The sequence below is a fragment of the Hevea brasiliensis genome, chromosome 8, assembly GCF_030052815.1.
Source record: "Hevea brasiliensis isolate MT/VB/25A 57/8 chromosome 8, ASM3005281v1, whole genome shotgun sequence".
In the NCBI taxonomy this organism is placed as follows: domain Eukaryota; kingdom Viridiplantae; phylum Streptophyta; class Magnoliopsida; order Malpighiales; family Euphorbiaceae; genus Hevea; species Hevea brasiliensis.
The window spans coordinates 15,661,147-15,731,326 of record NC_079500.1 but is presented as its reverse complement, the minus strand read 5'-3'; the positions used below and the strand labels follow the sequence as shown (position 1 = coordinate 15,731,326).

Below are 70,180 nucleotides of genomic sequence, written 5' to 3'. Positions count from 1 at the left end.
GCTTACATAATACCCTTACTACCTCGAGAACTGATTCTGCAGTAATTTTATTTATTATTATTTTTATTATTATTATTATTATTATTATTATTTTCCATGTTTACTCAATTCCAAAACTTATTAAGATTTCGGGCACCCAAACCCGTCATCCAATTCAAAGGATTTACATCCATCGTGATCTGATTATATATGATTCCTATAATGGAACTTGTATCCTCTCCAGGATACCCGAGCCAACTACTCTCTACCACACTCTACAGTCCCATCTGGGACACTATTCCATAAGTCATCATTATCAGTAATAACCTTCGATCCATTCTGAAAAGATAGGACTATATCCTAACTTGCTGCAACAAAGGTACTACATCTACCACCTTGCCAAAACCATGTCAAGTTAATGACTCTTTTATCATATCATAGCTCTATAAATCATCAATTCATAGTTTCGACCTTCTCTAGGTAGTAGAGTTGTACTTTATTCCATACTGATACACACAAGGTATACTATTCTCACTCTATAAGTGTCACCTTTACTTTGCAACTAGTCCGAAACTTCTGGTCTGATGGCAACTCTTGATGTAACTCTAGCTCATCTTTGAGATGGAGTCACGACTCTAGTTATCACCCAACTGTGACCTTTCAATATTCTAACTCTAGACTCTTAGCCGAGTTCCCAACTCCTCTGCAAATATAGAACTCGTTGCGGCATAAGCTGTACCAAAGCGAAGCCATCTCAAACACCCTCATTATGGAGCACCACGGGGATGCACGCGACTCTACACAATAATCTCATGTCGATGCATGTGTCTGACTTACAGAGCGGACATCGAGAACATTGTATAGTTACTACGATACGTCTGGCAGACTAGGTCTCCTAATTTCTTATCTCTCCGAATCTTCTATTATCACAAACTTATTACATTGGGTCATCTACGATGTTGCCGGTGATGGTATCCTCATCCTTATCTAGGCAACTGTACTTTTAAGACTCACTTTTTATGTACTCGTGTCTTACACGAAATGGGCACACCATTTAAACCCATACTGACAAAAATATAACATTTCTTGGAGTACGTATCCTCATGATAGATCTCACATGTCTACTAACTCTATTTCACATTTCTGTGTACTCCACGAAAATCAAGACACTAACTGAGGTAATCTTATATTTCCCGAGGTATAACGTAGAATCTAGAAACAAAGAATTACAGGAAAAGACGAAACAGAATCCTATACTCCGCATGTGACTCCTAGTAGACTCTTCCCAACACTTGGATAATTTTTCCCTATGAATCTGGAGCCTAAGCTCTGATACCACATCTGTCACGACCCAACCTATGGGCCGGACCGGCACTAGGACCTGGGCCAACCTAAAGCCCCCGAGGCCCGTAGTAAGCCTAACTGTTCATTAACCCAACTCTAAGGCCCGTTTGGGCCCAATTTCAAGAAAACAAACGGACAGAGTCCAACCATAAAATGGACTTTCCAACGGGGAGTTTTCGACTCACCCGACCTGTAAACACAATAAATACTCAATTGGGGAGCTCAGCTCACCCTCCACATACTCATATCCTCATAATAATAAATGGGAGCTCAGCTCCCTCATCCAATCCATCAAACATGCATATCATTATACGTTTACAGGTCCAACATGATAATAATATTACAGACCATAATCAATAAATACTTCTAACACATGCGGAAATTCTAGGAGTAAATAAAATTACACAAATATTAATAAACAACCTGCGAAGTAGAAAAGCAGGTTAACCCAGAATAAAATATCCTCCTGTGGCCTGTAAAAATTTTTGAACAGGAGTGAGCGTTCGACTCAGAGAGTAAAATATCAATTTTAACCATAATCTCTATAACTATATAAAACTAATGCAACCTGTAGAGTGAAATGCTACATCAACAACATTTTCACATCATAACATCAAAAAGGTAAATTTGGAGCACTCACGCACCCTGTAACATCAATCATAATATATGGGAGCTGATCCCCTATACAGCTCTCTTAAATCCAATCTGGTGCCAGCGAAGAACTCAGCTCGGACTTCCACTTAATAACCAAATCGAGGGTCCAGCGAAGAACTCAAGCCGTGACTACCCCTCGAAGGATCGGGTCCCAGTGAAGAACTCAAGCCGTGACTACCCGTCCTATCCATAGTCCACACCACATCATACTCACGCCAACGCACGCACACTGCTCCAAATTACCGCAACAACATTCATGGCACTTTAACAGTTATCAATGCAACATAAATCGTGCCTAGAGTTTAACTACATAATTATATGCATATAAGTGATGCATGGGCATGCTGACATATAATAATATCGAAATTACAATTAAAATTAATATTTTACTCACGCATTGTGGCAATCAATCAGTGGCGGCAGCGGAGGAAGAAGGCATCGGCTCACACGACAATTATATTACAATTATTTAATACAAATGACTCAATACAAATCAAGAAAAGACCCAATACGTCCTAAGTCGTCAGAAAATCCCGTGAGTCTCAGTATACCTAGGACCTACCCAACCTGCAAAAGGGCTCAAAACACACTTCTATATCCACAATCCATATATCCACAACTCAATCACATCACACAGCCCCTCCTGGGCCCATCAAATCAATCATTCATCACAATATGTAAAATTTCAATTTAGTCCTTATAATTGATCATTTTTGCAAAAACTGCTCAAATAAGCTCTAAAAATTATAAAACTCTGCCCTGCGGTCCTTAGAAATATTACTAAGCTATTGCAAAAAGAATCGTAATTTTCTAAGCTATCACGAATATTTTATGAATTTTTAATCCTATTTAAGCACTAGAAAATTACGAAAAAGCAAGGCTCGGGTTTACCTTTGCTGATTCCGACTTCGGGAACGCGCTCGGGATGCCTGACAATGGTGGGGTAGCCAAAACCTCGATCCAATTCGGAGACTTTTCCGGTAGCTGGTCTATCTGGCCGGAAATTCACAGATCCGGACAACTGTCGAATTTCCGCGAATTGAAGATACCTACACGAAGCCCAATAATAATATATAAAAAATCAGGGGTGTTACATTTAATCATTGAAGACACCCAAGAATTTGAGGTATGAAATGGTTGATAGATTTTGTGTCAAAGTGGAGATTGTTAGATTTGTGACTCAAAATCCTAGTGGAATTTAGTGAGACTTTTTTTTTTTTTTAATTTGAGTGGAGAAATATTCCTTAATAGGATAGAGGAATATTTCCTATATAGAATAAAACTCATATTTTAGTATTATTCCTAAATTGATTGACATTTCTAATTAGATTAGGATTGAGGAGATTAACATTATAAATAGGAGTATGGTGAAAAGATTATATGATTTTCAGCCCATGGAGTTAGAGACTTTGCTCACTATTGAGGAGTGGCTTTTGCCCAAAGAAGAAGAGGCTTGTACCCATTAAGAATAGTAGCACTTGCCTATTGTAGTCCCATAGAGAGAAAGAGACTTTGGCTTAAGGTGTAGAAATGGCATAAAATTTAAGATAAAACAAAATTTTTGTCCACTGATGAGAGGACTCTTACTCTTGTAGTTGAAGACACCCTTTGTGGTATAGTAATTAAAGTAGTAAATATATTGGGTTATGTCTATAGGAGTCTAAGAGGGACTAAATAATGTATTTAGTATGAGTAGTTATTGTGAGAGTTCTCTTGGGTGCAATTGAGGTGATGAGTAGTTTGTTTTGAGCTTATAATTAATGATTATTTTATTGATAATAGTGAGAGATGGCATATCTGTGGACGTAACCTTATGACGATAAATAGTGTTGTTAACGTTTTGTGTATTTGTTTTATTTTATTTTTATAGTTTACACATTTTCATGATAGACAACAAATAAACCTTTTCTCACTCTGTTAAAAAAATGTGCTAGTGATAAAAAAAAAAAAAAAAAGATTAGAATGTTTGTTGTGTTAGTAATAAGTGATAAAAGTGTTGTTTGTCCCACATTGAAAGATGATAAAAGGGCAAAAAAAAGGTGTTTATAAACCTTTACTCACTCTATTTTGAGGGGGTTTTTTCATCACAATTTGAGCTTTAGTTTTTAGGTTAGGGTGTACTAGAGAAAACTTGTTGGTCTGGATTTCCTCAAACGATGGTTTTTCTCTTCCGTTTTATTTATTAATAATATTTTCTTATTAAAAAAAAAAAAAACTTTACTCACCTAATCAAATGAGTTTGATTGGTGGGAAAAATTAGAGGGAAGCACAAAATTGGGCCTTGGTTAAAATAATATTTAAAAGGTTAAAGATGAGACACTTGATCTGAAAATAATTAATTATTTTTATTTTTATTTTTTTATTAACAATTGTATGTAATTATTGACAATTGTACCTGTTTAATTAACTGCAAGTGTCAAAGGTTGTGTTTGTCTGAAGAGATACAACGCTAAAAGTTGTGATATTTTAAAATAACTTTATAAATATTAATAATCATCCATAATAAATCACTTCCATCTTTTCTTTAACTCGTCTTTCAAAGAAATTTTTGTCTAGCTTTATTTTATCTTGAAGGAAATTGTCATCAATCTGGTAACAATATAATGGGGCATAATTATAGTGAGGCATAATTTCTTTTAAGGACAATGACAAGAAACACAAAACCTACTTTGTTGGTTTTTCTAATATATTGTTCATAGTTCGATGTTATATTTTAATTTTTAACAAATAAATCTGGCCAAATGGTATATAGTATATGTAAATTTGTCCTTTTGGACACTAAGTTGTTAAAGGAAAAAGGGAAAGAAAAGAAAGGAGGTTGGTTCTACCATGCATATCGACTTTGCTTTAGTCTCTTCCTTCTTGACACTGCAATACGTTTATATGTAATAGATTATGATAACATAAGTGTAAAAATTAATCTATGAACATTGTTAGGCCAACAATTATGCAGCCAAATACTTTATTTGCATTCTCGGCAGATATAAGTTATTATTATTATTGTTATTATAATAATAAGAAGATATTGTTGACACTTGCCAATCAAATTGAATTCAACAGAATTTTTAATTAATTAGATTTTAATTAATTTTAAAAATATTAATTGAACGAAATTAAGTGAAAATTGAAAATATCTTAAATTAAAAATATTTAATCAATTATTGATTATTATTGAATTAATTCAAATATGTATATACTATTAGTTACATAATTAATAAAATATTATTAAAAATATATTATAATATTCCTTTATTTATAAATAATAAAATGATTTATTATTAATAAAAGAATAATTAAAAATTAAATATAATTATAAAATAATAATTATAAATAATATATTATTAGTAAAAATATTCAAAGAAATTCATTTATTTTAGTTAATTTGGTCACAAATCAAATCCAACTAATAATTAAAAATAAAAAAAAATTAAAATTATTAATTAAAAATTAAATCAAATCAAATGTCGTCATATCAAAATAATTAAAATATGCCCTTCGATATAATAATTCAATTATAACCAAATAACAAAGACATTTATCAGTGACAGTCTCAGTTTCCGTATTGGCATTTCCTTTCACAAAATTTTTATTAAATTAGCCCTCAAATTTTTAAGCTAAATTAGCCCTCAAATTTTTATTAAAGCTCAAATTGCCCTAAAATTATTATGCATGAAATCCACAGCCTTTTTAAGGCGCGTGAGATGCTGTTTTTTTTCTTTTATTTTAATTTATATTTTTAATTTATAATGAATTTAAATTTAAATTTAAATTTAAATAATTATATAAAATATAAAATAGAGTTTTTTATATTTATAATTTTAATTAATTATAATTACAATTATTTTATTTTTCTATTTTTAGTTAATTATATGAAAATATAAAAATTATATTTTTATATTTTATTTTAGTTAATTATAATTTATTTTTATTTTTATTTTGAATTAATTATATGAAAGTATGAAACTATTATTTATTATTTATTTTTAAGTAATTATATGAAAATAATATTTTTTATATTTTTAATTTTAGTTAGTTAACACTTATTATAATTTTTTGAATTTGAATTAGTTATATTAAAATATAAATATAATATTTTTTATACTTTTTAATTTAATTATTTGTAAATATAACAAATTTGGTTTTCAATTTCAAATTTAATTTTATAAATTTACTTAATTACATGAGAGTATAAAAATAGCATTTTTTATTTTTAATTTCAATTAATTATTTTTAAAATAATATTTTATTATTAAAAATAAAAATTTATTAAATATTTGTTTTGTTGGTGCGTGTATCTCACTTTTTAATGGTTGGACTATTTTGAGCTTCAATGAAAACTTGAGGGCTAATTTAGCTCAAAAATAAAAATGGACTAAATTAAATTTTCTTAAAAAGTACAAGGGGAAATTGGACATTATTCGGATAATATCAGATAAGCAATTATTAGACAGTAGCAGAGCCACACATTATCTATGACCCACACAGATCAGTAGAGAGTCGCACTGCACAGTGCTTGGCATCAGGAAGAGAGAAGAACGACAACATCAATTTTGTCTTGAGTAACTAAACACAGCAATAGAGAAAATGACGCCACCAGACGGATCTCACCAACCAGTAACACCTATTCTTATTCGAGGGTATGATGCCTTATTCAAAGAACAAGCATTGATGGGAGTAGTGGATAGAGTTAATATTTCACAGAGATGCAACAAGGGTGGAAGCTCTTATGTGGTAAAAAAATCCAACATTTCACAGAGATGATAATGGTAGGGTGCTCTTCATAGAATTATAAATTCACTATTCATAAAACAAAGCCTCATCCTCAGAACAAACAGCTGCCTCTATATAGTTCTTGATAGGCTATTTGCTTCTTTTCATGGAGCCAACTTCGATTTTCAAGAAGGGTGATGCTCCTGATTCAGGAACCGACAAGTCTCTAAGAAACCTTACAAAATATAAAGAGATCATCTCAACCCTTACTCAAAAACGTAGCTGGCTTCCATCTCAACCACTCCACGAATACCAAGGATTTTGGTGCTATCCAACTTTCCTGGAAGGCATCATGTCAGCACAAGAACACTTCATAGCTCAACCTACAGATATTTTCACTTGCACCCATCCAAAATGTGGCACCACTTGGCTTAAATCCCTGTGTTTTGCCGTTTTGACAAGAAGAAATTTCAGTGATTCCTCCTCAAACCCTTTACTCACCGAGTCGCCACATGAAATTGTACCCTGGATTGACTTTTTAGCTTCCAGTGGCCAAACTAGAGACCCCGAACTTCCACTTTTGGCCACACACATTCCCTACACGTCCTTGCCCGAGTCCATTGTAGAGTCCAACTGTAAAATTATTTACACCTGCAGGGATCCCAAGGATGTGTTTATTTCGCTGTGGCAATTTGCTGGCATTGTGAGCGGTTCAAGAGCAGAAGACTTTCCACTGGAGGAGGCATACCAGCAATTTTGTGAAGGAGTCCATCCTTACGGTCCTTATTGGGATCATATTCTAGGGTATTGGAAAGCACACCTTCAATTTCCAGATGGAGTGCTCTTTATCAAATATGAAGATCTAAAGAATGACACCTTCTCCTATGTGAAGAGAATGGCAGAGTTCATGGGATGCCCTTTCTCCATGGAAGAAGAGAGTCAAGGATTGGTGCAAAAAATTGTCGACTTGTGCAGCTTTGAGAGTCTGAGCAATTTGGAGGTGAATAAGAGTAAAAAGCGGAGCTCTGCAACAGGACCTTTCAAGCTTCAATACGATGCATTTTTTAGGAAAGGTAAGATTGGGGATTGGGAGAACTATTTGACAGTTGACATGGCAGCTCAACTTGACCAAATAACCGAGCAGAAGCTCAGTGGAACTGGCTTGTCTTTCCCAACTTCATATAACAGCCCTGTGTCATAATTTTATGTGGTTTGGTTCTTCCATTGATGCTCTTATAGTGTAGAAGGCTTTCAGTCATTATCTATATATAGTTTTCAATAAATTAAATTTGAATGTTGATCATTCTTCTACGATGAACCTAATTCTCCCAAAATAAACAGAAATTTCTTACTATTTTCATGCGATTGTGGTTCTATTATGTGCTAAAATTTAGTATATTAGTAATGAATTAATAATAAAACTGAAACTTTAAATTGAATTTATGAGTTATATAAATTTTATTTAATTTAAAAAAAAATGAAAATTAATGCATTATTATAATTAGTAGTTTGATATATTTTATAATCTAGTTAAATTTCAATATATTATTCTAAAAAATAATTTAAAATTTTAGTTGAAATTTTAGATTTTAAATAATAATAATTATAATAAAAGAAATGCTTAGAATATAAAAATTTCATATGAATAAATTTAATTATATTAATAAAAAATCATTTTTGATGTGTCAACATTTTATAGCACATAAATTGTATATAGTTTTTAAGATATAAATGATAATAAAATGGAAAAAAGTTTAACTTAACACGCAAATAAAGTAAATTGTTGATTTATGACAATATTTTTTGATTAATTATTTAAATAATATGATTTTAAAAATATTTTATTAAAATAATATAAAATTTAAACTATTTACTAAAATAATATAGTATTATAAAAACTGCCAATGGAAGAAGCAATTTCATGTATATTCATCCAAACAAGAAATGACCAATTGAAATAATTTTTTTCCGTAGATTTTGTCAGTACGAGCAGAGCAAAATTGCTCTCAAAACTGCGACAATTTTATGTATTATTTCATCACCTATATGTATTACCACATCAACTAATTATATTAATTGTTTACACTAAAATCACCATTCAATTTGGCAATTTCAAAAGTAAATTGCAATCATCAAGCAGTACGTTGGAAAAGAAATACTGCAGGGATGCAGGAAATTTATTTCCTCTGCTCTTGCATGAGTTTTTATTGCCTGTAAGTTGTTGTTGGCCTTAAAAGCCAGAAACAAGTCTTCAAAATTGAAGACTTTCCATCCCTTAAGCATCAGGTGCTCTCTTCGTCCCTCGTCTTCTTGATTTCTTTTCTTTTCTTTTTTTCTCCTAATATAACTTAAACTTGCATTAATTAATTTAGTTGAAATTTTTCCTTAAAGTATTTTTATAATTTTATCAATCTTGAAATATTTATATTTATAATATAAATTAAAATAAAAAAAATTACACTTACAATAAAAATGTAAATAAAATATAGTTACAATACTCTTAATTTATTTCAAATTATTCATTAATGAATAATTTCAAAATAAATATTTTTATGTTTATTTTCTACAATAAATAGACATAAAATTAATAAATATAACATAACAAGTTCTATATATAAATAAAAAAAAAAAAGAAAAACACTATATGCATTAATCAAATTAAATATATGAAGAACTAAAGAAATTATTGTAAAATGGAGAAAAGGGAAAAAGATAAAAGCCTAGTTTAAAAACAACAAGAGAACTCTAAAAACTTCACAATTTTCTCTCAATACTTCTAAAATTTACATTACGAGGAGAGAAGAAGGAATTTAAATTTGCATTTAAGGTTTAGTTTGCCATTGAGATAATAAATTTTCTACATATCTTGCATTCCAAAATTCTGATAAATTTTAACGTATGCTTAAGAAAACGCTATTTCAACTGACATTTTTATAAACAATCTGACATACTTTAAAAATGTTAGTTTGACTGACAGTTTTGTGTATATTTGCGACGCTAATGCACTAACTTTACTGACTTTGCCCATAAAATTGACCGATTTTGTTAATGAAATTATTTTTTAAATTGACAATTTTGTGGTTATTAGTTAATCAATAAAATTGCTTTTTTAGTTGATATTTTTATAAGCACACACTATTTTTATAAATAATTTCAAATTCATATTATTTTAATAAAAAGTTTTTGAAAATACATTATTTAAATAATTAAACTGTATTTTTTGTTGTCGACTTGTGCTGCTTTGAGAATCCGAGCAATTTGGATGAGAGTAAAAAGCAGATCCCCAGGACCAGCTTTTCTTTATTTAGTTTTATTAAAGGTTTTTATAAGCTTTAATTCCCGCATTTATATAGGTGCTCTGTTCTGATCAACACAAAGAACTAAATTGCTACAGTGAATTATAAGCCAACCACCTATCAATCATGGCGAAAACCTCCTTAGGCTTTAATTCTGAAGCTGTGTGACCCCCTCCCTGTGCAAAGAAAAAGGTTTTCTTAATTATTTAAATATTACTCTAACAAAAAAAAAAGTAAATAATCCTTGCCTTAACAGTTGCAAATGTCAAATTGTATTTGCCCTTTGAATAGGTAATTGTATTGCTGCAAAAAAAAAAAAAAAAAGAAAGTTGAGACTAGAAATTTCAAAGCAGAAGGATATGTTAAATTTACAGCAAAAATCCAATATGATGAATTGGGATTTGACTCTTTTTTGAGTATGCAGATCGAGGATGTTTATATATAGCGAGGCTAATATAATTAAGAGTTAATTAGGTATAGAAACTAACCCAGCAATCTGATCGTCAACCGACCATGGCAGCCAATCTTCGGTTACTGTCAAATTTAGAGACTGTATCCAAGCAAGAGTACCCAAATATGGAATAGCCAAGTCATGATCACCACTGCAGAAAGCCACAAAAATTAACTCTGAATTAAATGCTATTTAAATTTCGCTGGCCAATTAGGTAAAATTATGTTAATTACAACAAAATTTAAATTCAATGATTAGATTAAAATTCTATATTCAATGTTAAATAAGTAAATTTATTATTGATATAATTTTTTTTATTTGGCACTAATTAGATTCAATCTTGGCTTGACCCTTAATGGAGATTTATGAACATAAGCAAGACAGTATGTTAATTAATTGCCTGTAAATCAAAACACGGTAGCCCCTCTTGGTGAGCATTGTTTGATACTCAAGACTGCTTCGAACATCAATTTCATACCACATGCTAAGATTGCATCTTGGCCACTCCTTTATAGTTCCCTGAATGATTAACATTAATTATCACAATAAGTAACATAAGTGTATGTCCACATAAATCCGTAATTTTAATATTGGCATATATATACCTCTCGTACATGAAGAGCACTTCGGACATTCTTATTATTAGCCCAAATGTGAGAATACAATAGCATATAATCCTACATATAAAAGAAAAAAAAAAAAAGATTAATAGGGTTGTGTATATACATGCGTTTATATATATATACTCTCCTAAATTCAATCTAACATGAATTCAAGATATAATATGTATCGTCAAATTTATATATTTGTATTTTGATCTCATAATAAATCACGTTTAAATAAATTTTTTAGGATAAATTTTAATAACTGTCTCTGAACTTTAGAAATTGTAATGAAGTCGTCCCTGAACTAAAAAATGTAATATAAAACACTTTGAATTTTGAAATTTTACACAGTAAAATTCTTTTAACTCCCACGAGTCATTTTATAAATAATAAGCTGATGTAGACAATTCAAAGTGACTATAATGTGAACAATTGCTATTATTTCTTAAGGTAAAGCCTCCTGATCAGCTGCTATATATCTAATATTTCATTATCTTGTACAGCTATGATTCTTTTAAAGTTAATAATGTGTTAATAAAATTATGGTTGGCTTCACCACCATAACATAGAAGAAAGAAAATTATCTACGTCACTACTACTCTACATTGTATAAACTAGCTATTCACAGTTAGAAAGATTTTATAATGTAAAATATTAAAGTTCAATGAGTGTTATGTTACATTTTTAAATTAAAAAATAACTCTATTTCAATCCCTAAAGTTTAGGGATAACTCTTAAAATTTATCCAAAATTTTCATATATGCAAATGAAGGAGAAAATAAAAAACAAATAAATAAATAAATAAAAAGAAAAACTTACGCGACACCATCTTTTAGAATGCTGAGACTTTGTCAAGACGTCCAAGTTTTTCATGATTGTGAAGATATCGTTCTCTCCCATAAAAGAACTGAGATCCCACGTAGTACATTCGGGTTCCAATATATTGAACATGTATAAGTTCTCAAAGGACTATCACCAAAATTGGAACATAGAGATCTATATTAATCTTCATGTATTGAAAAAATATTGAGGGAAAACTGTTGTACCCTATTCACCTTATTCACAGCTTGAAGATTGCTGATGCATATTTCTTTGCTTCGATCTGGATTGATATACTCGCCCTTGCAATTTTTCTTAGTTGACTTGAATCATAGGTCATAGAAGAAATTGCTTGCTTTAAAAATGATGCTTTCATTTAAAAAATTAAATCAATAAACTTTAATTTAATTCTACAGTACTACAAAATCTCAAGTTTGAGATTTGATTTGAATTGAATAATATGATAAATATAACAATCGTAATTAAGTTCACCTCATAAAGTTTGTCAGAAATTAGTTCCTTCTGGTGTGCATATTCTATTCTTGAGTTCAAATCGTACTTAAAATCGGTAAGGGGATTGCCCAATATACATCCCTGAGTTTAAGATACAGGAAGAACTAGTTCAACCACAATTAAGAAAAAAAATTGAAATACTGATTTAATCGAAGAATTTATATTAAATTTACTTTGAGGTTCACTGGAGGCTTATTCCCTTTATCATTCCCTGCAGTAAAATTGAACAAATTCCATTAGATAAAAATTGTTTGCTTCACACGCACACATATACATATACATACTTTGGAACATAACTCTGTCAGGTAAATAATATACTTGCAATAACTGGAATATGCCAGGCTACACATAAAAACTGGGGGGTAATATTATATTGGGATACTTATATGTTATATATTTACATATAAATTACCATGGAAAATTTTCTGAACGATGATTGGAGCAATTATGCCGCCATAAGAATCACTACCAACGTAGAATGGATTTGAGAGAAATTTGGGGTGCGCCATGAGCCACTGCATGATCAAAATCCAAAGAAAAACGAATTGAAACACTGCAACTAAGGCTACAAATTAAATTATAATATTTTCTGGATTAGTGATGAGGGTGATTTTCACTTGCCTTTGTCAGAAAATCATAGGTTTGTGCTGCTGAAGATAGATCACCTGTTTTGTATCCTTCCCATGTTGTTGAGTATGAGAATCCACTACCCACAGGTGCATCTAAATAAATTATATTTGCAACCTGTGAAATTTTCAATCATTTGTGCTGCTGAATAAATACCTATTTTAACAATATTTCCCACAATGATCTAGCAGATGAGCTTTGACAAAATTTGGTCAGCCAAAGGCACTATTTGGCAACTGTTCAGTGATATAGTGTTTATATTAGTATTTAGAGGTTGATGGAGTAGTTCATGAAAAGTTATTTCTCCTAACTTTTAAGGGTTGAGAGAGCGTTTTGACTAGAGTCAATAAAATGATATCACTATTTTTACATATGTATTTAATCCAACAGTTATCTTTACTGAATATTTTTATGTTAAATCACTATATAAACAATTAATTACAAATAGCTAACAATTAGTAAAATAGCTGACAGCTATTAAAATAGTTAACGACCATTAAAATAGCTAATATTGCTCAGTATAATCAATGTGTGTCTCACCTTTGTCCAAGAATGTGGGTTCAGCATGAGTTTTGGTATGCTTCCACTGGAGTTTGCATAATTAAAAGTTAGTGGACCTACAAAATGCAGAGTCACAGACTATTAGTTACTTTGGCTTTCTGTGCATTGCTTCACTTCATGAAAATGGTCAATATAATATCTTAGTTGCAGGAAATTTAAAAGGGTCAATTACTAAAATAATTTATCTTAATAATATACAATTTAATTTCTATTTTCGAAAATTAAATCTTTTAGTCACTCGTATTTACACGTTTTTCATTATACTTTAATCTTTTATATTTAAAATTTAACTACACTTTATTCCTTAAAATATTAAATTTAAACACAATTTAGTGAAGAGGTTAATCAAAAATTTGATCGATGGTGGATAAAACTGTTCAAAATAAGGTTTTAGGTTAAAAGTATTATGGTATATATGCATTGCACGGAATTAATAGAGAAGAGGTTTGATTTGATATAGTTTTGGTGTCAAAATATAATCAATTCCGGTATTTTGTTTCTATTATTCAAAAGAACAGAGATGTAACTCGTAGGATTAAGAAAAAATGGATGAAATGGGAGAGTGTGAGGGTGTATTATGCGATCATAAAATCTTTGACAAAATGAAAAGTTAAATTTTATATTGTATAAAAGTGAATGTTGGGTATTTATAAGATGAGTGTGGTATAAATGTATGTACAATAAATAAATTTTGATGGTTGATTAATATATTATGAGATTTGTTAGTAGTATGCCCTAGAGCATATCATTTAGTATGTATCTTGTACATGTTTTATTAATAAAAGGTATTTAATTTTCTGTTTACATAATATATTTATGTATAATAAAAAAGGTCCATTAATATTTTGTTAGAAATATTATTCTTAAGTTTTTAAGAATATGAGTGACAGTATTTCTAGCACAAAGTATCATAAATTGATTCACAATCGAGAATACTTCACAATAAGGACATGACTTATCCAGAAAAATTGTAATCATGTTTGTTCCCAAGTTATTTATATGAGATGTAAATAAGATAGAATGGTGAGTCTCATGCCATATAACAAACATGATAGGCACTTATACATGATAAGTAAGCCGAACCAGTGACATTTATGACAAGCGCATGGAGTTTACTCTTGTCAATGTATTATCATAAATCATATCAGTGCATATAATCTTTATACCTGAGATAGCACAGTTATCTTGTATATAGGTGGTTTGAGTTTGATACTGCTTTCATACTTGTACTGTATGGGTATATGAGCATGTGTTGACTCCTACTTGTTATATATGGAGGTAGGTGTTGAACAAGATGGAATCTGTTCCTCTAAGTAAATAGAGATAAAATCCTATGTTCATTTAATTGTTCTTGATGTCTCAAGTTCTTGGCCAGGACAGATAGATTTAATCAGAAAAAAGTTTCTGATGAGAAAATCTTTTTAATCAAGAACTGGAATTAAAAGAGAACATAATATTCATAGCAAATGGGATTTGACATAAACCATGACTCCAGCTCGAATTGGGATTTTGTAACAGAGAGATTCTAGTACATGGTAACATATGATTATAGGTTCATTTAAGGTAAACCTTATTACTGATTGGGTGGCTATGGTATGCTATGCCAGGTATTAACCATAGTTTATGAGCTGTATAAAATGATTTAGCAAAATCATTTATGGTAAGAAAGAGTTCTAATGATATTAAGAGTTGATATCATGTCTCATTGCCAATTAATGATGAGCCTAGTAAGTCACATACATACACAAGTAATCACCAAATTAAATATGATTTAATTAATTGATTAAAGAGTTTAATTGATTAATTAAATAGGTTTTGTTTATAATTAGATTGCAAAGTCTCTAACATGGCTTGAAACCAAATCTAAGTTATTGGATGTATAGTATAAGTTAAATTTATATTTAAAGTGTTTAAATATAAATTTAATTAATGAGAAATTAATTAATAAAGATTAATTAATTAATTTATATTTGATATAAATTGATTAGAAGAAGAGAAATAATTATTTTGGGTTGAGAACTCAAAATTAAGGCATAGAGGTATTTTTGTCATTTTATAGGGTGACATGTGGCACCATGAGATGGTGACACATGACACTACATATAAGTTCGCCATATGTCTTTGAATCATGTAAGATGATCAAAGTCAAGATTAAATATAGGTTTAACACTTGGCACAATGTGAATGGATCAATTAAACCTAGAGCCAATCAGAAGATGACATGTGGCAAGAGTTTTAAGTGGTGACCTAGCTATATAAGTGTAAGGATGAAAGAACAAAAAAGATAAGCTGCTGTTCTCTCTTTGGTGCTGCCACCCTTGGCTACCTCTCCTTCTCTTCTTCTTCATCTCTCACAATTCAAAGAGATTAGACAATAATCTCTTGAATTAAAAATACTAGAAATCATTTTTAGTGTCCTGTTTACATCTGTAATATCTCAAAAGGCAAAACTTGATCTTCTAATTGATTGGAAAAGCTTTAGAAACTGTTCAAGGGCTGCCATTGGTGATCTTGGTGTGGACAAGTTAGAGGGACAACATCTGGTGTACTAGGCGCATCCCAAAGGTGCCAAACAAACTGCAGTGCATCAAAAAGGTTAGTGCACTTATTCTTGATCTAATCTAGGGCTCTAATGAATTAATCAGTTAATTCTAAAATCTTAAATGGCAAATGTAGATCCAAAAATATATTAAAACTCTTTTAATATATTAAAAGAGTTTTAATATACTGTTTATCATTGAAATCAAATAGATAAAAATGAATCTTGCATGATGCATGTGACCCTAAGTGAAAAGTTTTTGAATTCAATGATATAAACTTATATTTTTCATGCTTCCGCTCTTTCAAGATTCTCATGAAACCTGTCATAATCTATATTATTTGGTTGGGTTATTCTTTTTATTTTCATTATTTGGTAAGAAATTTAATTTCATTTTGAAAATTGAAACTGATGATATTCTTTGCCCTTAATTGGTAGGAAAGCTGAAACTGACATTGCATCTTTTATACACATAAAACTGATTTATTTCGCACAAACTTAGCATCTGAAACTCATTTTTTCTTTTTAAAAAAAATCAATTATTATAGTTTTTTATTACACTCAACTCTCTAAAATTATATTATTTTAATTTGAAAAAATTTAAAATTTAATTACATTTTTATAAAAAAAATTGCAAACATTCGTTGATAATAGCTTTCTAATTTTCAGAGATTGAAAATATACTATTACAAACTTCAAAGGGTTTTTAATAATTCATTTTCTTTTCTTTTGTTTTGGGGAAAATGATTTTGAATCTAGAATTTTACCTAGAGCAGACATCCATAATTCCCAACCTCCAAAGATAGTTCTAGGTAAAAATAAGAGCAATCACAGACATACCATTTTGATATGTAATAGCAGAAAGCACAGAGCAGCCAGGTCCTCCTGTGAGCCATAGCACAAGAGGGTCATCTTTTGGATTCCTTTCTGACTCAAAGAAGTAGTAGAAAAGTTGGACCTCATCCTTGTAGCCAACACCAACATACCTTTGAAACAAAAAATAAAGCAATTTTCAGCATAAGTACAATATACATCTCAATTTCTTTAATTAAAGACTCAAATTGTCGCGTGCATACCCTGTTTCAAGATTGAATGGGAGATCTCCATCAAACCCAGGTAAAGTCTTGATGATTGATTGGGACTTGACTCTGCTGAAGACACTAATTAGTACCAGAACAAGAACATGACCTAACACCATTTTCCAAAATTTAGCTATTGGGATGACCCAATTTTTGATTTGGGGTTTTATGGTGTGATAAAGGTTCAGTAGAAACAATAGCAACTGCCCATTGTATTGACCATTTCTTGTTTGTATATATGGTGGGGTTGCTCATTTATACAGGTAAGCACAAGGCCGTTTGCAACCATCTGAGCCTTCGTGGAAAAATAAAAAAATTAATAATTATGAAACATGTAAATTCGTGGAAACTTATCTAATAGATCCAGATTTGATTCTTCATTCTTTCAAAGTGTATTTATATTAGCTTATAAATTGATTAAATTAGTTTATAACCTATAAAAATATGCAAATTAGTTTGTTTATGATAATTTTTAGTTCTATAAATTGAGTTTATAAACTTTAAAAAAAATGAGAAAACTCAAACTTTTTATTTTGGTACTTATAAATTATGTACTTATAAACCAAATTAATTAAGTATGTCACTATATTATTATTACTTAACTCAAATAAATTAATTTCAAATATAATTAAAAAAAATTGTTGAACTAACCTTTAATTTTTTGAGTTATTCAAGTTTTATATCAATTAAAATAATTATAAATTATTTTTAAGTCTATTTTAAATCCAGTACTGAAAGTAGGGTTGTGCAGTTTTTGGTTTAAACCGAAAAACAGAACCGAACCGATTAATTCGGTTCAATCGGTTTGATTTTAAAATTTAATCGGTTCAGTTCGGTTTATAATTTTGATAATTTCGGATTAATCGGTTCGGTTCGGTTATTTTCATAAAAAAATAAAAAAAAAACGAACCGAACCGAAATTATTAATATATATAGGAAATAAAAAAATCGAACTAAATTGAATCGAACCGAACCGAAATCAAAAAAACCGAACAGAACCTTAAAATTTTTGAGTTTTGATTTCTAATTTTTGTTGTTTTTATGTTTTTATTATTTAGATTTAATGTTAAAAATATGAAATTTTATAAATTTCGATTTGATCGGTTTAAAACAAAACCGAACCGATATTTATCGGTTCGATTCGGTTCGATTTTCTCTTATCAATCGGTTCGGTTCGGTTTTTAAAATTTTTTATTTTTGATTTTCTGTTTTATCAGTTCGGTTCGGTTCGGAACCGAACCGAACCGACCGTTTGCACACCCCTAACTGAAAGTGTAAATTTTTAAAAATTATATATGTAGTTCTAAAATTATGTTAAAACTGAACTAGAATAGTTTAGAAATTGCAAATGACGTGTTTGTTGACTCTTGAGTTTAGCTATGCATGCATTCATGGCTGTAGGTGATGACAAATGGCTATGAAGAGCAACAAGAGGAACTTGAATTGCACCTAATGCATGGCCATTTGTCTTATGTATTCGTATATGTCAATCTACTTCGTTCAAAATGTTCTAGCGGGATTACAAGCTCCCTCCTACGCCACCTCTTCTTCAGTTGTATTTTTTTTTAATTAATAAAAATTCAAATTTTGTATATGTTCTTTCAATTTGAATAATTTTTTTATTTTTATCAATGTGTATCTAAAATTTTTATTTTAACAATCATCGGTTTAATTGATGACCGTTTGATCTAAATAATTTGATCATTTGTCCATATTGTTAATTAGTTAATCTAAATAATTCTTATCCAAAATTTTACATTTTTATAAAAACATATCATTCAATTAAATAAATATCTATATGATATCTATAATTAATAATGTTGATATCAAAAAATTAAGATAAATTTTTTAAAATATATACTGCACAAGTTGATAGGTTTGCCCTCACTAGATAGGGACATCTATAACTTTTGGCATGTGTTAGGATCCAAAGTTTTGAGGTTCAGACAGAGAGGGTTGCATGAGGGAGCCGTTTTATGCTTTGTTGTGCTTTTCTCCCTACTTTGCTTCATCTACTTGTGTTGTTGTACCTGTTGGGAGGTGAACCAAGGATTTTTCCTTGAAAATGGGTACTTAAGACGACTATCGGGCTAAAGGTTGGCTCTTTTTGGGGGCTTGATACTAGCAAGTGAGATCTGGCTCCCCTGCGGCCGTAGATGATTGAGATGCCGAAAAGCCACTGCCACCAACTTAGAGACTCTGTGGTTGTGTACTTCTTCTACCAACCAGAGAGGTGGAAATGAAGTTGTAAAAAGTGCCTTCTTTTGGGTCTTCAGTAAGTTTTTTAAGCCATGCATGGTGACTAAAGATATTTGGGAGCCTCCGATGAGCTGTGTGTCGTCTCCAGCAGTCCAAATACTTGGATTGGTGAGCGAACGATGTGGTGCTGCAAGACTCATTTCTTCTGGGCGGGTTTAGGGGCGAGTTATGGATCCAGTTGCCTAATTCTGAGTTTATTACTGTGGGCTCTGGGCCTATAAATATTTGTAGGTTTTATGGACTCAATTCCTTTTTCTATATTAGCATTAATTGTTGTGAGCTCTGAGTCTTCATCTGTTTGCTGGGTCTTTAATTGTGGGCTCAGAGCCTAACTAGATTTGGGGACTTAAACCTATTAGGTATTTGGGCCTGGTGCCTTTGCACTAATCTTTGATCAGATTGATTTCGAATTGAAATCCAATTGGTTTAATTTAAAATTAAAATTAAATTGAAACTGATTAAATTTAAATGAATTAAAATTAACTTTGAATCAAATAAAAATAACTTAGTTTTTGTTTATATTGAAAATAATTTTTTAATTTAAAAAATTTAAAAATTTTAACCTTACAATTTGATCAAAATTGATAAGCTCTAACCTTTAAATCAAAACCAACAATTTCAACTCAAATCAAACCGTTAATCAAATCTACATAGCATAACAGATATCTAAATTAATTTTTGAGCTCTCAATTACAATTTTCACTTTTTTTAACTTGAATAATGTCTTGATATAATATTAAGGGGTTACGTCCAATAGCCAAAAATCTTAAGACATAAAGTCAGCTAGCATTTGTGGAAGCTAAAATGAGCTTCTATGGAAGTCATGTGAGATGAAACTTCAGTTCAAGTGCAACCATGATGCAAGCTACATATATGCCTTATTGAAAAGTAGATTAAGGAAGTATAACTTATTGAAAAGTACAATATATATATATATATATATATATATATATATTTTTTTTTTTTTTTTTTTTTTTTTTTTATGGAGATGAGGCCTAACTTTAAGAAGCCCAATTCGTAGGAATTTGTAGGAATCATACCGAATCGAAGTTATTTTGACAATTTGATTTGATTTTAATTATTCATTACAAATTGAATATGAACTCTATAAAATCAAACCAAAAATATATTGAACCAAAATTAAACCGAGAACTAAATAATACATATATTTTTCTATATTTTTTGATGTATTATACATTTTCAAATATATATATATATATATATATATATATATATATATATATATATAACTATGAACTAAATGTAACTTAATATTATATTTCATTATTCTATATTTTGTTAATAATTTTAGCTATAAATATATTAAATTACTTTATAATTTTTAATTACAACTATACTATTACAATAAATAAATGTTAATTCATAATTATATTTATGTCTTATAGTTAAATATTATATAATTAATGAATAGTTAAAAGGTATATTATATAATATATATTCATATTACTATATTATATAATATTCTTAATCTTAAATTATATATAAACTGTTGTACTTTATAATTAAAAATTATATAATTTAAAAATAATTAAAAAACAATAAAGATTATATAATTTAGAAATAAATAAAAAATATATTATGTATTAATAACTCAATTTAAAATTTAAATGCTAATTTATGTATAACTTTTTAAGAAAATAATTATATAAAATTATTTCAAAAACTGAGAACCAAATCAGAACCGTACCGAATTAAATCGAAACTGAAGAAATGAAAATCGCATCAAATCAAAATCGAAACAACGAAGAATGGAACTAGAACTTTACCGAAATTTTGATTTAGTTTTGGTTACTAAACAAACTCCAAACCATATCGAAACACACCCCTAATGACGAGATGGGATTTTCTAGGTTAAAATAGAAAAAAAAATGAACGAAACAATTCTACTTAAATAAAATATTTGTACAACAAATAACATTCTAATTCAGTATTGGATATATGCAAGTGATTGCAAGTTATGACAAATCAATTAGCTTGCCTCTCATTATTCATAACAATAATGATTAATTAAATGTAAGAAAGTATTAAAAGGTTTTTCTCCTGTAAAATTCTTATATAGATCTCAAGACATAATATTTATATATTTGTATATTAAATTTATGATAAATTAAATATAGGTAACTTTCTCCTTTTATCCTATAGTGGATAATCGGCAAACCACCTATCAACCATGGCAAGGCATTGTTCAGGTTTGTATTCTGGAGCTGTGTGACCTGCACCCTGATAAATGAGAATTTTTTAAAAAAGAAAAATTGAAATTTTCCATTTAGCTTTATGAGAGGAGAACTAATTAGTAAAGGATTTTACTTGCCTTAACAGTTGCATACGTCAAACTATACTTGTTCTTCGAATACGTAGTTACGTAACTGTAGCAAAATTATTAACTCCAAAATTATTTTCAAACGTTCATGAAATAGATCATGAAAGAAATTAGGTTTTGCGAAATTATAATCCAAGTTCGATTTGAATACCAACCCTGCAACTTGACCATCAACGAACCATGGACGCCACTCATCTTCTATAGTCAAATTTAGAGATTTTATCCATTCTTGTGTACCCACGTATGGCACCGCCATGTCCATATCACCACTGCATATATAACACATTATTAGTATGTTATGTATATGTGCATGCGCATGGTAAATCTCACATTCTTACCTGTAAATCAAAGCCTGATAGCCTTTCTTGGTAAGGTTTTTTTGATACAAAAGACTGGAATTGATTTCATATTTATAATAAATATCCATTAAACTAGTATTGCATCTTTGCCAATCCTTTACAGTTCCCTGATCATTATCAAAGCAATTATTAACATTAATATAGTTTTAAAAAAATAATAATAATAGTTGATAATTAATTAGAAAAACTTACTATTTAGTTCATGCATTTTAATGAAACTAACTCTTTGGCCCTTGTATTAAAAAAATGCTATTTAGTCCCTGTAAAAATTTTCGTTAAACTATTTAATCCATCCGTTAAACTATTTAGTTTATCCGTCAAATTTTCTATTACCATACTATTTAAACTACTTTTTATTCCCTCTATTTTAAAGAAATTAATTAGTTTATCCATGTATTTTGAAAAATACTACTATTTAGTCTTTTTATTTTAATGAAACTAATTAGTTGATTCATGTATTTTAAAAAATATATTCATAGATAAAAATAAAAATTTTGCTATGTGGAGAATAAATCTTAATTTATATATATTTTTTAAATTTATAATTCTTTGAACACCATTTTTACTTTTTCTCTACTTAGAAATACTTTTCTTGATTATTTAAAAATTTAAAGAAACTGATTAGCTTTTTTTTGTGTAGACAACTTACATCATTTTTATTGATAAACAAAAACAAAAAGAGAATAAGGAGGAGAAAAGTATGGATGTAGAGGAAAAGAAACATAGAGGGAGAAATAATAAGAAATGATAAAAAAGAAATAAATGGGAAAGAATTAGGGTAATTTAGATATAAAAAAAATAATTATAAAACTAAATAATTAATTGAATTAAATTACGAAGACTAACTAATGTATTTTTCTAAAATATAAAAACTAATTAATTAGTTTTACTAAAATAAAGGGATTAAAGAGTATGTTGACCAATATTGACTAACGAAAAATTTGACGAAGGAACTAAATAGCTTAACAGAAGTTTTTACAGAGACTAAATAGTATATTTTTAAAATACAAAGATCAAGTAGTTAGTTTCATTAAAATACAAAAATTAAATAATAATTTTGCCTATTAATTAATTACCTCTCGAACATGGAGAGCAGCTTGGGTATTTTTGTCATTAGCCCAAATATAAGAGAGCACGTAGTTGTCAATCTGCAAAAGGGTGAGATAGAGGCAAGAATACTTATATACAAATGAACTTTAATTCAGTAATATTGAAATTATCTATACAGGCAAAAAGATAAAATTACCCGACACCAGGATTCTGAAATTTTCCTGATTGAAATGAGGAGATGAATGAAATTATTTTCCAGAAGAGAGGTTGCAATATTCCAAGCTGATATGTTTGGTTTTGGAGATATATATGTAACACAATCTGGCTCCAATATGTTGGGTGAATATATTTTATCAAGGCACTATGAGATGAGAAATCTTTAGTGATTAACTATTCTTGATATCAATGTAAATAAATTAACAATATATACGTAAAGATAAGATTTGGTCTTAAGAAAAAAAGAGTTAGGAATCCTTCTCACATATTTGACAGCTTCGAGATCAGCAACACAGGCTGCATTGCTTGGATCTGGAGATGTATAATACTCTCCTTTGCAATCCCTTACAGTGGACTGTAAAACATAAAGATTGTTTTGGAATAATCATATAGTTTCATTTTTATTAATTATGAAATAATTTTTTTCAATTAAAAAAATTAAATTCTTTCACTTATTAAATTTTTAAATACAAAATTGACAAAAAAATATTAAATTGAATTCTTATGAATTTCTACTTTCCAAACAAACTAAAAGAGTATTAATTTCACATTTTAGAATTGTATTTATTATATAAAAATTTTATTTAGGTAGAATTGTTATGTTCATTATATAATTAACATGGTGATTTTAACAAAATAAAATAAAAATAAAGTGTTAAACTATACGTATTTTTTCAATTGTTTTTTATATTATTAATTTTATCAATATAGTTTAATTTTTTTAATTTAAAAAAATTTATTAACAAAATTCATAGATAATTATATTAAATTTTTTAAATTCTTTTATTATAAATAATTTATTTCGAATACCCTTTATGTGTAAATGAGTTTTGGTCTGAACCTAATTGTCATTTGCAATTTTGCATCATGACTTATTTTTGTTTGATCCAAAGTCCATTTTGATACATCAAATTTAATCAATTTTAATTTTAAATGAAATTAATTTGATTTCAATTTCAAATTAAATTATGTCTACTTTGTTATACTCAATTAAATATTGAAGTCCTAAAATATGTTCTTTTGAGAAGCTTTAAAAAAAAAAATTACAAAACGCAACCTTTTGATAGCTTTTAGGGCATAAAATTGCTCTATTTCATCAAATCAGATGGTTATGTTTATATTGTATTAAAAATAAATTTATTGGATTAAAATTAAATAAACTAAAAAAATTTATGAATCAAATTAATAAAAATAAAAATATAAAAATAAAATTTGAAGAGCATGCATCAAAAGTTGCCATATCAGCAATTTTATGACATATCCATTTTATCTTTATTTGTAACAAGCTGACAATACACATCCTTATTAAAAAAAAAAAATTAAACCTTAAATGCTAAAACCTCAAAATTTTCAAATGTATATGAAAAAAAAATTATAAAAGAGAGAGAGAAAGGCATGGGAGAGGAAGAGACAGAATGAGATATAAAATTAATCTCTTAAAAAATTAATAACAAAATAACTATAAAATTAAACAACTGACCTCATAGAGTTCATCCGATAAAAGAGCATTTCTATGAGCAAATGTAAGTCTTGCGTTGATATCAATGTTTCCATCAGTAAATGGATTGCCTAAAAAGAACCCCTGAAATCCAATTTCAACAATCAATTAGCTATCCAAAACCTTTATGTACATTATAATTTAGGAAAAAATATATACAAAAAAATCATATAATTTCACGTTTGACACATAAAGGACTGCGGTTTAATTTTTATAAATTTAATATTTTATATTTTTTCACGATAGCAAATGTGATGCAAATCGTTAATTATTATTAAATGATATTGACATAATGAATATGTGACGACACATGATAGATGTGGCATTAATCTATCATGTGTCGTCAGTGCCTCATGTTTGCTAACGTTAGCGTCATTTAATGTTAACTAATTGTTTGGGTTACATTAGATCACAAAGTATCAATTTTACAAAACCTAAAAAACAATTTTTTATATGTCAAAGCGCGTTTTCGCTATCAGCTATAAATAACTTATTTCCAAATCAAAATTAGCTAGACTAGCTGTTTATTTATAGGTACCTTAATATTATTAAGTGGCTTATCTCCAGCTTCAATACCTGAAAAATAATTTTTCAAAAAATTATAAAAATAATTACGACAAAAAAAAAAGAAATTATGGATAGATAATTACGAATTTTCTGAATATATTAGAGCCGAAAAGTTACCATTAGATATACGTTGAACGAGCATGGGAACAGTAATGCCTGAATAAGAATCACCGCCAATATAGAGTGGATGAAACACAAACTTTGGGTGACCCATAAGCCACTGCTTAATCATAATTTAAAAATTTTGTCAAAGTCTAAACATAAGCATTAATACTTTATATGTGTACATAATTGCAGTTATACTAATGCGTAATATTCCTTGAGAAGCGTGCGATCATCCTATCTGTACACTACACTGTTATATAGTTATTTAATTCAAACTGAATCAGTCAATTGATTAGTAAATCAATAAATTAATTCTCAAATCGATCCAAATTTATAATTGAATTAGATAAGGAAGAGATACAACACTATCTCTTAGACCTAGTGGTTAAATCAGTAAATCGGTGTGACTCAATTAATCTTGTCGGTACAATTATTCAATATTTTTTTTTTAGGGTTGGTATAAAGAATTATATTCAAAACCTCGTAAGTCTTTAAAATTAAAATTAATTAAGTTAGTTTAGTGATTATGTATTTTTTACTTTAATATATTTATTTTTTAACATATACTTAATATTTCACAAATATTAAAAAAAAATTATACATTTATAGAAATTTTATACATTATATTATTTGAATACTTTTACACAAAATTTAAAAATACTGTTAAAATTTATTATATATAACTTAATCAATGTTAAAATTTTATTTTACATAATTAAATTTAATTAATTTTATTTATTTATTTATATTAATAAATATTATATTTAATTAATTTTAATTAATTTATATATATTTAATTAATTTTTAATGACCTACTTATTAAATCATTGACCTATTCACCTACTCCCTTTGTCGGGTCAACCTCTAGATCAAGTTTAATAACACTGCACCATTGTATTATAGAAAAAAAAAATACTTCAATATACAAGGAACAAAAATTTATTATTATTATGGCCAAGGGAGTGTAGTCAAATTTTTTTTTGAGATTTATAAAAAAAATAAAAATTTTTAATACCTAAAAATCTTTATTTTTCAACCTATTTAATGGGTGAATTAATAGAATTTCTCAAATACCTTAAAATGTTTTCAATTCCTCATTAAGAATAAAAAAAAAAGTATGAAATTTAAATAAATAAAAATCTTACTATAAAAAATTATGTTATTAATTAGAACATAAGTAATCTATTAGTCAAATTAATGTTGTTGTAAACTATCATTTTCTTTCTCAATCAAATATGCTGTGATTTGTTTTATTATTTATGTATTTTAAGGATACGAATGGAGAGAATTGAATCTTATGTTCAATAATATAATGAAACGCGTTTGTCTCGTTATTTATTAGAAAAAACAAAAATAAGTGCTTTCATTATTAGGAAAATTCATCAACTATCCCTCAATTTAATTAATTATTTCATTTTTGCCACTCAATTTTAATTTATTAAAATAAAATCACTCAATTGTAATTTTTATTTTAGAAAAAATTATTTTATTCATAATTATTTATTATTTTGAAAAAATTAAAAATTATTAATTTTGTTTAATTTTACTATTATTCGTGCTAAATACAATAACTATTTATATAATTTTCTAAAGTTCATTTTAACACCTTCCCACTCTCTTTTAATTAAATGAGATAAAAGGTAATTTAGTCAAATTAATGAATATTTCGTTATAATTTAAGTGATTTAATTACTTCCTTAATCATTGTACAAAAACTTTAAACCACAAATAAAAATACTTTAAACAAAAGATAAAAGCGGATATATGTAGTAATTTAGAAAATGTTTGATTTAATTCATAAGTGAGTCAAAATTATTTTAAATTAAAAAATTATAAATAAAGTAGTATTTAATTTAACTTATAAATTAAATAATTATTAAAATAAATAAAATTAAAATTAGATAGCCAAATCAAAAGCAATCTTACCTTTCTTAGAAACTCATAAGTTTGTGCCACTGAAGATAGATCACCAATTTTATATCCCTCTGAAGTTATTGCATAGGAGAATCCAGTGCCAACTGGTGCATCCAAAAATATTATATTTGCAACCTGTAAATTTATAAAAAAAAATAAATAAAAATGTTGATATGTATTAAAAATCTTCCATTAAATACTGTAATGGCTATCTATATCTCCTCATCACCTTTGTCCATGAGTATGGATTCAAGATCAACGTTGGCAGTGTTTCCCAACTAAAGTTCGAATGATTGAAAGTTATTGGACCTACACCATAATATATTTAAGATATCACATTTAAAACAGGAAAAAATTTAAAAAAAATTGAATGAAATTTTTTAATAATTGATTCTGATTGATATTTAAACTCTAAACCGGCTACCTTCCATTCAACGACCACCGGCCGGTCTGGAATATATATGGCTTGCTCTGTTTTCTGTGTTGTGTGTATGAGTGATGTGTTTTTATTAAATCTTCATCATTCCCAGAAATTTTTTTTCACATATTTACAAAGAAATGAAACAACAATACCGATTTCATAAAAAATGGCAGATAAAGCAGAGCAGCCAGGGCCTCCTGTGAGCCAAAGCACAAGGGGATCAAGTCTTGGATTCCTCTCAGACTCAATGAAGTAGTAGAATAGCTGCACTTCATCCATCTCGCCTACTCCAATATACCTGCAATGTTAATCAAAACCCTTTATAGTGTCCTTTTTCGTTGTATATTTCCAAATGGAGAGTGAATTTTCTGCAAAATAAGCAGATGGAATTGAAAGAGGGATAAAGATATACTAAGGTTATCTGTGCTCACCCAGTTTCAAGCGTAAACGGTAGATCTCCATCAAACCCAGGTAGAGTCTTGATGATTGATTGTGAAGCGACTACGCTGGTGAAGATCAAAACAAGAATAACTTGTGATAACATTTTGTTCATCAAAGAAGGTCCTGGAATTAGTATCGGTTGAGGTTGGATTACTCAGCTGATACACACATATATATAGCCAGTGGTGGTGGTTATGAGTTCTGCCATAGCTTTCATTCCTTTCAGTGATATTAATGAGGTTTGTGAAGAGGGAAAGTAGTTCTTGATTTTCTTGAAGAAGGTTAATAATTACCAGAGAAGTTTTATTAGACAGGTAAAGACATTGACATCATAAAGGCACATTTAAACGGGAACAGAGATATGATTAATAGTTGATGCCTTAAAAAAAAAAAAAAGCATGAAATCATAATGGGCTTTACACCAAGCTAATTTTGGGTTAATTCATAAATAATCCCTAATTTTGATAGTTCTCTCGACTAGAATATGAATCATAAAATTTTCTGATTTTTAATTTTAATACTATTAAAATTTCAATTACTCGTTATCATCAATCAGGTTAATTTATTGTTAAATTTCAATTATTATTCCTTAAATAATTGTATAACAATCGTCTCAATTTAAATTTGCATAACAAAAATTTTACCCTTTAATATTTGAATTTTTTTTTAATTTTTACAAAAGTATTCATAATAAATCATAAATGATAATTATATAATTTTCTTTCAAATTTTTTATAATTAGTTTAAAATTTAAAATTTTTATTTATTTATTTTTAAAATTATTTAAAACAAAATAATACTTTTAAAATAGTCTAATATTTAAATTGAAATTTAATAATTTTAACCATATAAATTGAAATTAAAAGGTATCGCTAACTTAGCTACTTAAATACCTAAATGGAGAAATATGAGTGAAATTAACTCAACTTAATTTCCGTACGTCTTGATTTCAACAAAACAGAGTTTGAGTGGTAGGTATGTCTAATTTGTTTCACGAGGCAGCAACCTGCTCATATAGACTACAAACAAACTTAGAGCTCGAAAGAATATCCAATTCTTTCCAAGAACTAATGGATTCAAGAGCAAAAATAAATGCAGATAACGATCCTTGGCAATTATTGTCGTACTCTTCCAGCTACTACTAGTTCTACCTAACACGTATTGTTGGAATTAGCTGTAACAAATTCTTTTTTATTAGAGTTATGGTTACTGTGCTTTTAAGAAATTCTTGTTTACATTCAATTTATTATATATTTAAAATATAAATATATGAATCTCACGTATTTAATAAGTATAATTCTCATATTTATTATGTCTTGAATCGATAGTATATTCAATTATTTATTTATTTCTTTTAAGTGAAAAAAAAAAGATAATTCAAGTAATAAATGCAAAGGAAATTCATGTTGGTGCATAAAAATATACAATCCTTTTTGGGATCTTGAATGTTAGGTGTGTGGATTATGTATGGGAGAGAATTAACAAGCACCTAATACATCATGCATGTCTCACAACCACATAAATAACAATATTAAAGAATCAAAATTCAAAGGGGTTGGGGACCAGAGAAAGAAAGAAAGAAAGAAAATGTAGGGATTTTGGAGTTGACGAATTTGATCCTCAACTTATTAGGGTTAAAATATTATTTTATATGAGAATATCATAATTTTTATTGAATGGGTTACATAGTACACAATTTATCAAAAAATATACATCAACCCAATTCAGAGACTAAACTAGTCATAATTAAATTGCAACATACAGCAGCAACTGCAATGATTTTATTCATGGAAATTGAATATAACTGTGAAATTTTCTGATCTGGAGAGTACAGATGATAGTCGAGACATCCAACACCCATTTTTCAAGTGCAATTACATTGTATTTAAGTTTATAAATTAGTTGTCACCTGTACTGTATTTAGTAGCCCATTAATTAGAATTAAGCCTCTTCTTTTTTGCTTATGTCTCTATTTTTTTCGTCGACGATAAAATTCATTCTTTATACCCTTAAACAAAGTAAAGTTCAATACAAGATTCAAGGCCCAAAAATATATAACAAAAAAAAAATCAACAAAAAGACCCATACAGAAAGCCCAAGATTAAAGTCCAAAACTAAAACCACCCAAAACCTTAAAAAAATGGAGTCTTAACCCGAAAAAGAGCAACCTGGCTAGCAAAGAAACTCAGCACCGCACAGTCGATGAAGTACAAGAATGCCGCACTGTGCAAGACAAGGGAGAGCATGCCAGCTACTGCTCATCTCAACATTTCAACAAGAACATCATAATGAGCAGCAGAACTTTCGAGCTAGAGATAGATCTAGTTGCCAAAGGGAGATAAGGAAAAAAAAACCCAAGGCCCTTGAACCAACAGGCAGAAGACAACCAAACCACTACGTTCAGCAAAGGGAGAGATGGAGGCGCTTTTTCACGTCCCAATTGCGCCTTCCGGACTAGCCATGCTATCGACGTCGACCCCACGAAATACCCCCATCAACTGCTGCATCCTCACACCATTGCAATAGAAAAAAACATCCAAGGCTCAGACATCCTCCTAACACCCATTGCTAAAGAGGTGCAAAAGGACAAACCCACATTAAATCTGAGGAGAAGTAGCCATGTAGTGAACCTGTAAAAAGCATAACCCAACCACAAGAAACAAAAGGCACTAAGCATATCATAAGCTTAATAAGACAGCCACCAAAAGTCCCTCTACAATGTTGCTCGGCTACTCACAAAACACAAAAATATCTACAATCCACCCAGGGGGAGGAGGGAGCACACACTTTAGGTAGAGAGGAAGTAGACAGCCTCCCCTGCCCAGAGGGGCAAAGGGAAGCTGCCTGAAATACAACAAAAGGCAAGATTTAAAACCTAGATGGAGAGAAAAGAGAGAGAGCCAAGAAAAAGGAACGACAACCAAAGAAGGGAGGGTTAGCTTATGTCTTATGAGCTTGGTTCTTTTTACTAGAACATAGACTCAATTGGGTTTGGCTCATTACGGCAATGTCCGCTTTTAAGCCCTGAAATGTGACATGTTCTAGTATCATAACAAGCTTTCTAACCTAGAGAATGTGGATGACGGTTAAAAAAAAAAAGGTCCATGTATTGAATTGCAAGTTACTTGCACCAAAATGACTGAACTCTATTTAGCTTGACTTTTCCTTGCTATATATTATTTTGTTTTTTCTTAATTATTATTGATATGGGACATCTGACAATAACTTACTTATACATTAGTGAAAAAAGAAATTTCATGTTTTCCTTTCTTTTCTCAATAACCAAACACCAATTATTCTCTTGGCTAGTATATTTGTGAACTGGTGACACTATCAGTGTTCCTATATAGCTTATAAAATATCAATGCCCTTGCATAATTTCCCATGGAAATTGCTATCCAATAGAGAGCTGCAGCTGTACTTCTCATGCTTTCTGGGGATTGATCATAAAGAAATTCTGAAAGTGCATGCAAACTGAGGAACCAATCAATATGTTAATGAAGAAACCTATGCTCATTCTTTGCAGGCAAGTGATGCCTGGGGTTTCCAGTGAAGCGACGAGCAAAGGGGAGGGTGCTAAAGATGGATAGGCTAGCTAGTGGGATTTCAAAGGTATGGGACAATCAACAATCCATCGAGCGAGCTTGTCGGATGACAAAAGCTGTACAGATGAGAAGAAGTTGTTGCTAATAAGATCACAACAGCCCAAGTTGGTGGCATTCTGATAACGGATTATAGCTCCTCAACTGGATGGATTGTGGCTAGTCTCTCTCCAAAGATTTGGTGTTTAAAAATCTGTTTGCTCACCATATGTTACTGTTGTAGCTTTATCAAGCCACCTGCAAGTATTGTGGCTCAAATTTGCTGTTAGGTTGATGAGAAAGGAAAAGAAAATTTGAACCTTTTTTGGTGGTTGGTTGAAGTAAGGACTTTTTTTTTTAATTTTCTTTAATTTGAGTGTAAATATTTATAAATTTTTTAATAATATTTTTCATACATTCTAGGTCTCAAAAAATTACTTTACAGAGAAGGTCCTAGCTACAACAAAATCCATGGCCCAAAATTTTCAAGCCAGAGCCTAACCACATAAACCATACAGCTATGGATGATTCCACGTGCTGAAGCAAAAGCGGCGCCCCACATATGTGTATCTTGGAAAATTCTTGGCTAGACTCGATGCACTTAAGACATTCAAGACACAAGTTTTGGGTTCATGGTGGAGCGGGTCTAGCCAGAAAAAATCCATGCATCTTATAGAAAATTTATAAGATGCTCCCCGTCCACTAATTTTTAGTGCATCCTCTACGCATAAATTTATGGTTATTTCATGTATTATGGAATGTAAATCTTATCTCATTGTGAGAGAAAGCATATGCTTTGAGAGTGCCTAATAAAATCTCCTATGTTATATTTTATGTGGAAAAATATAAAAGATGTTTTTTGATTAATTAAAATGAGACTTGAATTAGTATGATTGAATAAATAATCTTAATTAATTAGACAAGCTATTGTGAAGGCTTAAAGTCTTAATTAAAACCGTGTATACTTGAATTTGTTTGGAAGTACCACAAATGTTAATGACATTCCTTATGCCTACATTGCGAAACTGAAATACTTAGAATTAATTTTACTAATAATACACCTCTTCAGATTGGATAACGAGCAAACCACCTATCAACCATGGCTTGACATTCTTTGGGTTTGTACTCTGGAGCTGTGTGACCACCTCCCTGCATAAAACCATAAATTATTTGATTATATTTAATTACATTCAATCACTTTCCATTGAGCACATTTGGTTTTTTTCTAACCTTTACAGTCACATATGTCAATCGGAAGTGCTCATTCATGAACTTGGTTTGGTATCTGCACAGAATCACCCTTTTTCAGATTAAATTGGAAAGAAAGGTGAAATAAAAATTGAAGTTGGACAAAATTAAGAATATGGGACTCACCCTGCAACTTGACCATCAACATACCAAGGCCGCCACTCATCAAAAACAGCAATTTCAAGGGATCTGATCCATTCTAGTGTACCCACATAAGGGACAGAAATGTCATGATCTCCACTGCAAAATAAAGATGGAGTACTCCATTAATGGGTTTTTGCTGGTCAAATATCAGAAGGTTTGCAGAAATGTGAGGGACTCACCTATATATCAGAGCTCTGAGACCTGTCTGGGAGAGATTTTTGTGAACATAAACACTACTCTGAACATTTTCTGTGTAGGTAGGAAATGTTTTGACACACCTATTCCAAGTTTTCAGTGTACCCTGATGGCATTATAAGCTTAAATGTTATATTCCTCGAATGAAATTATTCTGAATCCTGATGATCATATTGTTCTTATAATCACATACCTCTCGAACGCCAAGAGCGCTTTGAACTGTTTCATTATTCATATATTTGTAAGAGAGTGCATAACCAAATTCCTGTTCAGAAAAATGCAGCAATGTTAATCAAGCAAATATAAACATCATAACAGAGAGAAGATTTAGTGATTTACCCTGCAGCGCAATTCAGGAAGTTTATTAGCTTGGAGTGAATCAATAACATTTGCTTCCTGAGATCTAATATCCCATTCTAGTTCACCTGGTTTCTTGGATGAGAAGGCACATTGAGGTTCTAAAATTTGTGTAAGTTTAAGTTGTAATATGCTCTGCAAAATCAAATATAGACATATTTATTTCAATGGTCCTGCCATTGCGTCAGTAATTTAGTGTTCAAGTGCATAATTGATATTACAGCACAATTCAGGGGACGGGGCAAGGAAGTATTAAAACTTCTCTAACCTGTTTGATATTTTGAAGGGCTGTTACACATAGAGTGTTGTTGGATTCTACATTCAAGTAGTCACCATTGCAATACAATTTAGCATCCTGGAAAAGCAGAACAAAAGTGAAAACATAAGCACTTAAGCAGTAATGGAAAGCAGAGGAAGCTAAAATCAAGAGAACTACTGATAATAGATTCACCTCATAGTATTCATCTGATATAAGCGACACTCGGTGAATAAATGGTATCCTGGAATTATCATCAATGTAATAGTCCGTCACTGGATTACCAAGCAAGTACCCCTGTTCCAAAACAGAGTATAGAGAGATAAATAAAATTTTATATTAATTTGCCTGAGAATTCTAAGCTTGATGGATCACATACCTGGAGATCGATACTTGGCTTCAACCCACTTTCAATTCCTGCCATTCATTAAGAGAAGAAACTATAAATAGCTAGTTGGTAATGTCGAATTGGAAAGTGTTGCTCTTTCTAGTCATTGAACTTACCCTGGAGTATATCTTGCACTAAGAGTGGAACAATTATGCCTGAATAGGAATCTCCACCAATGTACACTTGGTTTCCAAGAAACTTGGGGTGAGTCACCAGCCACTGTGTCACACACCAAATATGAAATTTGAACAAAGAAAATGAATGTATTCTTTTGCAAAATAATGTCACTTAATCAGAGTATATCATAGTATTTCTATTTCCTTTTTGGGAAACAAGAAGAGATCATTGAATACATTGTACGCATTTATCAATTACAATCTACACGTTAGTGGATCAGTTTATTTTCGTAATTGTGGTCTTTACTAACTAACGAAAATAATGCCTTGAAATTGAGGGAGTGGAGCTCGAACATGAGTCTACCATCTTTTCGGCCATTGAATCAACTCAGGTTAAGTTAAGTATAAAATAATATATTTTTAGTCATTGAACTAAGTTGGGCTAAGAAAAAATTTTAGGTTTTAAATATGGATTATATTTCCTATTTGTCTCTCTCTATGCATGTTGCCCACTAATTTCCACAAATTGATATTTTAGCAGCTGGCGATACTAACTAGGGGTCTAGTTGGCATAACCGGGTCGTTGTATAATTTCTCATTAGTTTAAGGCATGTGCCTCTATGAAAAAGAAAATGCTATGTTCTGGGAAAATTAGCTTGATTTATTCTATCATATAGTCAAAATATAGACATGTAAGTCCCACATATCTTATATATGGATCTAATCATACATATTTTATCATAGATTTATGATAGATAATGTTTAAATAAAAAATTTCAATCTTTCACATTCATTAATCAATGCAAAAAAATAATAATAATAACGATAAGATTTCACTAAAAAAATATGCAATAATTATCAGCATAGTTATTCTTACTTATATTCGGATGTTTACACTCATTCAATTTACAAATGACATTATTTAAAATTATGATGAGTATCATATAAAATCATAATAAATTATACTAATTTCATATTAGTTCGATTGTAAGTAAGAATTTTTGGTATTGACCCTTGCACAAGATCACATTTATTCAAGACACCAATTATATCTGCATGAGATTCTTATCTAAATTCGGTTTACAGTAGACCTAAGATATAAATTTATGGGATTAGGTGAGTCTCTCAATGCATCTTGTATCTTGAGTCCATGGTGGACACAAGAAAAAAGTCATATATCTACATAGTTATTATAATTGAACTAACCTTTCTTAGGAAATTATAGGTCTGTGATGCTGATAATGTGTCGGAGGTATTGGCAGCCTCTGTGGTTGTTGCATAGGAAAATCCAGTTCCAACTGGTGCATCTATGAATATGATGCTAGCAATCTGAATTATTACCATTAATTAGTACATCTCATAATTAAAGAAATGGCTCATTACTACTATGTTAAAGTTGTGCACCTTTGTCCAAGAGTATGGATTATATTTAAGAGATGGTAAGCCCCCACTATATTTATCACGATCAATAGCTAATGGACCTGTGGCAAGATATAAAGTGAAAGTTATATTAGGGTACAGATTGGTCAAGATTTGATGGGCCAATAAGTTTAGCCTTAAAGTAAATACCTACAGATACTGACCATTTTCAAAAGCAATTGCAGAGAAACCAGAGCAACCTGGACCTCCTGTGAGCCAGAGCAGGAGAGGATCAAAAACAGGGTCCCTCTCAGACTCAAAGAAGTAATAGAATAGCTGCACATCCGCCATTTCTCCTACCCCAATATATCTAAATAACACCCAAAAAGGAAAAACAAAAATCAAAGCACAATAAGTATATTTCATAGATCTCTGTCCTAGGGATAGTAATAATACAATGATTAAATGCCTATCTTGTAATACAGATCAGAATTCAAACACTCACCCAGTTTCCATTTTGAAGGGAAGCTTCCCAGGATAACCAGGAAGAGTCTCAATAATCGTCTGAGAGGAAGCAACATGAGAGAAAACAAGAAGAAGAAGAAGAAGAAGTATAGTCTTCCACATTGTATGAAAAAATGTTTTTGAATTGCACAAAATGTTTTGATGTTGCCAAGCCATAGGCTCTTATGCTTATTGCCTTGAGCTTGGCCCCCAGCAGCTGCCAGTGATCAAATCTTTTCTGGGATAGAATTAAATCCGATTACTAGAAAGATTTTATGCACTGGATAGATAATTAAGCAATGAAAATTGGGTATGGATGGCTGCTGCTGCAGTGGCACCTCACTTTCAAATGTAATTTGAAAATTAATTAGAATCTGGATTATTCGTGGGTGAAGCTCTAACAGCCAACAATCATTCTATAGCTGGGAAAGGAAGCTTTGTTTCATTTCTCTCATGTGATTCTTGTTTTACATATTTTTCTATAATATTATAAACTAATCTCACTGGGTTTGTCCATAATAATCTGTAATTCAAGCTAACCTTCTTAAGTTGGGGAACCCATATTTAATTTCTTGTCTTTCCTGGAAAATCAAAGTTAAACGATGAGTTGGAGATTCATACTTCATTTTTACTAAATTAGTGTATTTATTTATTTATTTATTCATTCTTTTAGTTGAAATTAATTTAATCACGTGATATATTTGTATTACCTAACTTGAAAAAGAAATTGCAACAACATTTCCAAATCGACTGTTGCCCATCTGAAATGTCCGTAAAGCCCTACCGGACTTGACTTTCCCTTAGTACTCTGGTTAGGTGGCTTCTCTATTTATTTATTTTTCTTTAAATCCTTTTATCTTTTCCCAGGTGGACCCCACTTTCTCTTTTCCGCACTTTTTAGTTTTGATTTGCTTAACAAAACGACACGTTCTTTCTTCCAACATGTCCTTTTCGGCCATTTTTTCGATTTTTTTTATATATTTTTCCCTAAAGCTTTATATTATTATATATTTATCGAAAAAATTTAATTTAATTTATTTTTTATTTTTTATTTAATTTAAATTTAATTTAGTCTAAAAATTTAAAAAATTAAAAAATTGAGTTTTTTAATTTTTAGACTTAAATCAAGAAGTTAAAAAATTTTATTTTAAAATCAAAAAATTAAAAAATTTATCTTATAAATTTTAATTTTTGAATTAAATTGATTTTAAATTAAAATTTTTAAATTAAATTAAATAAAAAATTAAAAATTAACTAAATTAAACTTTGTTAATAAGTACAGAAATTAAATTGAATATTTTACTATTTTTCCCTAAAGCTAATCATTTTTCAAAGTTGTAAATTACATATAAGGTAAAATTCAATCACATTCTCGATGAGTTGAGAACTCGAATTTTATCAATTATCCAATTTCGACGATTTATAAACCTTATATTCTTGTTTATATGCGTTAACGTTGGACTAGATAAGTTTCCCCTCATCTAAATTTTCAGTTACTAAGGAGGTGTTTGGTTTACCTGTTGGGTGTAGCTGATAGCTGATAGATACCCAAATAGATAAACTATAGTGTTTGGCAAGCTCAAAAAAATAGAGCTGATAGCTGATGGGCAACTGATATGATACCCATCAGCTGCAGTTTATATCAGCTCTATTTTTAGAGCTGTTTCTCATCAGCTGATAGCTGATTTAGTTTTATTTTTTATTTTGACCATATTATCCTTTTTTATTTAACTAGAAAATTAATATTATTAATATTTTTATTTTTTTATTTTAAATTTTAACATTTTAATTAACATATTTTAATTTTGATAAAATATTTTTTATTAATAACATAAAATATAAAATATTTATTTATATCTAAAAACTTAAAATTAATTATAAATTTTTTTATTAACAATAATAATTATTTTATTATTTTATTTATATTTTTAAAATTATTTAATTATCTTAAAAAATAATTATTTTCTTATTTCAATAATAAAATAAATGATATAATATAAAAGATTAATAATTATATATTTATTTAAATAATATAATATATTAATTTAATAATTATATATTTAATATAATATAATAAATTTATAATTTTATATTTATTTAAATAATAAAATAAATTATATGATATATACCCTTATTAGTCATTTCACATATCAACAGCAACAGCTAAATATAAATTTACCAAACACTTAACATAAAATAGCTATCATCATTTATCGATTATCGCCTATCACCATCAAGAATACTTATCACTAACCTATCAACAGATTCAACAGTTAAACCAAACATGCCCTAAAAATCGACCCATAATGTTGACAATCATGTCATAACCTTATTTGAATTCCCAAAAGGCACCTAACAGCAAAAATATTATCCAACCAATGGACCAATATCCAAAATGATAACCTAGACAATAAAAGCTACCAAACTATTTGTTTATCAACATGTCACGAGCCAAAATATAGTACTATCAAGCACTAAAATTAATTCCTAATCAATTCCTCCAACATAAGGGTTACCCATATGTGAAATCTCGTGTCATTGTCGATCTCTGGCTAATAAAAATTCCAACTACATCAACTACCACAACTTGGTTGACATGGACACCAAGAAGATTAGTTCTCTCCTTTGCAAGCCTTGATCTGGTTCTAGTGGAAATTGTTCCCGTTACTTGAATAGTAGATGACTGAGGTGAATTTGTGTTGACACGGTTGTTGTGGTTGCAGCTGAACTTCCACTCACATATTTCACCTTTTTTTTTAGGCATATGGAAAAAGTGCAATATGGCAGACATAGGCCTGTTTGGCATTGAATTTCAGAGTCTAAACTATTTTTCTAAATAAAAGTATTATTTTAGTTGTTATTGAGAAAAACAGTTTGGAAAAAACTGTTTTGTTATTTTAGTATTTTTATAACTAAAACTGATCAAATTTAATTTTTAATTATTTTTTAACACTCTCTGACTAGTATATTTAAAAAAAGTGATTTTTTCAACAACAGGTTTAACAGCAATACCAAACAGGTCCATAGTTGCTGAGATATATGGAAATAAAGCAAAGTGAACTACTTTTTACCCTGATATATGTGTTTCTTTACCTTGGCATATGTTTCTAGTTGGAAATCGCAATAGGTCATATATTTTTTAGTATCGTTTTGATTAAATTTATTAGGATTGGTTTGAGAAGTATATATTTCGATTTGGAACAATTTTAGATTTAGAAAATAATACTTGTATCGGATTTGGATTATATTCGAGTTTTACATATTCGGTACTCATTACTAAAATTCATTTATTTAAATAATTAATTAAATATAAAAATATTTATTCTTATAATGATATTTATAAATTTTTGTTTATTATATTTTAAATAAATACAATTTAAATATTTTATAAAATTATTAAATTTTTAAAAACTATAAATTATTAATAAAAAGTATTATGGGACCTTTTACCAAGTTGAGGGGCCGAATTACAATAATAGTTTTACATCTGTTGCTAAGTTAATTAGAGACTGTTAGAGTCTTCCTTGCTATAACAAATCATTTTTTTAAGGCCTATTCATTAGGTAGACATTAATAATGCATTCTTGCATGGTTTTTTGGATGAGGAAAAGTGTACATGCTTCCACTGTTTAGCTAATGAAAAATTCTTAAACTTGATTCATTATTGATTTAAGATATAAATATATGATATCCATATATTTAATAAGTGAATCCTACTATTTATATCTTAAATTTATAATCGATCAGATCTAGATAAGAAAAATCCTATAATTAATATTTAAAAAATTTTGCATACTCAAAGGGTCATTGTATGGTCTAAAACAAGCCAACAAAAGAGGAAGGAAAATTCTTGTACACACCCTGGGTATATATACACCCAACCAATAAAAAGTTAATAAATTATAAATTTAAGTAGGCCCTATCATGATTTTAGATAATACCAACATAATTTTATACAATATGACATATTGATTGGGCATATATAGCAGGATATAGGTGAGACTCACTCAAAACGTCAACAATATGCATGCATGGTTTCCATCAGTTTTCTAGTGATCATTACTTGTTTACAATGAACTAGGATGGTGTTTTCCTTGCTTTACTTGTGTATGTTGATGATGTATTGATTACTGGTATGAGTGAATGGGCAATTCTAACAATCAAATCTTACTTGGATGCAGTTTTCACTACTAGTTAAAGACTTAGGTTATGCTAAGTAATTTGCTGGTTTAAAAATTGCAAGGTCATCAACAGGCACTTATTTCAATCAAAGAGCACTTATTTCAATCAAATAAAGTACAATCTAGATATTCTTCTAACTATTGGGTTGGCAGGAGCAAAGGCTACTACTTTTTCTCTTCCTATGGCTCTCAAGCTTGATTGAAGATCTTGAGAGAAGATTGATATGGGCAGATTATTGCATTTAAATCTCACCAAACTTAATATAAAATATGCAGTACAATATCTTAGCCAATTCTTGAGTTTCCCTGGACAACAACACTAGGATCAGGGGTGTAACTAGAAATTCACCTTTAGGGAAAAAAACTCAATATTAAAAGGAAATTAAATAAATTTTTTAAAAAATATAGAAATTAAAATAGAAATATAAGATATTAAGAGATTAAAATTAAATAACATAAAATATGAATAAAATTTATACAAAGAAGTGGGGAAATAGTATTTTTTTTAAAAAAAATACACCGAAATTTATATGCAAAATTTTTTAAAAATTCAAGAGGGACAAACAGTATTTTTTGAAAAAATAGATTAAAGTTAGGGGTAAAAGTTTAATTTTCAATTTTTTTTTTTCGGGGGGATGTTCTATGTAGTTCTGTGACCCTGACTAGGATGCAACAATATATGTACTCAAGTATCTTAAAGGATGCTTAACTAAATGCCTTATTTTCCTAGCTGCTACTTCTACTAGTTTACTTGCATACTGTGATGGAGATAGGGTTTCTTGCCCCCATGAAAAGAAGGTTCTTTACTGGTTATTGCATCTTCTTTGGTTCTTATTTGAAGACTAATAAGTAGACAATAATATCTAGGTCATCTATTAAAGCAAAATACAAAAGCATTGAAAATACAGTTTAATTTGTTTGCTTCAATGGATCTAGGCTTTTTAAATTCCTATATAACTTTTAAGGATTTGTTTGATATTACTGTTGAAGCTACTGTAGAGAAAATTATTTTTTAAAATATATTAGGGAGAGAGTATTAAAAATTAATTTAAAATTAAATTTAATATATTTTAATCATAAAAATTCTAAAATAACAAAAATTACTCTTTTAATTTTTTTTAAATAGTAATTAAGATGGTATTTTTCTAAAAAAATTGTTTAGAACCACAATGCCAACATGCTCTAATTCTTCTTTTCGTGACAATTAGATATCGGGATTGTTTAGTATCATTATTGAAGTTGCTGTTAAAAAAAAATACTTTTTTCAAATGTACTAATTAAAAAATATTAAAAAATAATTTAAAATTAAATTTAATAAATTTTAGTTTTAAAAAATTAAAATTAAAAAATAATTTTTGTAATAGCATCTAAAATTATATATATTTTTTAGAAAAATAATTTTAACCCTGGTATCAAGAGAGAGCGTTATGCATAACAACTAATCCATTGTTATAAAAAAAAAAAAAAAAAAAAAAAAACTGGAAAATGGACGACCACGTGGTCCATGATTGGCTCAAAAGAGGCTTCATTCATCCCTATCTTACTGTTTCTCCGAAGTACCAACTAGTTGACCACTTCACCGAACTTCTTGAAGGCCAGCCTTATGTTCTCCGCTTGTCCAAGCTAGGACTAGTAGCTTTTCCACCAATATCCACATTAGGGAGATGTGGAATACGTAAATTATTAGCTTAGATTAACTAGTTACTATCAGCTTAGCATTTTGTGTCATTGTCACATTCATAATCTTAGTCAACGAAAATCAATTAGATTGTTTCAGGCACTTCTTGCAATAACATATAAAAACAATTTCCTCTTTGCATTCAATGTGAAAATACAATAAATTTCAAAGAGTTCTTTTCCTTTCAAGTTCACTGCTCCCAGTGTGATAGCTTTTATATTATGTTCAATTTCTAATTAAAGTATTAATTTCTAAAAATTTTAATTCATTTAATTTTATTAGATGCAAGTGAAGTTTGGGATTTTTTTTCCTATTTTCATAATTTTATTAACAGATTTCAAATTATTATTTTATATTTCAAATAATTAATCGATCATTTTTGCCCGAATTTAAAATTTATTTGTCTCCATCATCATCTCTAAAATATTTGTGAGAACATTTGATAACATGCTAGCATCAAAAAGCTTAGCATCTCAATTACGTAAACCATCCAAGTATTACAAAACTATAACTTTGAGGGGAAATGATTGACAATAATAATTGATCATCCATGGAAATTGAAGGAGAATCCATCTATCAAATTTAAGCTAAAAGAAATCTTCATCTAGAGAGGATACCAATGAATAAACCTATCAAACATGTCATAACATTCCCTACGCTTGTATTCTTGAGGTGAGTGGCCTGCTCCCTGTACATTGAAAAACAACATCATTAACATCTCTTCATTCTTCAAAAAGAAAAAAAAAATGTTGTTCCGAAAATTGGAATGATGTAATGTAATGTAATGTTTTCTCTTGCCTTGACAGTTGCATACGTCAACCGATACCCATTTTCAGAATACTTAATTGTATACCTACAGGAAACAAATATCAGAAAATTGATCGGAAATGAAAATGGGATTGAAATTTCAGTTGGGTTGAATAGAAAGAGAAGTTAGATTAAATATCTTACCCTGCAACTTGACCATCAACAAGCCATGGTCGCCAGTCATTAACAATAGTCAAGTCTAGTTCCTTTATCCATTGCTGGGTGCCCACGTTTGGAATTGTGAAGTCATGATCTCCACTGTTTCACTCAGGTAATTAATTATATTACTAACTTATTAAAATTTGAATTAATAGATCATATGTTTATAAGAAATTTTAGGAAAATTTTCAAGTGCTTACTTATATATAAGAGCTTGCAATCCCTTAGTAGTAAAATTGAGATGATAATCAATCACACTGGTGACATCATAATCGTAATCCAATGATTTGTTGCATCTCTTCCAATCTCTTACTGTTTTCTGATTATAAACACAACGTTTTTGAAAATTAGGTTAAATTGAGTATCGGACTAATGATCGATGCAGTCTCCTAATACAATGTAATGCAATCGAGTTTTCTATGAAACTGGCAAATCAATGAACTTATCAGCTAACTATACATTTTTAGAGACAATGCTTAATATAATTATCGTTTTAGGTCACATACCTGACTGACATTAAGAGCAGCTTGCACACTTTGATCATTTGCCCACACATAAGATAAAGAATAATTGAAGTTCTGCAAAATTTTGATCAACTTGTAAGATTATTTCAGAAAATTTATGAAATCAACAGAAACAAGAAAGCGGGAAGGCACTTACATGGCACCATTTTTCAGGAATTGTAACAGGGGACTTGATGAAATCTGCAGAATTTCCTCTGAGTGATCTTCGAGTTGATTCTTCGACAGGATCAGGAGATGCAAACGTGCACTTAGGCTCTAGAATATCATTCTTGTTTATATCCTTAATGCACTGCAAGTTTGAAAGTTAATATTATTGATCAATTTTAGCATTTTAAGAACATTATATATATTCTCTATCAACTGTGTAACTTATTTAGTATTTTGATACCTTCTTGATTAGTTGGAGATTTTCATAACATGCTGCATCGGATGAGGTTACACCATAGTAATCTGAATTGCAAGCATTTTTAGTTGCCTGTAAGAAAAATTTTACCATATATCAAATTCAAATTTAATAAAATTGTGTTCAAAAACTGGGAACATATAATCACCTTATAAAGTTCATCAGATATAAGTGCCATCCTGTGAGCATATATTATCTTTGAATTCTCTTGAATTTGTCCATCTATTCTTGGGCATCCAAGAATGTAACCCTGAAATCATCTTTTCAAAACTTAAATGAAACTGGATTTAAATTTCTTTCAGCTGGGTCATTTCAAAATCCTGTTATTACCTTCAGGTTCAAGTGTGGTTCTCGTCCATAGCCATTGCCTGAAAGTTGAGTTAAAAACAGAACTCTTAATATCCCGGTCTAGTTAAGAATTTTCCTATAGATAAATATTTGTTTCCAAGAGTAAAATTAGTCAAATTGGCACTTACCATCTAAAATATTTTGAATAGCCAATGTAGCTGATATGCCTGAATATGAATCAGCGCCAACAAACAATTCCAGTTTGAGGTATTGTGGATGATCAATCAACCACTGCAATATAACCCAAAAATTACAACCCAATTAGGCTAATTTTTCTATACTCAGTTCATTAAATTAAAATTAGAAATATTTTTTGGTATAACCTTCTTGAGGAACTCATAGACTTGCACTCCTGTTGAAGTGTCTGACACAGCCCAACCCTCAGCAGTTGTTGAATAGGAAAAGCCAGTGCCAACTGGGGCATCAACAAATAATATGCTGGCAGTCTGTTTAATTCATTTTCAGTAGAAGATTAGATTAATTACTGATTATTATTACTTAGCCAAATAAAATTCAATGAAAGAGAGACCAAATATACCTTTGTCCATGAATATGGGTAATAGGACAACGATGGTAGGCCCCCTTCATAATCTGAGATGTTGAATTCTAGTGGACCTGCACAGTGTTGAAAGTTTGACAGTGGCATTTATAATTTAATTAAAATTTGGCACCACCCATTAAAAAAGACTAAATAAAAAGACTAATTAATATATTTTTAAAATAAAAAAATTAAATAATAAATTTTATTAAAATAAAGGTAGTAAACACTAATTTTCTCTTAAAAAAATATTGGCAGGATAGCGACCCCTTGTACCTATTTCATAAATTAGACCGTTGAATGCAGAACAACCAGGGCCTCCACTGTACCAAAGCAAAAGAGGATCCTCTTTTGGGTTGCCTTCTGATTCTATGAAATAGTAGAACATCTCTGAAGACCCCACAGTCACATATCTAAAATTAAATGAAATAAGAGAAAATACATTAACCATAATTAATTTAACATAATTAAGTTAAAATTCATTGATAATATATTTTTTATTTTTTTTTATTGATAATATATTTTATTTAAGTTAAAATTCTTAAGTCGATCAAGAAGAAAATTTTTAAACTAAAACATACCCAGTTTCCAGTGTGAAGGGAAGTTCACCAACAAATCCAGGTAGATACTTGACAATGGTGCCGGAGAAAGCAACATTTGCAGATAAAACCAATAAAAAGATGAACAGTAAACATGCCAAATTTACGCTGCCGGTGCCGGAACTGGACGACATTTTTAGGAGCATGTAGCGGTGGCTGGTGGTGGTGTTGATTTCTGAAAGAAATGTGTTATAACAAGTAAATTGGCATTTGTTTTATATGGCCAGAAAACAGATGACCAAAGTGACGAGATCAGAAATGTTGTTGCAACCGAAATTTGGGGATTGAAAATCAGTTGATGGAAGGATTATATTATATAATGGTTTGAATAGAGGTTGTCCAATATTTTATTTGGTAAGAATTAATGTATTGTTTGATTTGATATTACTTTAGTGATCATTTCATTTTTATTATTATTATATATTATTAAATCTGAGTACACTTTTTGATATAAAAAAAAATTTAATTAAAAGATTTTCTTTTTATATTTACTTTGATGTTTGAAAAAAAAAATATTTATTTTATATATTAAACTTATTATCATAAAAATAATGTTAGAATTTTTTAGATGAGTTAATTAATTTTATTTTTATTAAGTATTATTATTATTTTTTTATAAAATTTTATTTTATTTTGCATTACAAGTAAATAATAAATATTATATTTTTAATATTAGTTCATCTTAAACTATATTATACACACATACCTTATATTTCAATTGAATTGACTAAAGAATTTTAATAATTATGGGTAAATTAATTGTTTTATTTATAAGATATAAGTATAATATTTTTTATTATTATAAAATAGAATTGAATTTTTTTATATAAATATTGTTTTATTTATTAATAATAATAAAAAAATGAGCATCGCCTGAATTTACTCAAATCGTGAGTCCTTTACTGAACTCTAATTTCCATTCATCGTCTTTCCCTCATCCTTTTATGAGAAAAATCTTATAAATATTTTTTTTATCAGCTTTATATATATAATATAAGAGGTCGATTTCATATTTATTCCAGTTAAAAAGCATTTTTTTAAATGTATCTAATAATTAATTTTTATTTAAAAATTATTATTTAATTTTTTCACTTTAATAAAATTAATTACTTGATCTCATGAATTGTGTGTATTTAAAAAAAAAAATCTTTCAAAATCTTTGATACCATTTACTATTTTAAAGTTATATTATTTTGTTTATTATTTTGTCTTATAATTTTGTTAACGTTATTTTTTTTTTCTAAGAAGCATTCATCTTATATAACTTTAGAATTTTTTTTAATTTAAATCTAGTTCATCATAGATTTAAACTTATAATTTTTAAATTCAGCCTGATCTTTAAATCAGTGAAGATAGAAGGTTAAGAGTTTATAGTTAAACCGGATTCAAAAGATATGTTATTAAACAAAGATTTTATATATATATATATATATATTATGTAATTAAGATTTTTAATAAATTGATAATAATATATTAAAAATTAAATTAAAATTAATAATTTTATAAGTACATTATTAAATAAAATTAGAAAAATAAATTAATTTTCATAAATTATTTAAACATTTTATTAAAATTAAAACTAATAATGTTTTATAATACAAAAGAAAGTAAATTAATTTTTTTCATCATAAAAACAATAAAAAATAAATTTAAAGAAATTATATAATAAAATAATCACCACAGTATATATGTATTGAAAAAGAAATTACAAGCTAACAATTATAGCCTAGGTGGCTGTGAGCTGCATGTGGATATTCAAGACTTAGCAATGTTGGCTTATATTTCAATTTTTCAATGAAGATGTGAACTGGTTGCTGGTTCGAGTGGATCAAATCTGGTTCTTTACAAACAAGGTTTTGATCACAAATCAGATCGGTTGTTGGTCCGGTTCTCAGTTAAATCAGTCAAATTGATTGGGTCGGTCCGATTTTATGTATTTGTGTATTATCCACACAATGTGCAATTTAGCTTTCTTTGAGTTTCAAGTCTCTCAGTCCAGTCGAGTTTTCTAGGCGGTCTCCCCTGCCTTCCATCTGAGTTTTCTAGGTGGTCTCCCCTACCCTTCGGTGTAGGGGAAAGTGTTTTCTTCCTTCGGCTAAATTAAGAACCCTTCCTATCCTGGTTAGGTGTCTATAGTTTTGGTTTGGACTCTGTGGTTGTGCGGAACTTGGTTTGGTAATGTTGAATGCTTTTGTAGAGAAGATTTACTCGAGGAAGCTAGGTTTGTCTGGTGATGGTTAGTTTCTGTTAGGATTTGTTAGTTAGGGGTTGAGTCCACTATTTTGAGCTTGTTATGTAGTTGGGGGACTAGGTTTGGCTTTTTAGTCTTTGAGCATAATATTTATAATCTGAAGACTTCGTATTGTCTCTATCCATTAGGGGCCCTGAAATACAAGTTTAATTTACAGTTAAAAAAAAAAATACTACTAAAAGAGAACAAAGAAATAGAAACAAAATGGACATCTATCAAAAGAAGCCAAACAACCTGATTAGCACCACCAGAAAAAATGTCGACATGGTCATTCTTATCTTCTTGCTTGCAGACTTGCAGATAAATAACAGATTTAGAATAACATCCTAACAAACTAAGCTACTTTAAATTTAGTAGCTATATCTATAATTATTTCATTTCTTATAATTTTCTCCAATATCTCAAATATAATAAAATTTCAGCTTCATATTCTTTTAACTATAATGTTGAATCTTTTATTTAGTAATATAGCAAGTTATCATGTTTACAGTTACTTCATTTTAATTAAAATGAAAGTTGTGTTGTAGAATATCTAAGATTTGAGCTAAATTCAAGGCTAGATTGACAAAGTTTAGGAACAAATTTATACGTAATTATATTTATTATACCAAAATAATTAAATACAATGTTTTAAAAATCATATTAGACTAGGTAGTTGGAACAGTTAAAGAAAATATTATTTAATTGAGTAGTTTGATTAAGTGTTTTACCATATTATTCTTAATTTTATAATTTTATTATATATTTTTATTGTATTTATTCTTTTATTCACGATAAAAAAAATTATTTTTCACAATAATTTAATTAAATTATTTGCATTAATTTTAATATTTTTATTATAAAATGATTAAAATATATATTATAATAAAATATTTAGTCATTATAATATTTATTATATAATGGTTTGAATACAGGCTATCTAATATTTTATTTGGTAAGAATATATATAAAGTTTAATTTGACACAAGTGATATTATTTTATTGATCATTTCATAAATTAACTATATCACCCAGGACCCTACCAATCAAAAAGGTTTATAAATAAAATAATTTTAATTTAAAAATACTATATTTTATCTTATATATTTTACTTAAAGTAATATTTAATTATATAATTAATCACTTTATTAAAAAATATTAAATTAACAAAAATCATAATCCTATATGCTTATATTTTATAAATTACCATTATCTTTTATTAATTTAATAAATCTAGTTATAAAATAATTACTTTATAAAAATATGTATAATTTTTATGTAATTTATAAAAATAAAATATATAAATTTTATAAAATTTAATTTCTTTTAAATAAAACTATTTTATTTTATTTTATTTTTTTACATAATTACTATAAAAAATAGCTATAACCAAAAAGGCTGTGGCAATAGTTATGAAACCTTCAAAAACTTTTATGAAACCTTCAAAAACTTTATCTTCTTTTAAAAAATCTTATTCTCAAACAAACCCATTGCTTCAGAAACTCACACCTTATCTTCAAAAGTTCCCTCCCAATCATATTGTTAATCACATGTCAAATGCAATCTTAATAATATAAGACAAAGTTTTGCTTTTATTTACAAATTTGTCATACCTCAATTTAATTTAATTGGCCTATTAAATATTATAATAAGCACATGATTCTAAAATACTTATATAATCACATAAACATAATATAGAGAAAAGTAAAAAAAAAAAAAAAAAAGACTATTTTATATGATTGAATTGTCATGTCTACATCTATTAGTAAGATTCTTACTAAGAGAAAATTTCACCGTAATTTACAATAAATATATCTAATTCCAATAAATATATCTAAATTTTTATATTCTATTAAAATAGGTAAAATTTATAATATTTATATTGATTCTTTCTTCATATTCTCTTATTCATTTAGGTTGTGATAGTTCCATTGTGATGAAAATCTAATTAGTTCAACTATTAATTATATGCTCTTGTGCGTGTGTGTGTGTTTAAATTTTGAAATCTTTGATACCATTTACAATTTTAAAATTATATGATTTTGTCTCTCTTTTATTATCATTCTGCCTTTTTTTTTGTGAGAAGCTTTCATCTTATATATACTTCATCATGTTAAGAATATTTTTGGTAAAAAATGTTAACTTGCTCCTTAGTTATTAGATGAAAAACAGTAATTAATTACCCAAAATTAGGCTTACAATGTAGGAACTACACCCTGCCGTCCCAGCCCCCAGGATCTTAAAACGATGAGCAATTCTAATAACTAAAATATAACCGATTAACGGAAACAAAATCATCATCTATCAAAAGAAGCTAAGCAATTAAACTAACCACTATTCTTTTAAGAGGAGAACTCAAGTTCAATCGTTAGAGAAGAATTATTAAAAGCGATAGTCATGAATTTTAAAAAAGTTAATTTTTTTGTAAACCGTAAAAAGGATATAAAGATATCTTGATATATTAAAAAATAAAAAAAACAATTTGAGTTAGCATCACTAGAAAAAAAATAAATAAGTCAACATGGTTTCTCCTTGGCTTATTACGTGTAGATAAATTGCACACTTAGAATAACATCCTAACCAACTAAGCTACTTTAAATTTAATAGCTATATTTACGATAATCATATTTTTTATAATTTTCTCCAATATCTCAAATATAATAAAAAATTTCAATTTCATATCATTTTAACCATAATGTTGAATTTTTTTTATTTAGAAATGTAGCAGTTATCATATTTATATTTACTTCATTTCAATTAGAATGAAAATTGTGTTGTAGAATATTTGTTTCATGCATATCTAATGAAGAAAAAATTTAGTTGAAATGCTTTGGCGGATACAAATGCTTGTTATGCATGTCATGTACATTTTTTTAATGCTCTAAAATTTATTTAGAAGATTTTAAAAGAATATTGTGTAATTGCTTTTAATATCATTTTAATGTAATTCATTTGTCCATTTATTATATTAAAAGATTAAATTTAAAAAATAATGTCTAAGATTTGAGCTAAATTCAAGGCTTGATTGGGTAATTTACAAAGTTTAGGAACAAATTTATTCATAATTGTATGATTATCCTAAAATAATTAAATGCAATGTTTTGAAAACCATATTAGACAAGGTAGTTGGAACTGTTAAATTGACTATTGGTTTGGTCCAGTGACTCTGTTGCTCATTCTTTAGCTAAAGCTTCCTTCAGTTTCAATAAAAGAGCTTATTTGGATAGAGGAAGTCCTTCTTTTTATTCTTCCTGTTGAGTTATAAAAGTTCTCTTTATTCCTAAAAAGTAAAAAATTATTGGTCCAGTATAAGGATGGCAACGAGTTTTTCAGGTATCCCATTTAACTGCATTCTAATTAGACAGTTTAAACAGTACACAATCAAGTTTTAAGACGAATTTAAATTTAAAAAATAATATACGTGATGGGTTCAAGTCGAATTTATATTTTATATGTTAGTTATTCATTACTCAAATCTGTTTATATAAATATTTAATTAAATATAAATATATATTTTTATTATAATATTTATAAATTTTTATATATTTTATTTTATATAAAATGGAACTTAAATATTTTATAAAATTATTAATTTTTTAAAATATAAATTATTAATCAAAATAATTTTTTATGTAAATTATTAATTAAAATCTATAAAATTAAATAAATTCGGATTTTTTTTAATAATAATTGGGTTTAGAATGAGTTTGGGTAATTAAGAATGAATTTTAATCGATTTTGTCATGAATTTCAATTTTAAAAATATTAATTAAGTTTGAAATCGATGAAAGTCGGAGTTTCCTTCCTTATTTATTAGGGGTTTTGACCTCAATTGTGGAAAACACTAATAATAATATATTTAAATGCACCAAAACTTATGTGAGAGAGTATACACCTAAGAACTTAATTTTCATGTTTTTATGTTGATATGAATATCCCTAACTGTATGTAATAAAATAATAAAAATATATCAATTTTTCATCTTAAAATTATATATTTAATATTTTTAGTGAATTAAACCCATTAACCTATGGAATTGGGGAATCAATAATTTTAGTGATCATTTCATAGATTAAATAAATCACCCCACATGAGTTTCTTACTAATGGTTATTTCCAAATTGATTATTTTTTATTTTTGTTAATTTTTTAAATAAATTATTAGATTAGATTTGTTTGAAATAGATCTAAATTTTATCTCTCTCTATTACTAAAATTTTATTTTCTCTCTTTAGAGAGACTTTGTTTATTTCCATATCTATACAAATTATAAGTTGATTTCATATTTATTTAAATGAAAAAAGCATTTTTCTAAATGTATTTAGTAATTAATTTTCTAAAATTTATCGATGAATCATTACGTAAAGGTTGAGAAAAAAAAAAAACGTAAATAATGGCTCCTATAATTGTTTAAATTGTTGCAATTAAAATGATTTTTATGGTTACTTTATTTTAAATAAATAAAATAATTTTACTTAAAAATACTGAAACTTCACGAAATTTTTATATTTTATCTTTGTATATTTTACTTAAAGTGATAATTAATTATATATACAAAATAATCACTTTATAAATATATATTAAATTAACAAAAATATGATACTATATGCTTATATTTTATAAGGTACCATGCATTATTTTTTCATTAATCTAATAAATTTTGTTATAAAATAATTACTTTAAAAAAATATGTATCATTTTACATAAAAAAATGTATTATTATTATTATTATTATTATTATTATTATTATTATTATTATTATTATTATTATTTCATGCTTTTTAATGGTGAAAATCTAATTTGTTCAAATATTAATTACATGTACTCGTGTGTATTTTTCTTTTATTAATTTTTTAAAAAATTTAAAATCTTTGATAACATTTATAATCATAAAATTATATGATTTTGTGTTTCTTTTGCTGTTATTCTGCCTTATAATTTTGTTAACGTGATTTTATATTTTTTTTCTGAAAAGCTTTCATCTAATAATTATACACCCTTCATCATTTTAAGAATATTTTTGGCAAAAAAATGTTAACAAGATCTTATTTTTTAGATGAAAAGGTAGAATTAATTAATCAATTCATAATTACCTAATAGAACAAACATTAGCCCAAATCTGGCTTACAATATAGGGGACTACACCATGCCATCTCAATCGCAGGGATTTCAACACAATGAGCAATTTGGTGTAATTGTACTAAAAGAGAACAGAGAATAGAGAGACAAAGAAGCTAAGCAATCTAGATTAGAATATCCTAACCAGCTACACTACTTCAAATTTAATGGCTATATATATAATTATTACATTTCTTTTAATTTTCTCCAATATCTCGAATATAATAAAATGTCAACTTCATATTCTTTTTACCATAATGTTCGATCTTTTATTTAGTAATATAGCAAGTTATCATGTTTATAGTTACTTCATTTCAATTAAAATGAAAGTTGTGTTGTAGAATATTTGTTTTCATGCATATACAATGAAGAAAAAATTCAGTTGAAATGCTTTGGCAAATACAAATTTTTGTTTTGCATGTTCATATTTTTCATGCTCTTCTTTTGAAATAAATTATGAAATAAATTATTTACAAGAAAAAAATTCAATTAAATTATCACACAATCATCTTTTATTTGTAATTTTTTTTGAATTTATTCTCAATTGAAGAGAACTCTAAGAGTTATAGTTTTAATTTCACCAAGCTAATATCATGATTATACCTTTATGAACGCTCAAAAAAGAACTTCATTTCGATGCATTTAAGTTGATATATGAGAATGTTCTTAATTGTAAATTATAAAATAATAAAATTATATTATATTTTCTTTTTAAAAATTATATGTTTAAAAAATATTTTCTTACGGAATTAAACTTAGAGAAATTTTTATTTAAATTCAATTTAATATGAATCCAAAATATAAATACGTGAGACTCACTTAATAGATAGGTTTATTAAAAAATAAAAATTTCAGTAACGTGTAGATCATCAAATAGAAAAACCAAACGCATTAAAAATAGTTGGTTCTCTCTTATAAACTGCCCATGTATGTTATTTCAGAGTAGTAGAATTGCTAATTCTTAAATTCTCACAATCACTGCAAGGTTCTTAAATAGTTTCTTCAATGGGAGCAATAGCTACTCTAATAATGCAATTACAAAAAACAGAGTATGCTCTGCTCCGAAATTTTCAACCAAACATAAGTATCTAGAGAGGATAGTAACGAATCCATCGGTGAAACATGTCAAAGCATTCCTTTCGTTTGTACTCCTGTGGTGAGTGGCCTGCTCCCTGTAACCAAAAACAGAGAAGTTGTGAAACTCTGATCGAATAGTGCTGAAAATTATTGATTGCTGAGCTTGGATTGCTTCCACCAAAATGACTCAGGCTAATGTAGATGGTCTCCCCTTGCTATATATTCACTTTTAATTTCTTGTTTTTAGCCAATGTGGAACTTCAACAAATGTTACTCTTAATCAATTTTTATAAATTAAATTATGAAGAGAAAAATTAGGTGAGAGTTTTTTTTTCCTTACCTTCACAGTTGCATACGTCAAACGATATCCACTATTTGTATACCTTCTTGTGTATCTGGAAAAATTTTAATTGCAATAGATGCTTAACTATTTATAATTAATTAACAGGTTGTACTATAAAAGCATAGCAAAATGATATATGAAAATTGAAGTTACCCTGCAACTTGACCATCAGTAAACCATGGTCGCCAGTCGATGTCGATTGTCAGACCCAGAGAAACTATCCATTCTTCAATACCATTATGAGGCATGACCATGTCATGATCACCACTACGCCATGAAGAAAAGAGATTTTTAAGATAGCTTTACAAATTTTAATTTTCAATCAATAATTTCAGGGAAAATTATGATCAGAAATGCGAGAGAGGATCACCTGAAAACCAGAACTTGCAAGCCTGTGGTAGTGAGATTCTCATGATAAGGAATAACAGTGTTCATATCCACTGTATAGGTCAAGCTAATGTTGCACCTATAAAATTCTGGGATCATTCCCTGTTTTCATGATAAGAGCATCACAATTTTTTTTATCAAGCTCAGAAGTGAAATTTCAGAGTAGGTTTAGTCTAAGGAAATTTTACCTGGCGAACGTTAAGAGCATCTTGGACACTTCTATAATTTGTCCATATATCAGAAAGCAGATATTGGAAGTTCTGTCATGAAATGAAAAAACAGAACAGAAATGTTATTTCATAAGCTCAAATGTTATCAAGAGCACATAGAGGAACTTCATTACATGGCAATAGAGGTCTCCCAATGTAGGCAGTGGCTTGATAAAGTTTCTTTTCATTGCTCTGAGAGATCTTCTAACAAGATTTTCCTTTTGTTTTGGTGATAATAAAGCACAATTCGGTTCCAAAACGTTTTGGCGATTTATTAATTCATAGCACTACAAGTAGAACAAATTAATGGTCACTCTTTGATGTAAGGCTTGTAGAACATTGTAATATGAAATAGTGAATAAACTTGATAATCCTTCAAACCTCAGTTATAGCATCAAGAGCCTCTACACATTCTGTATTTGTCGGATCGACATCGGCATATGTGTGATTGCAGCTGTCTTTAGCTGACTGAAAGAAGGGGAAAATGACGGAAAACAATAAGAGAACAATAGTTCATTGTGAACCAAGTTCGCCTCAGAATTTCACTGCTTTTAGACTGCATTTTACTAGGAAATATAAAGGCTTAGATATGATGATCACCTCATACATTGCATCGGATATAAGTGTCAAGCGATGAGCAAATGGTATTTTTGAATTCGTTTCAATAATTGTATCAGTGTGTGGGCATCCAAGTGATAAACCCTGAGATTGATTCAAAGAATGTGAAAGCTATACAAGATATGTGAAACCAAGAAAGAATTTGCAGAGTAAAATATATTTCTACTTTGAGATTCACAATAGGCTCAAGTCCTGCTGCATTTCCTGCAAGTTATATTGCAAAATGGACTTGTTATTTAATAGCTTTGTCAAGTCATAAATTGAGGCTCTATTTAATCTTTCGTGAACATATTTTACCTTCTAATATATTCGTAGCAAGTATAGGAACAATTAACCCTGCATATGAATCACTGCCAATATAGACTGGATTTGTTTGGAATTCTGAGTGATCGATCAGCCACTGCGTCATATTTCAGAAAAATGAAAAAATTGTACAAATCAATGTCATTCCATTTCTGGGTCATTGGAAATGTCACTAACTCACATTTCTAAGAAAATCATAAGCTTGTTCTGCTGATTTTACGTCCGTTGAGTTCCAAGCTTCAGTTGTTGTTGCATATGAGAAACCGGTTCCGACCGGTGAATCCAAAAACAGAATGTTGACAGTCTGGAAAACCATACTAGTTGATCAACATATAATGACAAGTTTAAGCATCAAGAAAACCAATTGATTTATAAATTTTTTACCTTTGACCAAGAAGTTGGTTCATAGAGCAATGTTGGCATACCCCCAGTGTAGTTACTGACATCAAATTTTAGTGGCCCTAGTATAGATTGAAGACACAAAGACATCAAGGTTAAGCAATTACATTTCATGCTACTTTTAAAATTAATAATTTAATATTTACACTGTATATAGCTTAGTCATTGACTAAGTGTAATGGAATAAAGATTGTCTAACTAAAATTCCAAGTTCTACAGGGGGATTGGCAGCTATTTACATATCTATATTCAGTATGTTATTATATTGATAAACTGCAACAAGTAAACAAAATACCTATTTGGTAAAAGAATCCATTCAAGCCTGAGCAACCAGGACCTCCATTGAGATAGAGGAGAAGAGGATCAGCAGCAGGGTTACTCTCTGAGTGAACAAAGTAATAGAAGAATTCAACATCACCCACACTAGTGTACCTGCAAAAAAAGAAAAAAGAAAACAAAGCACCACCCATTATCAGTATCTAAAAACCAATTAAGGAAGCAAATTTAAATATTTTTAACACATACCCAGTCTCAAGTGTGAAGGGCAGATCACCAGAGAAGCCTGGTAGATTGGTTACGATATTGCCAGAGAAAGCAGAGTGTGAGAGAAGAAGAAGAAGAAATAAGTGCAAACACTTGCTAGAGCTGGATGCCATTTGAAGTGTTATGGTGGCCTTTGCCAAATCTTCTATAGTTAATATATAGGGACAGCAGTTGAAGCTTGAAAGAGAACATAGGCTTTTGCACGTTGATTGTTGGCATGCGACTCAGATTTTGATATGTTGGGGGGTTTAGAAAGTTAGGAGAACCGAGAACGTATGACTAAGCCCATATAATAATAATAATAATAATAATAATAATAATAATAATAATAATAATAATAATAAGTGTTCTTGTTAGAGAATGTTAGATGATCTCATGTTCAACTCAAGAATGAAAACTTTAGAAGATTTGATTAATTGAAAAATAAACAGAAAGTTTGTTACCCACTGGCCACTACCCATAAGTCTCCTCAAAGAATATTATTTCTTTGCTGAATTCATTTTGTTTAAGAATATTGTTGAATTATTAGTTAAATGACTAGTTTGACAATTTTCATTACCTAATTAATTAGCTCTAAAAAAAAAATTCAAGATCATTAAAAAAATAATGTAATTGCTTTTAATATTATTTTACCTCAATTCAATCGTTTGTCTATTTATTATTATATAAAGATTAAATTTCAAAATTCAATATCTAAGAGTTGGGCTAAATTGAAGGATACATAATTATAAGAAATCATTTAGTTTAACCATAAGAGGCTATATCTTATAGCTTTTTGACTGCAACAAATAGATCTAACATATTTGGCAACACTAAAACATCAAGAACAGTTAGTTGTTTGAGCATGCAAAAGCTATTTATTTCAAATTTTGTATTTTGAAGTTTTGTTTAAAAGTTGGCGTATGCTTTAACTTTATTTATTTTATTTGGATAAAAAATATCCTATTAAAAATGTAAATAATAAATAACAAATTTTGAATTAATTTTGTATGATCAAATTATTTGTAACAAGTAAAAGTAATTAATAATCACTATAAATGATGGTTGAAATAACTATAGCATTTGTGTTTATAATAATAGGCAAAATTTTATTTATTACTAATATAAATATGAAAATTTTTAAAATTAAACATAGCTTTTCTATTTATTATCTTAAATATTAGTTGTATTAAAATATATTTAGAAGTAAATTATTTTATTATTGATATTTTATATATTTGCAACAATTATTACTAATATTTTATAAAATTTAATTAACAATGATTGAACATTGACTATCAACTGCCTACATCCACTATTATCCATTAACGGTCTCCAAAAGATAAATTAAAATTGTCCATGAGAAAGTACATATAAATTAAATTGTCCATGAGAAAGTACAAAGCTTAGTTCATATAATATAATAAATGTTGGAAAGTAATATAACATAATTGTGATTTATATGTTTGATTGTAAGATAATTTTATAGCTCATTCTTAAATTCTATTTTATATTTTACTTCCATCACTTAACTTTAATTTATTATTAAAATTTCTCTAAATTTTAATTTTATTTCACAAAAGTTCTTATGACTTGTTGCGGTAAGTTTCAAGTTAAATAGTAGCTAAACTACTACTTTTACCCATTTCTTTTCGTCTTTCCTCTTTTTCTTCTTTTTTCTTCCTCTTATACCTAAAAAATATTAACACCTTTAACCACTATTTAGATTTATTATAAAAAAACCAATGCTATCGTAATAATCTGCTTCTTTAAAAAAAAAAAAAAAAAGAATTTAACCTTCCTAGAAAGGATGTGGAATTTTCTCTCTTTCCCCTCAATTCATCTCTCTAATTGAGCATAGGGATGAATTTTGTTCATTAATAAATAATATTACTATTAATAGAAATTAATAATTTTATTAATTAATAAATTAATAAAATTAAAATGATTAATAATAAAATTAAAATATAAATTATAAAAAGTTTTATTAATAAATTTATTACATAATAATTTTATTAAAAAAATATTGATAAAAGAGTAAAATGGTGATTTTATTTAAAAGAAAAAAGATATAATAGTAATTTTTACTAATTTCAATTTAAAAAACATGTTAGAGAAATTTTTTTTAAAACAAAATTAAAATTTAGGAATTTTTCAATAATAAATTAAAGTTAAAAGATAAAAGTAAAATACAGGGTAAAATCTAGGGTAAAATCTAGGAATAGGCTATTTTGATTGCAAACATAATGTAATTATTTTTATTTCTGTATTTACTTTATTTGTGGTGGAAATAATAAAGGAGTGACAACTGCTGCAATGGCCTTGTAGACTAGTCATGGCCACCAATTCCAATTTTGACCTAAACTCAGACTGGATTGAGAAGTTCCAGTCCGATGTAAAGTTAGTTTTAGTTTCAAGTTAAATTGATTCGATTTTGTGTTATAATTGGATTGTGGCCATGACTACTATAGATCCTACCACGATTTAGGTTGGGCCCAAAATCAAATTAAAATCGATATGATCAAACTTTAGACCAAAATTGATCATCATATTTTACGAGCTTAAATTAGACTGGAAATAACTTGGGAGAGAGTTACTCAATCCCCTTTGAATTGAACTTAACTGGGATTAATAGATTGATTACCGATCTAGTACAATTTGAAATTAAAAAAAATAAGTAAATAAAAAAAAATTACATCAAATTCATATCGAACTAGAATTAGAATTGAATTGGAAACAATGATTTTGAACCGTCTGAATTAGGTTCATATCCTAAAATTGGGCCTAGGCTGGGACTAGGTGATGGTGGTGGAATTATAGTTCATGGGCTTGAATCAAACTTAAATTGTCTCACCGCCCTTTTGAGGAGGACCAATCCCCATAGTTCCTGTCTGGTCGGTTCAATAAGAGTATTTTGTTTGAAAAAAAGAAATAAAAAAAATTAATAACATTTGAATTGACTCAAAATGAATCAAACCAGAAAAAAATCAAAATCTAAATCTAAATTAGAACCTTGTGATCCAGTTAAGGGCATTTGGCTCCACAATCCAAAACCATAGTTCTGACTCAAAATTGGACCAAAATTGATTTGTGGTTGTTGCTAATAGTGGCAATTAAGCATGACCAAAACAGGAATGGTCTAACTTGGAACTGAAACTAGCATGAATCAACTTGCGAAAACTAAATTAGAATCGGACCAAAACTTATCAGTCCAGTTTTGAATCAAAACCATACTTTTTTTACTTTTAAAATTTAACAAAAATAACCATCAAATTTGATCACATTAGACCAAATTAAAATCAAACCAAATGACCTATGATCCGATCTTGATCCCCTTAAACTATTGAACTAAAACTGTCGTTTCTTGCGCGAAACTAACTTAGACCGATTTGATGGAAATGTTGAATGATAATTAAAAATAAATAAATAAATATATTAAATCAAATAATTATAATTACATTTATTTTTATATGTAATTAACATTACAAAAATCAAAATATAATTAGTTACATGATGTTATTATCATTTTATTACATTAAATTTTCGCATAATTAACAAAATAATGAAATATTGTATGCCTAGTAATTCAATTTACTTTTTATCGTTAATACCACAAATATATTAATTTTCATTTTAATTAAAATTGTATGTTTAACCTTTTCTTTTGAATTGTGGAATTGGTGGACCAATGTTTAGCCCTTATGCTATATAATTGGAAAAAAAAATTAATTATAAATACATTGCTTTTTATCCAAAAGAAAGAAAATTTTTTTTATTACATTTTGATCTTCAAATAAATAAACTAAACATTTTTTTTTACACGGCTTTGAATGTTATTTCAGAGATATCTATCTAATATAATAAAAGATTGGGCTTTGAAATTGGCCCATAAAAGAAGCCTGTACTATTCTTCCATGTGGTTACATATTATTGCCAAACAAACTTTTTTTTTTTTAAAATTATATGACAAAATTATAATTTTATATAGAATTTTTTATATAAGCTATATAGGATTAACCATACGTTTCATATTGTTTTGACATGTGATTAGTGGTGGGCTCACCGAAAATTTAGTTTAATTAGTTAATTTGAGCTTATAATTATTTAAAATTTAAAAGAGTTATATTTAGTTAAAATGTTTATAAATTATAGATAAATTACTGATATTTTTAGTAAAAAATAATTTATAAATATATTTATTATTAAAATGATTAAAAAAAATATTAATGATGAAATTTATAATAAAATTTTAAAAATTAAATAAGAATAATGTAATAAAATATTTAATCAAATTAACTTATAAATATTAAAATGAAAAATTGAGTTTTCAATTTATTTTTTTTTAATTTAAAAATTTAAAAATTATTATAGATAAATAAATTAATATATTTTTAAAAATTATAAACTGATTTAACGACCTTCTCAATAAAATCCACATATTTTTACTTTTTATACTTTAACAATCCATCATCAACTACAAACAAAACAATGAATTTCTCCCGAAGAATAATTTTTAAAAAAATTTGAATGACATTATTTATTTATATCTACATGGAATCATGCTTCAAATTATAATTTTATAATTTCTTATTCTTTGCGCCACCTGGAATCATAATTATTATTAGATTGTGATTGGTTATATAATAATAATAATAATTATTATTATTATTATTTAAAAATCTATTTTATTAAGAAATGTAATTTTATTATACATTTTTAATTTAATTAAAAAAATAATTATTTTTTAAGATATAATTATAGATAAAATAAATGGGACTCATAAATATTTATCCAAATAATTAATAATAATAACAATAATTACGCGCAATGGCAATAATAAAAGCAAGTTTTAAAAATGAAGAAAAATTTAAATATGATGACGAGCTTTTTCAATTGAAATGATTTATTCTCGTAAAGTTAATGCAAGTTTTTGTGAGCTTGAGATTAATACTATATATATATATATATATATATATTAAATCTCCAATAAAAAATATTTTTTCTTTTTTTCTTCTTTTTTTCTAAAGATTTTTACCAAAAAGGTGTAATAAAAAAAATATACCAAAAAAGGTAAGTTTGAGAATAATTATCAAAAAGAGGTGAATTATGCTGAGTTGGACAAGGTGAGTGTGGGACACTAACTATAATAGCGTTTTTAAAGTTCGGACGCTATTAATAACAACGTGCAGATTAAAAATTTGAAAGGAAAGCTGGACATTATCCATAATAGCGTTCAACTTTTCTTTAAATAATAAAATAATAATAAAAAAAAGTTTAAAAGTTGAACGCTACTTAGTAGGTCCAACTTTTCTTTAAATTTTTATTTATTTTATTTTATATTTTAAATAAAATATAAATATTATTTTAATAAATAAAATCATAATATTTAATATTATATTATAATATTTTTATTATAAATATTATTTTTTAATTTAAAATTAAATTAAAATTTAATAAAATAAAAAATTAAAATTAAAAAAAATAAATAATTAAAAAAATTTAAGAAAAGTTGGACTCTACTAGGTCCAACTTTTTTTTAATTATTTTATTTTATATTTTAAATAAATTAAAATTTAATGAAATAAAATAAAATAAAATTAAAATTTAATGAAATAAAAAATAAAAAATAAAAAATAAAAAATTAAAAAAATTTAAGATTATAATAATTAATTTTAAATAATTAATTTTTTTATTTTAAAAATTAATTTTTTTATTTCATTAAATTTTAATTTAATTTTAAATAAAAAAATTTTTTATAATAAAAAAATTATAATATATAATATTAATTATTATAATTTTATTTATTAAAATAATATTTTTAATTTATTTAACATATAACAGCGTTCAATTTTTTTTTAAATTTTTTTAATTATTTATTTTTTTAATTTTAATTATTTATTTTATTAAATTTTAATTTATTTTTAAATTAAAAAATAATATTTATAATAAAAATATTATAATATATAATATTAAATATTATAATTTTATTTATTAATAGCGTCCGATTTTTAAATTTTTTTTAATTATTATTTATTATTTAAAGAAAAGCGGGACGTTATTATGAATGCGTCCAATTTTCCTTTGAAATATTAAAAAATAATTTAAATATAATTTAATATATTTTAATTATAAAAACTCTAAAATAATAAAATTATATTCTTCAATAGCATAAGATACTTTTTGGAAAAATGCTTTTTTGGCACCAAAAACTATGTTAGATGATGATACTTTCTTTGCTAACTCAATAATCTCTCTGTCAATGGGGGCGAAGTTAGGATTTGAGATTAAGGGAGTAAATTTTTGAACGTAAAAAAAATGATAAAAGAGTTCGTTTGGTTTAAATTAATTTCCAAATTAAAATTGGAATGAAAATTTTCTTTTCAAATTTGATTCAATAAAAAATTGATGTTCAATTCCCATTAAGGCATTATTGTAATGAGAATTAACATTAAAAATATGAAATTCAATTAAATCCCATATAGTTCATGTTTAGCACAATTAAATGCTTAAAATTCATTTAGCTTTTTTTTTAAAATACACTAAATAGGAAAACGATAATGTCGTCTGTTAAATTATTCGCTGCTAAACCAAAGGATTAAGAAAATAATTTATTTGTGACATTATTTGGTTATCAAATTAAAAATTAATTTTGTCACTTAAAAATTGAAATTGATTATTAATGGTAGTATTAAATTATAATAAAAACTAGTTCTTGTTAGCATAATAAAAGAAAATCTAAATAAAAAATTAAAATAACCATTAAGAATTAAAATATTATGACTACTAATAATTAAGGGGATAATAACAATGATTTACCAAATTGCAATGAACATAAAATTCAAGAAAAACTCATATATAAAAATCACAATAACATATTTTAATAATATGGATTTTAACAATTATAAGGATAAATAATAACAATAATAATAATATGGCTTTTAACAATTCTAAGGACCAATAATAATTAGGAGAAGTTACCTAATCATTAGAATTAATAAAACTTTAAAATTATGATACAAATTATCAATATTTTTATGTATTATTATAGTTATAACAAAATTTGAAATTGATAATAAAGAAAATAAATTTATAAAATAGATTTGGATACTTACAAAAATACATAAAACGTCAATAACTTTTTTTATTTGAGTAATCAGAAGATAAAACTACAAGAAAGTGAAAAAACTAAATACAAATACAAAATTACCTAACTCTTTCTCAAATCCCACAATTAATTTTTTTTTTTTATTCTTCAACTTTTTTCTATTTGACTTTGTTCAACTCTTTCTAACTTTATTTTTATTTTCTATGAGTTGTGATTAAAAAAGATAAATGAAAGATAGCTTTTAAGTTGCATTTTTGAGAGTATAAAGAAGACAAAAATTAAAATATTTTTTTATCTTTTTATTTAAGTCAAATTTTAAAAGGGGCAAATATTAAATTTTAAGGAGGAATTTCCAAATTTGATATTTTCAATAGCATTCTTTTCCTTTTTTTAGAAAAAATCCATTGCTCGATTATTTATACTTTTGATTCGGGACTTTTGGTGGCCAAAAGTTCCTCAGCCCACAAATTCTAGATTTGTTACTTTGAAGAATATTTTGTTCTCGGACATATATTCCGTCATCTAATCTAAGTGAGAGGTATTACAATTACGCCTCAACTAATGCTAAGAACACCTCTCAATAGGGTGTGGACGGTTTTTAAGAGTCTCATATTAAACTAAAGAATTGTACTGAAGTAAATTAAGGAAAAAAAATACCATAAAACTTAAATAAACTTATTTTACTGCTTTTATTCAGTTCTGGTTCTTTATTTAGAACTAAACTAAAATCATACTAAAATTAAATTAAAAAACTAAATTTACAATTTTATGTACACACTTTTCTATAATTTCTAGATATACATATCATGTAGTTTGAATATAATATATATATATATATATATATATATCTTTCACTCCTCTAGTTTTAATTAATAATTTTAATAATAAATACGTTAAATTACCTTATACTCATTAACCATATGACTAAATTATTTTTTAATCATCTAATAAAGTTTTCTAATCCTTATGTTTCTAGTTAAAAAATTATATAATTAATAAGAAATAGATAAAGGATAAAATAATATACTTATTAAGAATTATACATAATATAATTTAGATATTAGTATTGTTATTTAGATTTTAATATTATTATTTTTATTGGTGTTACGATGTTAGAAATTTAGTATTACTTCTACTTTATTTAGTATTACTTCTACTTTTTTAAAATGAACAAAAGAATTTTATAATTTTGATGAGATGAAAAGATTCTTGAGCAACGCTTACATGTAGATAACATTAACATATTTTTAATGTGGGCATACATATGATAAAGGTGAAATTAATTAAAATTCTTATGTGGGACGATAAGTGGTATGGAAATCTTAAAGTTTTGCTTGTTTCATGGAAAATAATTTGTATATAGAAAATAATTTTTATAAATTTTTTTATTTGATTATAATATTAAATTAATGATATATGTTTATTTCATATATATATATATATATATATATATATATGTGTGTGTTTAAATTTTAATAAAATTATCAGAATTTAAAAAATGAAAAATGACTTATTCTTTTGAGAAAAGGAAGCCATTTTTCTTAAAAATGACTTCGTTTTTCTTTTGATCAGGAAAATATTTTCTACTGGCTAATTTTTCTGAATCTCTCAAAAGTTAGAAAATGTAAAAAATATTTTCTAAAAAATATTTTTCATTAAATAAACGGAGTCTAAATAATTATATATTTATATCATAAAGGTATAAATTAATAATGCCCACGCCAATCATTTTAAATTTTTCTTTTTTACATTTATAGTCAATATGTATTCCAATTAGTTTATACATATCAAAACTAAGTATTCTGTTGACCCCACAAGCTCAAAGGAGCATAGATTTTGATGATACCAAAACTCAACTAGAATCAAACTAACATTATTTTTAAGTGTTGTGCTTCTCAAAAGAACAAAAGGAAAAGTCACAAGGATTTTATGATGGATTCGTGCTTCTGAAGAAAGGATGACATTCTAAAGATAACACAGGACGAATCAAAGGAGATAAAAGAAGAAAAGGTTACCTTCCAAGGCTGCATTGAAAATCAGATTTGAAGGTACATATAGTATAGAAGTTAGTTTTAATTTCTAGGATTGCTTGTGAAAAGAATTGAGGAGTAGAAGTCAATGATACTTATTTTCAATCCCTCAAAAGATTTTCTTTTGAATATCATTATTGGCCTAAAAGCATTTTGACTATGATTTGGTGTAAAGTTTTATAGTTTTGAAAATTATGCAGAAAAGTTTTCCTGGTATGCTAACTGGTTTGCTACTTATTTTAGTATGCTAACTGGTTTGCTATTTTCTCCAGTATGCTAACTGTCTCAACTCTGTACAACATCGCAGAAAAAGACAAAATAACGGCTATTTTCTTGAAATTCGTAATTGTAACATTCAAATGAGTTCTCAAATGGTAAAAAACGTTCCAAAGCTATAAATACACCTACCTTTGGCCATTTTGCACTAAATGAAAGTCTCTCCACTGTTCAAAATCATAAAAGCTTTCATTCGAAGTGCTCAAAGTGTTTTTATTGCTCATCATTGGCTTATCTACTCATCTCTTCTTTATAGATTCTGTTGTATTGAGTGAGAGTGAGTTTTAAACACATTATTATCATTTATGAGAGGTCATTCAAGCACCTATTGAAGCTTGGTTGTGAAAAGTGTTTGGGATAACACTTGGTAGAAGTGTGAAGCTACTTGTAAAAGCTTTGGTGAGAAGATTTGTAAAGGGCTTTTGTCTCTTGCCTTTAAAAGAGAAGAATAGTGAAGTGAAGACTCAAAGTGGGATCTTTGAGAGAGTGGATGTAGGCTAGTTGAGCCGAACCACTATAAAAATTTCAGTGTTCATTTTCTCAACCCTTGCTCTTTACATTTATGCAATTTAACTTTATGATTAATATGCTTTTGCTGATATTAAAGTTGATATTATTTGCTGTTAACCTTGCTGCAAATTGAGAAAATTAGTTTACTGCTAAATCTGCTGATATCTGATATAATCTGCTTGTTATTTGATTTGCTGTCAATTAATATATCCGTATCTTTGCTCTCTGGTTCTTTGTGTTAAAAACTTATCCAGATTACTGATATCTCTGCTGAATGCTGATATAATTTGTTAGATCAGTATACTGATTGCATATAGTCTAACTTTGAATCAACTTGTCAATAGAGCTGTATTGTTCATATTTCACATTAGTCAATTGAGTTGAACCTAGCTGCAATTTTCTAAGGACCGCAAATTATTTTTAGAGTCCAATTCACTCCGCTCTTGGACATATTTTGGGACATCAATTTGGTATCAGAGCTTGTCTCTCTTGCTTGAGGATTAAACCCCTTAGAGTGATCCATACATATGGCTAGTTCATCTAGAAACTCAGCTGGTATACCTGCCCCCTTAGCTGAAGGTTATTCCATCACTAGACCACCACTTTTTAATGGCACAAATTACTCCTTTTGGAAAACTAGAATGAGAAACTTTATACAATCTGTTGACATTGATGCTTGGAGAATAATTAAAGATGGTCCTTATATTCCTTATAAAACCAGTGAAGGAACTGTACAAATTCCTAAAGCTGAAATTGAATTTGATGATAATGATTGGAAGAAAATTTCTACAAATGCCAAGGCTATTAACATTCTTCATTGTGCTCTTGATATTAATGAGTATAATCGTATTTCAAGATGCCAAACTGCAAAAGAAATATGGGACAAACTAGAAGTCACATATGAAGGAACTGATGTGGTAAAAGAGTCAAAGGCAGACCTCCTCATCCGTGATTATGAGTTGTTTCAGATGAAACCTGGTGAAACTATTGCTGAGATGAGTACCAGATTTACAGATCTTGTTAATCTTCTTAAAGCTCTTGGAAAGAGATTTGAGGAACAAGAACTTGTAAAGAAAATTTTGAGGTCTCTTCCAAAGTCATGGGAAGCAAAGACTACTGTTATTCAAGACACCAAGGATTTCAGAAAATACATCTATGATGAGCTAATTGGTTCTCTCATTGCACATGAGATGATCTATAAGAAAGATGAGAAAGAAGGTGATCAAAAGAAAAAGAAAGGTATAGCCTTCATATCCGAAAAGGTAGATGAGAAAAAGAAAAATGTTGCTTTTAAAGCTAGTTCAAGTGATGATTCAAGTGCTTCAAGTGATGATGATGAAGATATGGCTATGATAGTCAAAAGATTCAAAAGAGCATTTAGAAAAAGTGGAAGCAAATACAAGAAGTTCACAAAGAAATATGCTCCAAAGACTCCAAATCATTCAAGTGAAATAGTTTGTTATGAGTGTAACAAACCAGGCCACATTAAGCCAAAGTGTCCTACATTGAAGAAGAAAAACAAGTTTAGAAAGGATAAAAGCAAAAAGGCAATGGCAGCAACATGGAGTGATAGTGACTCTTCATCAAATGATGAAACAAGTGACAAAGAAGCTGAAAACACTTGTATGATGGCAATTGAAGAAAAAGGTGAAAGCTCACACATCAAAGATAGTGAAAATGAGGTAAACCTTGAACTTTCTAATGTTGATGAATTAGAACTTCCATTTGTGAAGACATATGATAAATATAGAACTTTTAAAAAGAAATGCAAAATTTTGGTTCATGAAAACTGTGTTTTAAGATCAGAAAATATTTCCTTGAGTATGGCTTCAAAAGAAAATGAATTTTACAAATCTCAAATGAAATTATTTAAGGAAGTTAATGATGAGCTTCAAAGATCAAAAGAAGTGTGTGAACAACTTCTTGAGAAAAATAGAATTCTTGAAGCAAAAGTTAAATCTTTGACAAGAGATTTAACTAAATTTACAAAAGGAAAAGAAAAACTTGATATACTTCTTGGGAATCAAAGATCTACAAGTGAAAAATCTGGAATTGGTTATGATGGATTTATGAAATATGGAAAATACAAACAATTTTTTGTTAAAGCTATATCCTTTTCTCAACCGAGTATTTCATGCTTTTATTGTAATCATAATGGTTATATGATTAATGCTTGTCCTATTAGGAAAGGAACCTTTAAGGCAAAGAAAGTATGGGTGCCTAAAGGAACCCTACCTAATGTTACTAACACTCAAGGACCCAAAGTTGCTTGGGTACCTAAGAACGATTAATCGATTTTGTGTCTGCCTAAGGAGTATGCTGGAAATAGAACATTGGTACATTGATAGTGGCTGCTCTAGGCACATGACAGGAAATAAAGGCAAGTTTTCCTCTCTTACTTTGAAAGAAGAAGGTTATGTCAAATTTGGTGATAAAAGTAAAGCTAAAATTATTGGATGTGGAACTATTGGTAAAAATCCTTGCATTGAGAATGTTGCATTAGTTCAAGGATTAAAATATAATCTTTTAAGTATGAGTCAACTATGTGATAATGTTTTTAAAGTCATTTTTACTTCTACACATTGTGAGATTCATGGAAATAATGTTATGTTTGCTAGTGCTAGAATAGATAATATTTACCTACTTGATTTAACAAGTCTTGAAGAAAATTGTGAAACATGCTTTATGACTTCAGATGATAGTACATGGTTATAGCATAGAAAATTAGGACATGCTAGCATGAGTACACTTGCTAAACTCTCTAGAAGGAACCTTGTTAGAGGACTTCCAAAGTTAAGATTTGAAAAAGAATTTCAATGCAAAGCTTGTGCACTTGGTAAGCATACAAAATCATCTTTTAAATCAAAAAATGTTGTAACTACGTCTAGACCATTGGAATTATTACATCTTGATCTTTTTGGCCCAATCACACCTAGAAGTCTAGGAGGCAAGGCATATACATTTGTAATTATTGATGATTTTTCAAGATTCACATGGACTTTCTTTCTTGCTCATAAAGATGAAACCTTTGATATATTTGAAGCTTTTTGCAAAAGAACTCAAAATGAAAAAGGATATTGCATTACATCTTTGAGGAGTGATCATGGAAAAGAATTTGAAAATAATTTGTTTGAAAATTTCTGCTCTTAAAATGGTATTTATCATACATTTTTAGCTCCTAGAACTCCACAACAAAATGGAGTTGTTGAAAGGAAAAATAGATCTCTGCAAGAAATGGCAAGAACAATGCTGAATGAAAACAGTTTGCCAAAATATTTATGGGCAGAAGCTGTAAATACAACATGCTACATTTTGAACAGA

The 70,180-nt window shown here is 28.0% G+C and overlaps 6 protein-coding genes across 9 annotated transcripts; 1 reads left to right on the top strand and 5 right to left on the bottom strand.

Moving 5' to 3' along the window:
• The first annotated feature begins 6,782 nt into the window (after nucleotides 1–6,782).
• On the top strand, nucleotides 6,783–8,047 carry LOC110645379 (flavonol sulfotransferase-like). The gene has a single exon (XM_021798518.2). It carries the CDS (start codon nucleotides 6,854–6,856, stop codon nucleotides 7,886–7,888), a length of 1,035 nt encoding a protein of 344 aa, XP_021654210.2. The 5' UTR covers nucleotides 6,783–6,853; the 3' UTR covers nucleotides 7,889–8,047.
• Nucleotides 8,048–9,950: 1,903 nt separating this feature from the next.
• On the bottom strand, nucleotides 9,951–17,413 carry LOC110649987 (serine carboxypeptidase-like 1). The gene is made up of 14 exons (XM_021804760.2): nucleotides 17,175–17,413; nucleotides 16,939–17,084; nucleotides 13,539–13,615; nucleotides 12,993–13,115; nucleotides 12,784–12,886; nucleotides 12,545–12,582; nucleotides 12,351–12,452; nucleotides 12,095–12,181; nucleotides 11,859–12,008; nucleotides 11,040–11,111; nucleotides 10,835–10,953; nucleotides 10,472–10,585; nucleotides 10,232–10,286; nucleotides 9,951–10,159 (listed from the first exon to the last, which is right to left on the bottom strand). Exons 1-14 carry the CDS (start codon nucleotides 17,294–17,296, stop codon nucleotides 10,076–10,078), a joined length of 1,392 nt encoding a protein of 463 aa, XP_021660452.2. The 5' UTR covers nucleotides 17,297–17,413; the 3' UTR covers nucleotides 9,951–10,075.
• Nucleotides 17,414–21,326: 3,913 nt separating this feature from the next.
• On the bottom strand, nucleotides 21,327–28,709 carry LOC110649988 (serine carboxypeptidase-like 7). Of its 4 annotated transcripts, none has more exons than XM_021804761.2 (14): nucleotides 28,339–28,704; nucleotides 28,060–28,205; nucleotides 27,716–27,795; nucleotides 27,499–27,621; nucleotides 25,585–25,687; nucleotides 25,439–25,476; nucleotides 24,883–24,984; nucleotides 23,668–23,757; nucleotides 23,383–23,547; nucleotides 23,213–23,284; nucleotides 22,116–22,243; nucleotides 21,933–22,046; nucleotides 21,769–21,823; nucleotides 21,327–21,670 (listed from the first exon to the last, which is right to left on the bottom strand). In XM_021804761.2, the coding sequence occupies exons 1-14, from the start codon at nucleotides 28,458–28,460 to the stop codon at nucleotides 21,509–21,511; spliced, it is 1,500 nt and encodes a 499-aa protein (XP_021660453.2). In that variant the 5' UTR covers nucleotides 28,461–28,704; the 3' UTR covers nucleotides 21,327–21,508. The 4 variants fall into 4 exon arrangements, with proteins under 4 accessions (XP_021660453.2, XP_021660455.2, XP_058007368.1 ...); XM_021804763.2 differs by having other exon boundaries at nucleotides 21,327–21,677; nucleotides 28,339–28,702; XM_058151385.1 differs by lacking the exon at nucleotides 27,716–27,795 and having other exon boundaries at nucleotides 28,339–28,706.
• A 4,157-nt stretch (nucleotides 28,710–32,866) lies between these two features.
• LOC110649989 (serine carboxypeptidase-like 2) lies at nucleotides 32,867–36,977 on the bottom strand. The gene is made up of 14 exons (XM_058151386.1): nucleotides 36,498–36,977; nucleotides 36,217–36,362; nucleotides 36,038–36,114; nucleotides 35,840–35,962; nucleotides 34,634–34,736; nucleotides 34,509–34,546; nucleotides 34,325–34,426; nucleotides 34,142–34,228; nucleotides 33,856–34,008; nucleotides 33,710–33,781; nucleotides 33,501–33,622; nucleotides 33,304–33,417; nucleotides 33,160–33,214; nucleotides 32,867–33,078 (listed from the first exon to the last, which is right to left on the bottom strand). Exons 1-14 carry the CDS (start codon nucleotides 36,671–36,673, stop codon nucleotides 32,995–32,997), a joined length of 1,452 nt encoding a protein of 483 aa, XP_058007369.1. The 5' UTR covers nucleotides 36,674–36,977; the 3' UTR covers nucleotides 32,867–32,994.
• Nucleotides 36,978–42,806: 5,829 nt separating this feature from the next.
• Nucleotides 42,807–45,930, bottom strand: LOC110649986 (serine carboxypeptidase-like 13). The gene is made up of 14 exons (XM_021804759.2): nucleotides 45,716–45,930; nucleotides 45,411–45,547; nucleotides 45,135–45,211; nucleotides 44,920–45,042; nucleotides 44,725–44,827; nucleotides 44,579–44,616; nucleotides 44,397–44,498; nucleotides 44,234–44,320; nucleotides 43,982–44,134; nucleotides 43,828–43,899; nucleotides 43,522–43,640; nucleotides 43,307–43,420; nucleotides 43,154–43,208; nucleotides 42,807–43,043 (listed from the first exon to the last, which is right to left on the bottom strand). Exons 1-14 carry the CDS (start codon nucleotides 45,877–45,879, stop codon nucleotides 42,960–42,962), a joined length of 1,428 nt encoding a protein of 475 aa, XP_021660451.2. The 5' UTR covers nucleotides 45,880–45,930; the 3' UTR covers nucleotides 42,807–42,959.
• Nucleotides 45,931–53,971: 8,041 nt separating this feature from the next.
• On the bottom strand, nucleotides 53,972–57,188 carry LOC110652257 (serine carboxypeptidase-like 18). The gene is made up of 14 exons (XM_021807814.2): nucleotides 56,942–57,188; nucleotides 56,712–56,848; nucleotides 56,402–56,478; nucleotides 56,199–56,321; nucleotides 56,012–56,114; nucleotides 55,881–55,918; nucleotides 55,697–55,798; nucleotides 55,478–55,564; nucleotides 55,231–55,383; nucleotides 55,076–55,147; nucleotides 54,871–54,989; nucleotides 54,654–54,767; nucleotides 54,498–54,552; nucleotides 53,972–54,252 (listed from the first exon to the last, which is right to left on the bottom strand). The coding sequence occupies exons 1-14, from the start codon at nucleotides 57,070–57,072 to the stop codon at nucleotides 54,169–54,171; spliced, it is 1,395 nt and encodes a 464-aa protein (XP_021663506.2). The 5' UTR covers nucleotides 57,073–57,188; the 3' UTR covers nucleotides 53,972–54,168.
• Nucleotides 57,189–70,180: the final 12,992 nt, after the last annotated feature.

What these genes read in the sequence shown, in the direction of transcription:
- LOC110645379 (XM_021798518.2), top strand. Translation starts at nt 6,854, where the DNA reads ATGGAGCCAACTTCGATTTTCAAGAAGGGTGATGCTCCTGATTCAGGA.
- LOC110649987 (XM_021804760.2), bottom strand. Translation starts at nt 17,296, where the DNA reads ATGGTGTTAGGTCATGTTCTTGTTCTGGTACTAATTAGTGTCTTCAGC. An exon ending in CCATTCAATCTTGAAACAGG is followed by an intron (nt 17,085 to 17,174) that starts GTATGCACGCGA and finishes TTTGTTTCAAAG; the next exon opens with GTATGTTGGTGTTGGCTACA. An exon ending in TTTCTGACAAACTTTATGAG is followed by an intron (nt 12,182 to 12,350) that starts GTGAACTTAATT and finishes CTATGATTCAAG; the next exon opens with TCAACTAAGAAAAATTGCAA.
- LOC110649988 (XM_021804761.2), bottom strand. Translation starts at nt 28,460, where the DNA reads ATGAACAAAATGTTATCACAAGTTATTCTTGTTTTGATCTTCACCAGC. An exon ending in TGCCATTTTTTATGAAATCG is followed by an intron (nt 27,796 to 28,059) that starts GTATTGTTGTTT and finishes ATTATGGTGTAG; the next exon opens with GTCCAATAACTTTCAATCAT. An exon ending in CGTTCAACGTATATCTAATG is followed by an intron (nt 25,477 to 25,584) that starts GTAACTTTTCGG and finishes ATTATTTTTCAG; the next exon opens with GTATTGAAGCTGGAGATAAG.
- LOC110649989 (XM_058151386.1), bottom strand. Translation starts at nt 36,673, where the DNA reads ATGGCTTGGCAACATCAAAACATTTTGTGCAATTCAAAAACATTTTTT. An exon ending in TGCAATTGCTTTTGAAAATG is followed by an intron (nt 36,115 to 36,216) that starts GTCAGTATCTGT and finishes ATCTTGCCACAG; the next exon opens with GTCCATTAGCTATTGATCGT. An exon ending in ATCCATACTCTTGGACAAAG is followed by an intron (nt 35,963 to 36,037) that starts GTGCACAACTTT and finishes GTAATAATTCAG; the next exon opens with ATTGCTAGCATCATATTCAT.
- LOC110649986 (XM_021804759.2), bottom strand. Translation starts at nt 45,879, where the DNA reads ATGCTCCTAAAAATGTCGTCCAGTTCCGGCACCGGCAGCGTAAATTTG. An exon ending in TATCTGATGAACTTTATAAG is followed by an intron (nt 44,321 to 44,396) that starts GTGATTATATGT and finishes TTTTTCTTACAG; the next exon opens with GCAACTAAAAATGCTTGCAA. An exon ending in TGACGTATGCAACTGTCAAG is followed by an intron (nt 43,044 to 43,153) that starts GCAAGAGAAAAC and finishes TTCAATGTACAG; the next exon opens with GGAGCAGGCCACTCACCTCA.
- LOC110652257 (XM_021807814.2), bottom strand. Translation starts at nt 57,072, where the DNA reads ATGGCATCCAGCTCTAGCAAGTGTTTGCACTTATTTCTTCTTCTTCTT. An exon ending in AGCCTATTGTGAATCTCAAA is followed by an intron (nt 55,799 to 55,880) that starts GTAGAAATATAT and finishes AATCAATCTCAG; the next exon opens with GGTTTATCACTTGGATGCCC. An exon ending in TGGGAGACCTCTATTGCCAT is followed by an intron (nt 55,148 to 55,230) that starts GTAATGAAGTTC and finishes ATTTCATGACAG; the next exon opens with AACTTCCAATATCTGCTTTC.